The 72,089-nt window shown below is 43.9% G+C and overlaps 1 protein-coding gene across 2 annotated transcripts; it reads right to left on the bottom strand.

The window, feature by feature from the left end:
• Nucleotides 1-12,702: 12,702 nt before the first annotated feature.
• On the bottom strand, nucleotides 12,703-24,918 carry LOC103635834 (Protein RNA-directed DNA methylation 3). 2 transcript variants are annotated; one of them, XM_008658209.3, is made up of 21 exons: nucleotides 24,521-24,918; nucleotides 23,624-23,868; nucleotides 23,385-23,540; nucleotides 22,738-22,896; nucleotides 22,545-22,628; nucleotides 21,822-21,889; nucleotides 21,336-21,716; nucleotides 21,213-21,261; nucleotides 20,992-21,144; nucleotides 20,509-20,658; nucleotides 20,377-20,434; nucleotides 20,144-20,302; nucleotides 20,042-20,078; nucleotides 19,843-19,901; nucleotides 18,516-18,567; nucleotides 17,424-17,473; nucleotides 14,905-16,317; nucleotides 14,441-14,485; nucleotides 14,222-14,332; nucleotides 14,061-14,111; nucleotides 12,703-13,942 (listed from the first exon to the last, which is right to left on the bottom strand). In XM_008658209.3, the coding sequence occupies exons 1-21, from the start codon at nucleotides 24,768-24,770 to the stop codon at nucleotides 12,894-12,896; spliced, it is 4,779 nt and encodes a 1,592-aa protein (XP_008656431.1). In that variant the 5' UTR covers nucleotides 24,771-24,918; the 3' UTR covers nucleotides 12,703-12,893. The 2 variants fall into 2 exon arrangements, with proteins under 2 accessions (XP_008656431.1, XP_008656432.1); XM_008658210.2 differs by lacking the exons at nucleotides 22,545-22,628; nucleotides 22,738-22,896; nucleotides 23,385-23,540; nucleotides 23,624-23,868; nucleotides 24,521-24,918 and adding an exon at nucleotides 22,084-22,104.
• Nucleotides 24,919-72,089: the final 47,171 nt, after the last annotated feature.

The raw sequence follows: 72,089 nt of genomic DNA on the forward strand, positions 1-72,089 counted from the left end.
CTGGTAATCACCATCAGCACAAAGTTGCAAAGGCCTGATGGGCGCAATTTAGGTCAAGGCTCCGTCCACTCAAGGGACGCGATCTCACCTTGCCCGAGCCCAGCCTCGGACAGGAACAGTAGACCCAGGTGGATTCACGCTTCGCCCGAGGGCCTCCTCAGGCAACGGGCGCACCTTCGACTCGCCCGAGGCCCAGCTCGGGCAGGCTTCGCCGTGAAGCAACCTTGGCCAGATCGCCACGCCAACCGACCGTATCGCAGGAGCATTCAATGCAAGGATCGCCTGACACCTTATCCTGACGCGTGTTCCTCAGTCGACAGGGCCAAAGTGACCGCAGTCATTTCGCCCCTCCCTTGACTGACCTGACAGGAAAACAGCGCCGCCTGCCCTGCTTCGACTGCTGTGCCACCCGCCAGGGTGAGGCTGACAACAACCAAGTCCAGCCTCGGGCGCCATAGGAAGCTCCGCCTCGCCCGACCCCAGGGCTCGGACTCAACCTCGACCTCGGAAGACGGTCTCCGCCTCGCCCGACCCCAGGGCTCAGACTCAACCTCGACCTCGGAAGACGGTCTTCGCCTCGCCCGACCCCAGGGCTTGGACTCAACCTCGACCTCGGAAGACGGTCTCCGCCTCGCCCGACCCCAGGGCTCGGACTCAGCCTCAACCTCGGAGGAGTCACCGCCTTGCCCGACCTTGGGCTCGGACCGACCACGTCGCAGGGGGGTACATCATTACCCTACCCCTAGCTAGCTCAGGCTACAGGGAACAAGACCGGCGTCCCATCTGGCTCGCCCCGGTAAAACAAGTAATGATGGCACCCCGCGTGCTCCATGACGACGGCGGTTCTCAGCCCCTTACGGAAGCAAGGAGACGTCAGCAAGGACCCTGAAAGTCGCCTAGAGGGGGGGGGTGAATAGGCGGAACCTGAAAATTAAAACTTTATCCCCCAACTAGATCCCTTGATTATTGGTTAGAACAAGATATACAAATATCGGAGAATAGAAACTAAGTTCTTGCTTGAAAGGAGTATTGCTAAATAATGCGGGAGAGATAAACCAATACAACTAATGAGTTATAGAATAACAAGGCAAGAACCCTTAGATGAGAAGAGCACTAGAACAAGTTCTTTCTTGCAACGTGTTGCTTCACTAAATGGAAATTTAACTTGAAGCAATACCAAATGAAATTAGCAAATAATGGTGCAAGAAAACTTAGAGCAAGGGAAAGCAAACAAATCACAAGCAATAAACACAATGGACACGGGTGATTTGTTTTACCGAGGTTCGGCCCTCGAAGGCCTAGTCCCCGTTGAGGAGTCCACTTAAGGACGGGTCTTTTTCAACCCTTTCCCTCTCTCCCGATCACACAAGGATCGGCGAGCTCTTCTTCTTCTCAAGGATCACTCTCGATCCCACAAGGACCACCACAATCTTTGGTGTCTCTTGCTAGCTTTTACAAGCCTCCAACACTTTGGAGGAAGTTCGAATGGGAGTCAAAAACTCCACGCGCAAATGAACACAAAGATGTAGCACACACTATCTCTCAATGAATCTCACAAGGCGCTAAGGCTAAACTCAATTGAGTAGCTCTCGATTACTTGCTCTCTCTTTTGTGGCACTTGTGTTGGTTGTAGTGGACTAAATCTTGTGTATAGGATGGATCAATGAATATAGGTGGTTGGGAGAGCTTGAGTATGTCAACTAGATGACTTGGAATGTTGCTTGGACTCCCACCTTTTGAAGTGGCCGGTTGGGGTGGTATTTATAGCCACCATCCAATTTTGTAGCCGTTGGAGAAGCTGCTGGTCGATGGGCGCACCGGACAGTCCGGTGCACACCGGACATGTCCGGTGCCCCTGCCACGTCACCCTATCCGTTGGGGATGGAGCTGGTCGACCGTTGGAGGCTTTTGTCCTCATGTGGCACCGGACAGTCCGGTGCACACCGGACAGTCCGGTGCCTCTCTGATCCTCTGCTCTGACTTCTGCCGCGTGTACTGTTCTGCACTGTTTACTGTCAGAGTCGACCGTTGGGCGCAGATGACCGTTGCTCCGCTGGCACACCGGACAGTCCGGTGCACACCGGACAGTCCGGTGAATTTTAGCGGAGCAGACTTCGTGAAATCCCGAGGCTGCCGAGTTCCTGAGGCCGCGTTCCGTTGGAGCACCGGACACTGTCCGGTGTACACCGGACAGTCCGGTGAATTATAGCGCGCCGGCCCTGGACTTTCCCGAAGGTGGCGAGATTGAGTCTGAGTCCCCTGGTGCACCGGACAGGTACTGTTCACTGTCCGGTGGCACACCGGACAGTCCGGTGCGCCAGACCAGGGGTGCCTTCGGTTGCCCCTTTGCTCCTTTATTTTGACTCTTGTCTTATTCTTTTTATTGGTTTTATGTTGAATCTTTGGCACCTGTAGAACATATAATCTAGAGCAAACTAATTAGTCCAATTGTTTGTGTTGGACATTCAATCACCAAAATCATTTAGGAAAAGGTTTAAAGCCTAAGCCTATTTCCCTTTCAATCTCCCCCTTTTTGGTGATTGATGCCAACACAAACCAAAGCAAATATATAAGAGAATAATTGAACTAGTTTGCATAGAATAGGTGCAAAGATTACTTGGAATTAAACCAATATTCATAAAATATGCACGGATGCTTTCTTTCTTTATTTTATTTAGTATTTTGGACCACGCTTGCACCACATGTTTTGTTTTTGCAAATTCTTTTTGTAAATCCATTTCAAAGATCTTTTGCAAATAGTCAAAGGTAAATGAACAAGAGTTTGTAAAGCATTTTCAAGATTTTAAATTTTCTCCCCCTGTTTCAAATGCTTTTCTTTTGACTTAACAAAACTCCCCCTAAAAGAGATCCACCTCTTAGTGTTCAAGAGGGTTTTGATATACCATTTTTGAAATACTACTTTCTCCCCCTTTTGAACATAATAGGATACCAAATGATAAATACTTTTGGAAAGCACTAAGTTTTTGAATTGGTGGTGGTGGTGCGGTCCGTTTGCTTTGGGCTTATTTCTCCCCCTTTTTGGCATAAATCGCCAAAAACGGAATCATTAGAGCCCTTGAAGTAATTTCTTCCTCTTTTGGGCATAAATAAATGAGTTAAGATTATACCAAAGACGAAGTCCGGTCTTTTAGCTTTGGGCTCTTACTCTCTTCCAGAGACGAAGTCCTTTTCTTTGATGTACGTTTCTCCCCCAAGGAATAGAGAGTTGCTTGGAGTGATGGCGAAGTATGATATACGGAGTGGAAGCCTTTGTTTTCGCCGAAGACTCCATTTCCCTTTCAATCTACGACTTTAGCATGGTAATATACTTGGAAACATATTAGTCGTAGTCATGGTACGGGAATAATGGGATATATGCATTTGTACCAAAATGAAAGAGATATGATCAAGAGATATGTCAATTAAGCATGATCATAGTTCTATACAATATAGATTTCTCCCCCTAAACATGTGCCTTGAGAGGAATACATATTTTGGCCTTAAATGCCAAGGGCACATAATTAGGTTAATGAGAGCAAGTCTATATCATAGAGAAAGTGAAGTGCATTGTGTCATAGTATATGAGTGATGCTCAAGACAGTTTATGCACTTATGAAAGCATGTTGCAAACTTTTTAAGCATTTTCCTTTAAAGATTTCAAAGAGACTTAAGGACCATCCACCTTTGGAACAAAGGTAGCTTATCCTCGTTACAAGGTTAAGCTTTAAGCTCTTTGACAATCGAACCACTTCATCTAGTTTTAGCAAAGATGCAATAATGCATGAGTGAAATTTTAAGAGGTTAAACTAGGTATGAAGCAGGGATAAATGCAAAGGTCATGCTTTCTCTTCCTTTTATACAAGATATGCAAAGAGTGTATATAAGAGGAAAATTTAGGTACAAGTTTAAATGAAAGGAAGTGGTTTTACCCTTTTGTACCTTCTCATAGAGACGCTCTCTTCATTGTGCTTTGTCCTTAGTCTTAGTTGCTTAAGACCTATACTCAAAGACAATATATGGAAATACTTTGCACAAGAGAGAGTTCTACAACTAGTGATCTTTTTCAAGTTATTGTTAGCATATATCAAATGGATCACAAGTTGCATAAATGAATCATGAATTCTCCTTTTTCCTTAGTGTATATCAAGATAGATGACAATTAAAATTACATGAGGCACTAAGAAGCATAAGTGATACTTGAAGTTGTTCAATGATCAACCAATATGCGATCAAGAAAACAACAAAGGCATTAAATAATCAAGCTTAAAAATAGGAGAATCCAATAAGCATGCTACTTTTAGAAATGAAAGCAACAATCCTTGATAAAAGCGATATTACTTTAACAAGTTTGATTGATGTGAAGTAGCATACTATATGAGAAACATTATTCTCAAGCAAGAGACTATATGAAATTACTAAGATAAAGCAATAGTCTCAACATAATCAAAATATAATAATGGACTCCCCCTAAAGATATGCATCAAGTAATTGAGAGAATTGATTTCAATGCATTCAATTTTAAGAACATAAAAGGAGAATCATTATACATCTTGATCAAGGCTCATAAATTTTGCAATAAACAACTTAAGCCGGGTAACTCCATAATGAAAAAGGGTTTAGAATGCTTACAACCACACCATTGATTGTTGTGAAAACCTTATTGTCCAAGTAGGTGTTGTTGTCCTTGATGTTCTTTCTTTTTCATTTGAGTGTCCTCCCTTTATATTTGTCTCTTTTTCCTTCCAAACTTATTGAAAATACTCAAGAGACATGTTAATAGCGCAAGGGAGTATATGGTGAAGGATGATTACTTTAGATAATTAGCATACAAAATTCATCATCCACAAGTCACACAGACAAGAAGTAAAATCCTTAACAATAGTGTATTTCATTTGAGAAGAATGAGTGAGCACCTTTTAAGCATTTTAATAATCATTGGAGATTTTACTTTATCATATTGAAGTTAGTTAATCATCACTTGGAAGCAAATCAATATGATAACATATATATAAATATCGCAAAGGCATTAAATAGATTCTAATGGACATGAACATTTAAGAAAATGATATTTTGAATGCATACTTAGTTAATTTCGGTCCAAAAAAAAGAATCTATTCCTCTCAAGGGTAGAACAAGATAATTTAGATTAAACACCCATTGAGACGGGAACCAAACTTAAGAAGATGAGTTCCCATACCTTTGCTTTTACCTTTCTTCCTTTGGGTGAAGCTCAACCCATGAGGCTTGTGTACTTTCTCTCTTGTAGATTTTCATAATTGAACTCAAGAGAAATGTTAGTAGCAACACAAGCACTAGTTTCCAATTTTTGTAATCATTTTGGTAAGGAATGTTAGATTAACAAAACATGGAAACTCCATAGCATGAACTAGATTATTCATAGATGATGTTATGCTCAATTTTAACTCATAAAACAAGCATAAATAATCCTTTGAGATTATAGGAATAAATCTAAATCATGATTTGGAAAGCGATAAATGTGAAAGAATCATATCCAATTAAGCAATAAGAGATACAACATGAATTATTGGATAGAATTTCCTAGACATGACGAGATACGCATTTCCATAGAGAAACTTATTCTCTACAAGTGAGACTACTTAAATTACTTAGATAAAAATATTAGTCTCACTTTTCTAGCTATAGAGAGAATTTTTCCTTTTATAAGTGTCCTAAGAATTTGAATTTCTTACATGACACCTTATTCTTTTAAGAACATGAAATATCTCTCTATATCTAGAACATGGCAATAATAGAATAGTTAATGTAAAGACATGCCATGTGAACTTGCAATAATTTAACGACATGTAGATTGTCATAATATAGAATTTGATAAATACACAATCTACCATACGAGAGGAATTTCTTCAAAGAATGATGACATAATTTTAAAACATCCTTAAATGCTTTCTATTTCTATGTGACTACACAGGACACAAGACAAATTAAGATAATTGCACTTAAGAATATAAATGTTACCATCCTTTGATTTTCCTCCATGTTGTAGGCTTTGATATTCCGCACATGATGATTCTTTATTTCCTACAACATTAATATCTTCCCGAGATGATGTGAGTTTTGAATACAATAAATTGAAGTAACCTTGGGTCAATCTTGAATATGTAGATCATTTGAAGATTGATAGCTTGAGTTGATAAGAATTGAATTAACTCCCTCAAGCACCCCAAAGGTTCATACCATCTCCTTCTCCTACAAAGCTTGTCAAGCACATTTTGGTACCCATCGCTTGATGGGTCCGTTAAGGTTAGTGAACAAAGATCTAGGAACCCAAGTGTCCTTTGTGCTAGCGCTTGGTAAACTTGTTACCTTTCTAGCACAAGTTGCAATCTTGGGTTGCCCAGTTATATATGAATCTAATGACAAGTTAGGAGTGGGAATTTTACCAATGGGACAATCTTTGCATTGATGTCCCTTCTTTCGGCATGTGTAGCATAGGCGTTTTCCAAGTTTTGAAGATTTCTTCTTTCCTTGTTTGTTGCCTGCTACATGGTTAGTAAAAACCTTCTTTTCTAACCCTATGCCTTTTTGTTTTAAATGGGGACAAGATCTAAGCATGTGTCCCTTCTTGGAGCATTTAAAACAAAGCCTATCATCCTTGTTAATAGTCAAGCCATTTTTAATGTAGGGACATGACCTAATCAAGTGCCCCTCTTCAAAGCATTCACTACACCTCTTAATGTGAAGTGTGGCTTGATCATTACCTTGGATGTTACCTTTTGTGGAGGCGTGGTTGAGGCTTTTGGAGGAGGTGTTGAATTTCCTCTTTTGTTTATTCCTCTTGGCAATCCTCAAATCCTTGACATTTTCTTCAAGGGATGTAGTGCATGCCACGGTTGTTTCGGTTTCAAGCTTCTTCACCATGTGATCACGGTTATCTTGAGAAGGTTGGGCAATGCATTTCCCTTTAAGTTGTGTCAAGCTCTTCTTTAGCCTCTCATTTTCTTCTTTGAGCTTTTGATATGAATCATCATTTTTTCCTGCAAATTTTAGCTCAAAGGAAGATTTGCTTGTCGACGAACAACAAGCATTAGCACATGGTAATATAGTATCGATTTGAATACATGTGCATGAGTGAGGTTGTTGGGATTTTAAATTTTCTATCACAACCTCATGAGCAATGTTTAATATGATATGATCATCTATAAGATTTTCATGAGAACATAGAAGCATATCATATTTATTTTGAAAAGCTAGATTTTCAATTTTTAGCTTTTCTATTTGGTCCTTAAGCAAGGTATTCCTATTTACTAATTGAGCGATACAATGTAAAGCGTTATCTTGCTCAATTGAAATAGTTTCATACCTTTGGACCAAATCAACATGAGAGCACTTTAGCTCCTCATGTTCTTTAGTCAACTCGTCAAGGTGTTGCATCTTTATGGAGAGAATATCTTCTAGCCTTTGACGAGCTTCGCTTTGTTCTCTCGCTCTTTCTAGAAGTTTGCGCATGACCGCCTTATCTTCTTGGCTTAGGCGAGCGTAGAGATGCACAAAGCTTCTTTCTTCCTCCTCATCCTCATTGGTGCTTCCGCTATCATTTTCATTAGCCACACAACACATGTGGGAATCAAAATGGGAAGACAAACCTTTTGGAGAGGTGGATTCATCGTTTGGTCTCCATCGTTCATTTTCTCCTTCTTCCTTGCAAGGGTTAGTATCACAAAAACTAAAGGAAGTAGAGGCATCAAATGAATTATTATGTTTGGACTCATCAAACTTGATTTTAATTCTAGTCCAAATATCATGCGCATCGGGAATGGATTCGTCATAGTTTGATATGAAGGCACGATAATCTTCTTTGCTAAGAGAATTGTTTAAGATGTCAAAAGCTAGGTAGTTTAAGCGATAACATCTTTGATCCTCCTCGGAATTAATTTTTCCATTAAAACTAGAGGGAAAAATACTCTTGTCAATAATTTGTTCTAATTGAGGATGTATGGTTCTAAAGGCATTTATCACACTAGTAGACCATGAATCATAATTAGAACAATCATCAAGTAATATCTCAAGAGTTACCTCCTTTTGAGTTGCGTTCGTTGGAGGAGTCTTCTTGTTCTTTTGGGATCTTCTACGAGCCATCACTTCGAGTTGTTAGACTCAAGATGAAGTGCCTAGCTCTGATACCAATTGAAAGTCGCCTAGAGGGGGGGGTGAATAGGCGGAACCTGAAAATTAAAACTTTATCCCCCAACTAGATCCCTTGATTATTGGTTAGAACAAGATATACAAATATCGGAGAATAGAAACTAAGTTCTTGCTTGAAAGGAGTATTGCTAAATAATGCGGGAGAGATAAACCAACACAACTAATGAGTTATAGAATAACAAGGCAAGAACCCTTAGATGAGAAGAGCACTAGAACAAGTTCTTTCTTGCAACGTGTTGCTTCACTAAATGGAAATTTAACTTGAAGCAATACCAAATGAAATTAGCAAATAATGGTGCAAGAAAACTTAGAGCAAGGGAAAGCAAACAAATCACAAGCAATAAACACAATGGACACGGGTGATTTGTTTTACCGAGGTTCGGCCCTCGAAGGCCTAGTCCCCGTTGAGGAGTCCACTTAAGGACGGGTCTTTTTCAACCCTTTCCCTCTCTCCCGATCACACAAGGATCGGCGAGCTCTTCTTCTTCTCAAGGATCACTCTCGATCCCACAAGGACCACCACAATCTTTGGTGTCTCTTGCTAGCTTTTACAAGCCTCCAACACTTTGGAGGAAGTTCGAATGGGAGTCAAAAACTCCACGCGCAAATGAACACAAAGATGTAGCACACACTATCTCTCAATGAATCTCACAAGGCGCTAAGGCTAAACTCAATTGAGTAGCTCTCGATTACTTGCTCTCTCTTTTGTGGCACTTGTGTTGGTTGTAGTGGACTAAATCTTGTGTATAGGATGGATCAATGAATATAGGTGGTTGGGAGAGCTTGAGTATGTCAACTAGATGACTTGGAATGTTGCTTGGACTCCCACCTTTTGAAGTGGCCGGTTGGGGTGGTATTTATAGCCACCATCCAATTTTGTAGCCGTTGGAGAAGCTGCTGGTCGATGGGCGCACCGGACAGTCCGGTGCACACCGGACATGTCCGGTGCCCCTGCCACGTCACCCTATCCGTTGGGGATGGAGCTGGTCGACCGTTGGAGGCTTTTGTCCTCATGTGGCACCGGACAGTCCGGTGCACACCGGACAGTCCGGTGCCTCTCTGATCCTCTGCTCTGACTTCTGCCGCGTGTACTGTTCTGCACTGTTTACTGTCAGAGTCGACCGTTGGGCGCAGATGACCGTTGCTCCGCTGGCACACCGGACAGTCCGGTGCACACCGGACAGTCCGGTGAATTTTAGCGGAGCAGACTTCGTGAAATCCCGAGGCTGCCGAGTTCCTGAGGCCGCGTTCCGTTGGAGCACCGGACACTGTCCGGTGTACACCGAACAGTCCGGTGAATTATAGCGCGCCGGCCCTGGACTTTCCCGAAGGTGGCGAGATTGAGTCTGAGTCCCCTGGTGCACCGGACAGGTACTGTTCACTGTCCGGTGGCACACCGGACAGTCCGGTGCGCCAGACCAGGGGTGCCTTCGGTTGCCCCTTTGCTCCTTTATTTTGACTCTTGTCTTATTCTTTTTATTGGTTTTATGTTGAATCTTTGGCACCTGTAGAACATATAATCTAGAGCAAACTAATTAGTCCAATTGTTTGTGTTGGACATTCAATCACCAAAATCATTTAGGAAAAGGTTTAAAGCCTAAGCCTATTTCCCTTTCAATCCGACAGCCCCGACAGCCCCGACAGCTGTACTTCTACAGGGTTTAAGCGCTCCTCCGACGGCCACGACATCACATGAACAAGGCTGCAACACCTCTCCGACAGCCACGCCGGCATGTACATAAGGCTCTAGCTCCTCTCTGCTAGACACGTTAGCACATTGCTACACTCCCCATTGTACACCTGGGCCTTCTCCTTATGTCTATAAAAGGAAGGTCCAGGGCCCTCGTACGAGAAGGTGGCCGCGCGGGAGAATGGGCTGACGGACAGGCTCTCACTCTCTCTCTCTCTCTCTCTCTCTCTCTCTCTCTCTCCCTCGCGAACGCTTGTAACCCCCTACTACAAGCGCATCCGCCCTGGGCGCAGGACAACACGAGCCGCGGTTCCCCTTATTGTTCCCCCTTGTGTTCCGTCTCACGCCGACCCATCTAGGCTGGGACACGCAGCGACAATTTACTCGTCGGTCCAGGGACCCCCCGGGGTCGAAACGCCGACACTAGCCGTTGCTCCGATGGCACACCGGACAGTCCGGTGAATTATAGCGGAGCGGCGTCTGAGAAACCCGAAGGTGAAGAGTTCAGTCTGTACGGCCCCTGGTGCACCGGACACTGTCCGGTGGTGCACATGAGACTGTCCGGTGGCACACCGGACAGTCCGGTGCGCTAGACTAGGGTTCTCTTCAATTTTTTTTTGCTCTTTTCTTTTGAACCCTAACTTTCATCTTTTTATTGGTTTGTGTTGAACCTTTAGCACCTGTAGAATATATAATCTGAAGCAAACTAGTTAGTCCAATTGTTTGTGTTGGGCATTCAACCACCAAAATCATTTGGGAAAAGGTTTGAGCCTATTTCCCTTTCAGAGATGTTTCTGATATACACTACCATCTGGCCGGTGCCTTGTCGTACTCTTTCTAATGCTGAATCCAATCACACCAGCATAGTCGTTGTACATGTCATAAGATTTTTCCTCTGAACCAAAAGCCATTCCAACTTCTGGAGCAATCAAGTATGACTGATTTTATCATTCACCTGTTGTACGTGGGTAAAAAAAATAAGCAAGTTCATACATGGGGAAACAACACAGTCAAAAAATATAGGATTGAACAAGGCAGCCTTACGTGAGTTGCTTGCACTATTTCTCCACAATCCTCGCCAACTTCCGCACCGATCTCATCGTCATCCGACGTCCTGGTGACCGGAGCGACGACGACGTCGTGGTGGTTGGGATCGATGGCGGCGACGTGGTGGCTGGGATCGATGGCGGCAGCGTGGTGGCTGGGAGATGACGGCTGTAGGTTTGTTTCGACCAGGTAGAAGATGATGTGTTATGCAAACACTAAACCGAGCCGAGCGCAAAAACAAACAGAGCCGAGCCATAATGGAGCCTGCTTAGGAGCGATGGTGTCCTTGGTCATACGATGCAGTTCTCTGCCACGCGTCATTAATCGGGACAGATGCCGCAGCGCAGGCCTGTGCAGCACCGCGGTGCAGAATTTTTTCCTAACTTTCGGTGTCCACCACTATCTAATTTTCACATCCAATTACAATGTCGGACTTGAGGGAGTGAGGGGTCAAGTTGGGTGGCTGTTCAGGGCCCCAAAATATTAGCCCCTTAAGTATATACTTAAATATAATATTTAGTTATTTAATCATCTGAAACAGTATTCGCTTGGTTGATCCAACCGCCTAATGCTACGATCTGCTATCTTGCTCACATAAGCAGGCAGCTCAACCTCTGGTATGTTGCTCATGCAACATAAATCGAAAACGAGCCTGCTCATGTAAGCTAGTTATAAGTAAAAAATAATACATCCAAAAAATTTATGGTATGTTTGGTTTGTGGAGTCACTCTATGTTTCATGAGGTGATGCATCATAAGTTTATTCCATCAATTTTGGTGTAATCAACCCACTCCTTATGTATATACTAATTATTAGCTTATAAGGAATGAAGTGATGATGAATCAACTCATTCTATTCCACAAACCAAATAAAAAATGAGGAGTGAGAAGAAGATGAATCACTTCATTTCTCAAACCAAACACACTCTTAATTCATGGTGCTATGCCACCACAACATTGCTATAAGACTCGAATGTCTGGGTAAACGCTAGGACATAGCGTTGAGGATCGACCTTCGCAAGTACACATATACATATATTATAGGCAAGAGCTAGCTAATTACTTTTATCATTTGGTCCATAGGTTATATATACATGAGTCAAATGGCATCTATATAAGGTTTCCTCTAAACCTCTAAAATATCTCGCACAGCCCTGGCTGGGTGGAATACCATGCCCTACCATGTTTTACGCTGTATGGTCGCGCGATGATAGTAGGCCCGTTTATTTATCTTTTTTACTAATTATGGCCAGAAACGGTGACTAACAAACACCTAGTTTTTTTAGCTATGAAAATCACTTTACGAGGTGTTTGGATGTCTTAATTTTATAGGAATTGAAATTCATTCAATAAAGTAACTTATTTAGTTTGGAATTTGACATTACACCACTTTCCAAAGTTTATATATAAGTCTATCTCAAATTTATAGGGTGAAAGATGAGAAATAATTTTATGCATTAGTCTATATAACTTACATGACACTTTTCGTCTCACTCCTCTATAGTAAAAATATAACACATAAATATCTCCGACATCTTGCTAATAATAATATACAAATATATTTTATATAAAACCAAATTATCTTAATTGATATACGTCTAAATTATTATTATTAGAATAGAATTCAATTTCAATGATCTAAACGGGGCGTTAGTGAAAATAGAAGAAATTGGTCACTTATCCTATGGACCCTTCATCTTCGTCCGCATCCACATGTGATCTCTGACTCAGATTTTTCTAACAGCCAGATTCTTACTACTGCAAGATTCTCAGAAAAGATCGTAAAAAAAAGCGAAACAAACACACGTAGCCCGAAATACGATGGAGCAAAGGTACCTAGTTACTGCCACCACTAAGGTAATGTTTAAATGGTCACAAGCCATGTTCTTTTTAGTGTAGAGTACACATGGCGAAGTAACGGATACGAACTAGACACACGCACCGACAGAGTTCATATTATTTTGGCGGAAATCTTACCATCCACCACTCCCAATATCACTACCCGTGTTGCCGTTCCATGCATCATCTGCCCCTTTATCCCAGGAACTGACACCACCTCCTCCTTGGCTCCCGTTCCCCTCACCACCTTTGTCCTCTTTCTTGGTAGACGCTTCTGACCCACCACCCCATGCAGGCTTCTCTTTGGCTGATCCTCCCGCTGAGTTCCAGCCATCCTCGTTGCTCTTTCCCCAAGAACCTCGGCCGCCAGCTCCTCCACTGGGAGCGCCCCAAGCGCTAGATGGAGATGATCTGTTCTTACTCCAGGAGTTGTTTGCATCACCCTTTCCTGCCTGACCATCTCTACCAGAGGTGTTTTGTGCTTCCCAGCTGGGCTTGCTTTTCGAGAAAGCTTGATTTCCTTCGCCATTTCCTTTGTTGGCATTCCAATCGGAAGACTGGGACTGGGACCAGCCACCACCTTCACCGAAGGATCGCTCATTGTTATCGTTCCAGTTCCTGTAACCACCGCGGCCACCATTTCCCCTGCCAGAGCCCCAGCTGCCACCATCTCCTGACCCGAAGTTGTTGCCCTGGTTACGGTCACCTCGCCCAAAACGACCTCTGCCTCTTCCTCCGCCACCATCAAAGTCCCTTCTGTTCCATGGCTCTCCAGACCTTCCGCCACCTGATTCATCGTTTCTATTGCCTCCATTCCATGATGACCCACCACCATCCCCAAAATTCCTTCCTCTCCCTCTGCCTCGATTTCCACGTCCAAATCCACCTCTATTATTCGCATTGTCATCGTCACTGAACCTTGGGTTGTTCCAAGTAGATTCCTGGTCCCCCAAAGAGAAATTAGGTTTGCTCCAAGAAAGTTCCTGATCCCCACCTGACGAGCCAGCACCCCAGGTGTCAGTTTTCTTGCTGTCATCATTACCCCCCTTACTATTCCATGGATCATCAGCCTTTTCCTTAGATGGAATGCCCTTTGCTGTAGTGTTCCAGCTACCTTTCTTGTCATCAGCACACACAGTAGAAGACATCTTGCTGGCCCAAGGATCAGTTTCTTGTTCTTTACCTACAAAAATTAAAATAAAAGCTCAACAAGAGACCCAGAAAAGATAGCACGGCTGTTCATCTTAAAATGGTCCCGTCCGAGTGACCAATGTCAACCATTCAGATAGTCCCTTGAGTACCTTCATTAGAACCAATCTTGTTTGCCCATGGATCATTTTGTAGTCCTTCACCTACACATGATAGCGTGAAAAGGCTCTAAGTAATAACTACATCTACAAGTACGTAGAATAAGAAATTTGCTTTACTCAACGCTACAACTACAAGCATTTTTCCCACTTACCCCCATCATTGCAGGAAGAGTCTTTCACCTTGGTGTCCCAGCCACCACTGGTATCCTCAGCACCACCAGAAATCATCTTGCTTGACCAAGAATCATTCTGTTGTTCTGTATCTGCAAAGATCCCCCAAGACAGCAAGCGAATCAGGAAGCTCACAGGAGAACTACAGCTAGAAACACTAAACAGAGAAAAAAAAGAGTCTCTGGTTGCTTCTCAATTACCTTCAGTAGAAGACACCTTGCTTGCCCAAGGATCACCTTGTTCACCTACACAAGAGTAATACAAATAAATGCTCTGTAACATAAAATGGACTGCAAGAATGTCAATTACTCCCTCTGCTCCAAATAAAATTCGTTTTAGGCTTTTACTCGATTCATACAATAATTGTTGCATGTATTTTACATGTGTCTAGATTCATCATCATATATTTGAATATATAGACATAAAAACAAAGAGCTAAAGTCAATACTAATTTGGGACGGAGGGAGTATTTTATTAAAATACTGATAGTTCTTAGCTTGAGGACCAGCGTGTACTTTGCACAAATTTAAAATGTAATAAAAGAAGCAACTGGAGCCTTAGGAAAATCAAGAAATTTGAGAAGCATGTTCAAGTTGCTATTTAAAAATAGTAGCTTGAAACTTTAACAAGGAAACTAGAGGTACAAATTAAACAGGTTACTGACCTACAGATGGTTTGTTATCCTCAGAATTATTCCAAGTGAAAGGCTGATTTTGACCATATGACTTGGTGCCTACACTGCTACTTGGTGGATTTGTAGCGTTCCAATTACCTCCACCACCCCATTTTGGTCCATCGCCACTGTTATTTTCCCTTCCAAACCCAGAATTGCTTCTATCATCATTTCTCCAACCATTGTCTTTACCTCGTCCTCCATATTGCCCCCTTCCTCCTCTTCCCCTTCCCCTATATCCACCAGACTCTCCAGCCTCATTGTCTACCTGATTATCAGACCTCCAAGAGGGTCTTTCAGCATTGTCACTACCCCATGACTTCTTCCAGCTTCCTTGATCATTTCTGCCATTGAAATATCCAGATTGTTGACCCCTACCTCTCCCTTGTCCACGCCCAAAGCCACGTCCACCTCCAAAATTTTCAGGCCTGTTCCAACTGCTATTCTGATCATCACCCTTGTTCCAACCATTACCACCAAAGGATTTCGGTTTATCCCAATTGTTGTAACCAGCTTGGTCCGAAGCTCCAGTTTTGTTCCAATTTCCGCTTTGATTGTTTGTTTCTTCAGACTCAGCAGATGACCAGTTTCCTTTGCCCCAACCTTCATCCTGTGCATCAGCCACAACAGATGATTTATTCCAGTTGCCAACAGAAACATCCCAACCTCCCGCACCACCTGCTCCACCACAACTGTTGTCTTTTGACTTGCCCCAGGTACCATCTTCAGTGACAGGCAAAGAACTGTCACAAGCCCTGTTGTTGTCCACGTCTTTAGAAACGTTGTCTATTGCTTGGTCTTCAGTTGAGTTGCCCTTAGGTTGGCCCCATCCTTGACTGACATCCTCCAGCTTATTGTTTGGAGGCACTGTAGCCTTTTCCCAGTTATTTGGTCCTTCCATATCTACTGCTTTGACCTTGCTTCCCCAAGGGTCAGTGTCAGCTTCAGCTCCAGTTCCCATGTCCATAACCCTGCAAGCCTCTCCCCAGTTGTCACTCTTTTCACTCTCATTGACAACCGCTCTGTCCCAGGAGCTGCCAGCAGCATCAGATCCACCAACTCCAGCTTGTTTGTCCCATGCAGTACCACCAGAACCTTCCTTTTCAGTGTCAACAGCTGATGATGTTGCTTTCTTACCCCATGAATCAGAATCACCATCAGCAGAAGACACCACTTTCTTACCCCATGGATCAGAATCACCAGCAGCGGAAGGTACTGTTTCCTTACCCCATGGATTGGAATCACCATCAGCAGCAGATACCGCTTCCTTGCCCCATGGATCAGAATCACCATCAGTTTTCTTACCCCATCGATCAGAATCACCATCAGTTTTCTTACCCCATGGATCAGAATCATCTTTGGCAGAAGTTTTCTTAGACCATGGATCAGCTTCTGATTCTCCACCTGAAAATGTAAAAGTTCCACACCCAGCTAAACTGTGAAAACCTCAAATACTGGCAAATGTGCCTAGCCTATTTAATAAGCATAAATGACAATATCTGCAATAGTGCAAGAACCATCGACCTAAATTTCTTTTACTACCACAGTTCCGTGATGTATGTCCAGGGCCTTGGGAACATCCATTTCGCAATTTAGGTCCAAGTATGATTACTGCTTTCATGGTGAAGAGTTCTGGAAGGTATAACTAATCTAAGTAGGACATTTAATTTACATTTGGAGTTGTGGATTGTCTTTTTTTTCTTTTGTGTCAATGTTCTGTTTTCTTGGTCTGTTCGCACCTCGCAATGGTTGGCGTGGACAACTGAACATAAAATTGATATCAGTAAAATTCTAGAATCATTATTTTATACTTTTGCGATACTTTTGGGTTAATGTGGGCACTTGTCGGGTCTCATCTCTAACCTATCCCGATTTGTTTGGGTAAGGATTCGTTGTTGTTTTTACAAGAAACCTGTACTTTGTGTAAGATGAATAGGAAGCGATGACTACTTTACTGCATCCAGAAATGAAAAAATGCAGAAGTCACCTATTTCAACAAGTTGCAAGCTATAAGTGTTGGAATGTGTGAAACCTTAACCCGAATTCTGGGTTGGGAGTATATTATATAGAAGAGTTAGGTGGGCCAAAGCCCATTACAATAGGGATAATCAGGGAAATACATCAAGACCCTAACTAAGCCTGTAAGCCCTAATAGCAGTCTAACAATAAGTGCAGAAAATGCCTAAACCAAACCCACAATAAAAGTGTATCATTTGTATGCACTTTTTAATAAAAGAAATTCAAAAGCTTGTAAGAAATCTTGATTAATAGACCATGCCTCTTTTAATCCCACATTAGTTTGATCCTCACCAGATTAATATAGTTACATCGTTTCGTTCCTAGTGACATGATCCACTAAACTTTTTTTTTTGCAGAATTCACATATCAAGCATCTGAGCAGATAGTAATGCTATGTCTTTCCCTAAAACTTGATGAAACAAAAAATACCATCGCGATTAAGGCGCAAACAAAGAATGGTGACACAAATAAATAACAAAACTAAAAATTACCTGCATTCTGAACTGATAGTGTTGAACTCGAAAAGGGTTGCCATGAGTCACTGCAGCCCACCAAACAATTAGGTAAATAACAAGATATACAATAACAATAAAGAGTAGCTCAGAACATCTATTCCTCTAGGTAATGCTTTACATGAGCGAAGAAGAAAGAGACAAATAAGAAATAATTTAGCATTTGTGTTTTGTTCAGAAATTAGACCAATACAAGCACGGAGTTAAAAGGGAACTGACAACTACATCCTTGGGCAAAAGGTGGACTAGAGCAGCTCACATACCACAACCTTGATGATCCAATAGCCACGGTCAAACATTACATTTTACACTCACTTATCTACATATTGACAAGTAGCAAGTAATATATATGCTATGCTTAGTACTCAAAGATGAGCTTAGCGCAAAATGGAACAGGTGTAAACACCCAGGAAAACATCTCTAGTTAACAAAACCAATCCTAGACATAGCAGGCGAAGGGAAGTGCAAAAACAAACATCACAAAGGCACAAGGAAATATATCTTAAACTGTAAAGCAAAGACAACCTTTTCTTAACCAGGTGGAATCAAGGCAAGCTTAAATAAGTACAGTTAAAGAAATTTGGTTCCTCACCTTTCAGGTAATTTAGAACTAAATGTGACTACAAAAAGAGGGTTGTGACTACATTTATTCCTAATCTCAAATGAAGGGTTCCTGTAAATCTTGTCGTATTTTTATGTACATCACTACATCTAGATAATATTTATTCCTAATTTCAAATGAAGGATTCCTGTATATATTGTCTTCTTTTTGCTTGCCCTGATATACAGATTGCTAATAAAGAAAGTAAAACAAAAATACCCCAACAGCATTTTCTAGCACAGCAGCATTCAAATGATACAATGAATTTGGCTGCTTTGGTTTTTCATTGTTGGTATATCTTTACAGTAAACAACCCCAACTTATTTGGGACTAGAAGGCTTTGTTGTTGTTGTAGCTGTGCGGTAGCAAATCTGCCCCAGAACTCGTGGGAGGGAGTGGACACCCGCAAGGGAAAAACAAGGATTCTAGATGTGCGAGTAAACAGCAACAAGGTGAAGTATAAAACGAACCTTCCAAACGATGGCAACCCATTGTCCCATGAAGTTTTGCCTGCTTCTGAACCTAATAATCAATGAAAGTAACAAGTCCGATAATTTTAAACCTCAACCCAGCAGTATAAGGGAACAATGAACTCGAATCTTGTAAAGTATGGACTTCCTAAATTCAGCTTTTCCTTTAAAAGAAAGTAACTCATCCCTCAATGGAGCAACAACAAAAACAATAAAGCATTTTAGTCCCAAACAAGTTGGGGTAGACTAGAGTTAATACCCAACAAAACCATAAGTCAAAGTTCAGGCACATGGATATTTGTTTTCCATGCACTTCTTTTCAATATTAAATCTTTGGATATATCCCATCCTTCAAGTCTCCTTTTACTGGCTCTTCTCATGTCAACTTCGGTCTTCCTCTTTTCCCATCGCTATCGCGCCTTAGGATGACACTAATACAATGCTCATGCGTTGCGACAGCACACAAGAATAAATATTACACTTTATCTTAGCCAAAAGGCATAGAAAGGTCTGAGTTGAAAACGAGCCCGACTCTTTTTTTATAGCTCACTCGTCCTCCTTTAGCTACAGGGGTGGTACTATGTGGGAGCACTGTGCTGCATGCGGCTTTCTCTCGTGTTGGGCTTGGGTGGTCACAACCCGTCTGTGGGGTAACGACCCACTCACTAATAGGGGCTTGGATGGTTTTCACGGCCTGTCTATGGGGTAACGGCCCATTGCTAGGGGGAATAAACCTATGCGCTAAGGACAACCATCGAAACTAGTGCTTTATAGTAGAGATTAGGCACAGGTGCCTCTAAAGGTCTCTCCATTGAACATGTCCAAACCATCTCAACCAATGTTGACAAGTTTTTCTTCAATTGGTGCTACCCCTAGGCTATCACGTATATCATCGTTTCGAACTGATCACTTCTTGTATGGCCACAAATCCAACAAAGCATACACATTTCTACAACACTTATCTGTTGTCCACACTCATGTCCGGGTACAGACGTCTGTAGCATTTTCTTTTTTCTCCTTAATAACCCTTTGGAGCAGATGGTATTTAATACTCCCTCCGTCCCAAAATAGTAGTCGTTTTAGAGAATTAGTAAGTTCATACCATTTTTTATGCATGTGTTTTGCATGTGTATAGATTCATTATCATCCATTTGAATATAGACATAAAAACCAAGAGCTAAAACGACTAATATTTTGGAACGGAGGGAGTATACGGCAGTCAGCAGGCTAGCAGTAAATTATTTGGAGCTTTCCTATTTACACTGTAGATGCTAATCCAAGAAAGACAGGCCCAAAACTCTACATAAAATAATAATCTCACACTTACCAAAGAAGGATGTATCTTGACTTCCAAATTTACTAGCTGGGGCACCAGACAAGTTATCCCTGGTAAACCATGTAACATAATAAGAAGCTAATATGAAAGTGATACCATACTTTTGACCTAATGATGGTGCAATTGCATTACATGATTTACAGCATAAGCGATGAAGGAAAGAAAAATAAAACATGCTTCAGTTACTTACCCCCTGTTAGCTGGGACTGAGAGAAGATCAGCTTGTACTGCACACATGGCGAAGTCAGTCATTGTCCAAATAACAGCTCCAACAATAGGTAAGCTAACCAACCTGTAACAATTTTCAGTAGAGAATCTAGCTTAACAGTCACATCATTCCGAAATATCCGAACTACTCGACAGAGGTAGCCCTTCAAAGGACCCTTTCTAATGCGCAGCATCTGCCCAATAGAGAAAAGTTGTTCTCTGGTGCTCCTGTAAGGCCTTTCAGCTGTATTATGAAGGAAATCAGACCGATATACTTACATGCAGGAAATATTACAGAAGAAATCAAGAAACACTTACTGTCCCGATGCCCATTTTGCTCATAAGCAGGTTCAGGAAACATAGGAGTTGTAAAGTCCTGGTACATAGAAAGCAAAGTGACACAAAGAACATCCTCAATTCTTTGACAAGTAGATACACATATCTACATACCGAACTTTCAGTAGTAGAGCTTCCCAGACCCTTTCGTATCTTTTCGCATGACCCGCTTTGAGCACAGAAAAATCCACAGTTCTCACTTTCACTTTCATTATAAATGAACAGTATTCCCAAGTACAAGTGTTTAACGACCCCTTGCTTACCCTGCAAATATATTTAATCACACCACAAGTGTGCTAAGTGGAAAATATGGTATTCTTGAATACTCCAAAAACACATGCTGGAATCCAAAAGCATGCTACATGTACTGCAATAACAGTGGAATACGTCTTAGATAAGAACAATGTAGCAGCACTAGTACATGCACAATGTTAAAACTATCATTGCCAATACTCTGTGAAAGAATTCACACGTTCTTTAAAATATCTCAAATGAATGTTTCCTTGAAATAAAAGCAAAAAACATACAATTCCCATACTGCTTACAAAATTGGAGACCAATAGCAGGATCCTGTCAGATTAATAGTTCAATTTTCACCTGAAATGGCCCTTCCACAACATTAACAGTGTCGTTAATGGATATTGTCTTCTTTTGATGATCAACAGCTGTAAACATTTTATCTACGCAGCCTTTCTTAATATCCTGCTTTCTCACTTTCACCGCAGATCCTTCAGGACCACCCTTTAGTATCTACACAGAACCCATTCTTAGACAAAATAAAGGATATAAAATTGAAGTGTGGATTACAAGATTATTACCCTAAAACCATCTTTCTCAACAGCAACAATCACACCAAAATCTTTTCGCCTGTTCATTAGGAAATAAAATATAAGGATGAAATCCGTAGTGGGCGACGATTATACACCATATAACACACTCACCCATAGAGTACAAGATCATGAAGGTTGAATTCATCGTTCTCGTCATAATTTTCAGTAGAAGTTGACGCTTTAAGGTCTGATGCTTTGGAGGATCTTATTTTAGAAGATGATGATTCCATATCTCGTTTTTCTGGAAGGTTCCTTTTCTTAGAACCATACATGCCGGAGAGCCAATCCAAGTCATCAGCAGAAGCTCTATTGCTTGGGCTAGAAGAGAACTTCAAAAGCTCTGTTTCTGTCGGTTGTATCCCCCAATAAATCAAAGAACTAAGTGCAACCTTCTTATACAGAAATCCATCTTTGAACATCAAACCATCAAGTACTTCAAAAACTTCACCAGTCTGACGGTCGCGCTTTATTTCAATATGAGGCCTGAAGAACCTGCATGAAAAATGACATTTTGGAAACTGTGTCAAGACTGGTTAAAATATAATAGAAGTTTAATGAATGTAGAACAAGGAAACTTCAGAAGTAAGGAAAAATTACTCTAGTTCTTGGGAGCTGATCAACCGTGGAGCAGGAACTGCAGCTCCTTTTAGTGAAACTGCACCACCCTGGCAAGGACCAAAGCATAAGATAAGTTTAGTAGTTAGCAACCAGGCTGCTGCCAAACAAGAACTGTGAAAGGAGAAGGGTGGAAACAAATGGTTGATCACACATGGGAGCCAAACAATATTGTGGGCTGGCAAACAAGTTATACAATCAGTTGATCAGTCAAGAGAATATACATTCAGTAAATAGAACCCACCAGCATTTTATCTAGACATGCAGCACCTCAGCAGTCCGCTATCACATGCAATTACAGCTCATTAGCACGTGCAATTATAATATCCACATCAACAAGACACATCATCTACTAACATGCATTTAGTTGTCTACATCAGCGTGCCACACCATCCACTAACATTATTTATAATAGTTTATCCTTCCATGTAAGTAATATTATGTACTCTAATTTCATTCCAAATTATCACTATTTCCCACAGCAGCCGGTATGCTTCTAGCTATATTTAATGTAGAACACAATAACTATTGGTGCATCTAGATTCCAGAGATGTCTCACAGATTGAAGCAAAAGTCCCCGAGATACCAGATACCAATATCCTACTTAATCATGGCCAGGAGCAAAATAAATTCGAGTAACTTCGATAAATAGAGAAAGGGAATCAATTCAATAAGTCATTTTAACGCGAAGTATACGAGCATTACAAATTTTTTTGAAATAGCATGGAGGTCAACTCTGGGTACAATTTTTATCATCACTTTTTTCCGTCCATCATCCACGCTAACAACCTAAAAAGTTACAGGAAAATAGTGGTGTAAGAGCATCGAAAATGAAAATATATGAAGAGCAACGATGCCCCCAGAAAAGAAAAAACGGCACAAACACATTATATCATACCTGTGCCAGATCACCTTTATAGTTTCCATTCTTCATGCGGATCCATGTACCACGAGAGATTTCAAATGGTTTCGTACGGCTGGATAACAAGCTAGGAACTTCAGCTGCAGGAACAGAAGTGATTCTGCTTGTGTACACACTACAAAACCCTTTGCATGCCTGTAACATGGGACATATGGTCAGTGAGCCATTTTACAACCAAAATACAAAGCATATACATATAGAGATTAATAGAAAAGAAAACATTATCTTTACTAAAATAGTTTTTACAAATTCATTAAAAAGTTCCTTCCTTTCCTATGAAGTAGTAAAGCTTGAAATGCGTACAAAATGAGAACAGCAAAGCTAAACTAGGCCACATAAAAAATATCAGGGTTTTATACTCCCTCAATTCCAAATTATAAGATGGTTTGATTTTTCTAGATATATGTAGTTTTTGCTATGCACTTAGATATACACTATGTCTTCATACATTGTAAAAGCAATGCATCTAGAAAAGACAATACAGCTTATAATTTTGAATGGAGGGAGTATGTTATACATAACAGCGATAGAATAATAAGCACTGCACTACATGTCAACCAGCATGCTCTTTCTGTATGTATGAACTTTTTTTTCTCTTGCTGTAAAAGGAACAGATTGTGTACCTCTGTAACATCACAGGCCTTCTCCGCTTCAACAAAAACAAACCCTCTTATGTGATCAAGTGCAAATGCTGTAATAATTGGCACTTTGGTACCAATTTTTCGAAGGTCAACAAATTTTTGCATGAAGCAGAAGGCCATTTGGCGCTCACGCCCAACCTGGAAAGCAGTTAACCAAATCAGCACATCCACAACAAATGCTAGTCGAGCAATGCCAAGTCAAGAGTTTGGTAATCACAAACCATGCATTTAACTCTCCAAATAGTCGGCTCTTTGAGTGCACAATCCATGGAGAAAATGTCATCGTCTTCTCTAGAATAGCTCCGATCAGCAGCGTATTTCACACGATTACTGTATCGGTTCTTGATGAATTCCTCAAGTTCATCGCCACTAAGCTCCTCTTCCTTCACAAGAAATGGAAGAGGGTGTGACCTTTCAGTTCTTTTGTGACTCAGATTTTGTGCATGTTCCCCACCAGTAAAGAAACCTGCAGTGGACATAAACAAGATTACATGAGCAATCACTAGGCAATAATACCTTCAAATACATTTACGGTGAAAGAGTATGATATGACTATGAAATGACATTAATTCAATGATTAGTATAGAACATAGATCCTAGGCAACCAGATAATTGGTGACAACATTAAGCCAAAGTGCAATGTCAGTTTGCTGTAAGGCCTAACTGCTTGATGACACTGAGAAAAGTCAGACATCACATTTTGCTCAAGGACTAACTCCAAAACCAAAAATAACAAAATTTGCATTACTATCTATTAGCAAATAGGGATGATTTCGACCTCGTGCAACTACCACACTACTAAAATATCGGATTCTACAACTTTTAGGGTAGAAGTGAAATTTCTGCAGTGCTGTATAAGGGTTCCTGTCGTTAAGACGGGAAAACCCCTCAAAACCCCATCAATTAACACAGCTCACTCCTCAAAACCTAGGTGACAGAATAATAGATACAAGAGAGAGAGAGAGAGAGAGAGAGAGAGAGAGAGAGAGAGATCCCAAATTGCGCAGAACACAAACCCCCACATAATCCACATTGTGTAGAACACAAACCCCAGATGGATCCACTCGACCCATCCACTCTCACGCATGCCTCGGGGAACGAACCGAGTCCGTACTCACCATCATCGGTGTCATCCTCGGACTCGAGCTCGTCCTCCTCATAATCGTCGTCGACGCCAGCTACGTCGTCGACGAACTGGAGGACCCCGGCGCGGCGGCGGCGCTTCGCAGCGGATGACGACGAGGGCCCCGCCCCCGCGTCACTAGAGGCCATCCGCCGCTTCCCGCCGGACCCGGAGGCACCGCCAGCGCCAGCGCCAGGGCCAGGGGATTCGGCGGCCACCTGCTTACCCTTCCCCTTCACCGCCATGGCGGAGTAGGATGGAGTGGGGAATAGAAGACAAAGCGGCTCGCCGAGGTTAACCACTCCCGGCCAGGGCCAGGCCACCTTCCGTTTCCGAGGACGCAGAGGGAGGTTTGCAGATGCCCCCTTGAAGTAGTATAGAATTGCTTTTGTTTTTCTATCTTTGACCACCAACCGCAATAATATTCATTCAGTCGCAGGACTTATCAAAATACTCGCACCAACATGAATACCTTCCTATGATACGCATACACCCGTATTCAGGGGGTGTTTGGTTTCTAGGGACTAATATTTAGTCCCTTCATTTTGTTCTATTTTAGTATATAAATTGATAAATATAGAAACTAAAATTTTATAACTAAAGTGGAATAAAATGTAGGGACTAAAAATTAGTCCTTAGAAACCAAACACCCCCTTAGTCTCACGCGAGCTTGGTCGGGCAGATACAGTTTCTGGCGTATGTATAGATGTAGATAAATAGCCTGAAAATAATTTATTTTGCATCTACTTATGTAATCAATGTTCCTTGCATATAGTCAACCAAACAGACGCTCAACTAGAATCATCGTACGAGATGATTAAGGATGGAATGGTGCGGAGTAACCAATCAGGTAGATAGTTTTACGTAGTGTCATATCTTATGTTTTTAACCTTCAAACGTACCAAACTTATTCTTCTTTGCATGTCTTTTTTTCTCGCTAAAAATTAAACACACATGCGATCATATTGAAACTCATGTAGAACCAACATACATATACATATTATCTTTTATCAACATAACAACCATATAAATAAAAAACATATAGACTACAAATAAATAAGAAGATTATCATGTTCGTTACCAACGTAAACATCTAAAATAAATATGTATCGAATTTCATCACCAACATATTAATCATACACATAAAAACCAACTAGTAGTTTGCCCGTGCGTTGCGACGGCTTATAACATATTGTCGTAGAGAAAATTCTCCGGCCAGGTGGCGGAACGCACCCGCCCAAAATCCTTAGATGAGGAGGGAACCTAAGCGTTTTGTCTGTTACGTGGAATCGGGAAGAACACGAGAACACACAAGGGTTTAGAGTGGTTCGGGCCGCCGGAGCGTAATACCCTACTCCACTGTGTGGTGTATTGAGCTTGAGAGCTTGTATGAACTTGTGAGTCTGAGAGTCTAAGTGAGCTTGAGCCTAAGTTGGGTCTGCCTTGTAACGTCGTGTGCCCTCCCTTTTATAGATCAAGGGGGGCACGTACAATGATACTGAGCCCCGACATGTGGCCCAGGGGCAAAACGGAGGGAATACATTATAGAAGTATCAAATGTCAGTATCGCCCAGAAGATCTCCGAGCGCCATAATGTTCGTAGTGCATATAGTATTAATATCTCGCGGCTGCTTCCTCGGTAACGCGCGAGTCATGATGGGCACAGTGTATGCCGCAGCACGGGCGTACTGTCTGCCAATGGAATGGACAGGCACGCCGCCTGCGGGATGGCCTGGTCGCCGCCTGCCAGCGGAGTGGACAGAGCACATTAAATGCCGAGGCGGCACATCGCCTGCCAGCGGAGTGGACAGGGCTCATTAAATGCTGTGGCGGCACATCACCTGTTAGTGGAATAGACAGGCGGCGCGCCTTATCCGCAATAAATGCAGCGGCCGCGCGGCCCAGAGGCCTTACGTCAGGCTCCGCCCGCTCGCTTATGTCACGGGCAGTGGGCCACGTGGCAGCATCGGGTCTCCGCCTGAGCGGGGAGCAGATGCGTACACGGTATGGTCCGGACACGTGTCGGCTCTGGACCCCCGCCTGGCCTTGATTAAGGCCTGGGTATTCTTTGTCCCAGAATCCCGGGACCTTGCTGTGAGTGACCCGGACCCCACACAGAAGGGTCCGAGACCCGTCCCAGGGGTCCGGCTTACGCCCGTGGAAGTCCTGGACCTTACCCGGAGGTCCGGTCCGTACGTACAGGGGTCTGGCACTTTCCCTTGGAGGTCCAGACCCACTGTTGATACCTTGGAGCATATTGTCTTTCCTGGCCACGTGGCAACCCGGGAGCCATCCACGTGGTGGGGTCGGGTGCTGTTTACCACGCGACTAGAGATAGCCGCGTGGGCACCGTTGAAAGGGAAATAGGCTTACACCTTTTCCTAATTGATTTTGGTGGTTGAATTGCCCAACACAAATAATTGGACTAACTAGTTTGCTCTAGATTACAAGTTCTACAGGTGCCAAAGGTTCAACACAAACCAAAAAAAAGTCCAAGAAATGGTTCAAATAAAAAGGAGCAAAGAAAACTGAAGGCTGCCCTGGTCTGGCGCACCGGACTGTCCGGTGTGCCACCTGACAGTGTCCGGTGCACCAGGGAGAATTCCCTCCAATTGCTAAGCTTCGGGTTTCAGAAAATAGCTCTACGCTATAATTCATCGGATTGCCCGGTGTAGCACCGGACTGTCCAGTGTGCCAAGCGGAGCAACGACTACAGTGAACAGTGAACAGTGCCGACTGCACGCGCAGAGCCAGAGCAGGCGTCAGATGGCGCACCGGACAGTGAACAGGACATGTCCGGTGCACCACCGGACTGTCCGGTGGCCCACATGTCAGAAGCTCCAACGATCGAACCCTAACGGTTGGGTGACGTGGCTGGCGCACCGGACAGTGTCCGGTGCGCCATACGACAGCAGCCTTCCCCAACGGTCATTTTGGTGGTTGGGGCTATAAATACCCCCAACCACCACACTTCAATGCATCCAAGTTTTCAGCCATCAAACCTCATACAAGAGCTCTAGACTTCATTCCAAGACACAAACAAAGAGATCAAATCCTCTCCCAAGTCCGGAATCACTACAAACAAATTAGTGACTAGAGAGAGAGAGACTTTTGTGTTCTTTTGAGCTCTTGCGCTTGGATCGCTTTTCTTCTTCCTCTATTCTTGCTTCCAAGTTCTTTGTAATCAAAGCAAGAGACACCAATTGTGTGGTGGTCCTTGCAGAGACTAAGTGTCCCAATTGATTGAGAAGAGAAGCTCACTCGGTCTAAGTGACCGTTTGAGAGAGGGAAAGGGTTGAAAGAGACCCGGTCTTTATGACCACGTCAACGGGGAGTAGGTTTGCAAGAACCGAACCTCGGTAAAACAAATCACCGTGTTATCGGTTCTTATTCGCTTGTGATTTGTTTTCGCCCTCTCTTTCGAACTCGATTATATTTCTAACGCTAACCCCGGCTTGTAGTTGTACTTAAACTTTATAAATTTCATATTTGCCTATTCACCTCCCCCCTCTAGGTGACTTTCAATTTGTATCAGAGCCTGATACTTCATTAGAGCCTAACCGCTCAAAGTGATGTCAGGAGCATCCGCCATGAGTGAGATCGGGACCGGCAACAAGTCTACAAGCTCGGGGAGAACACATTCAAGGGATTCCGCCCACAAGCACAAGGAGGAATCCTATTTCTCTATAAAGTCCCAAAGGAAGGGTGACAAGAAGAAAAAGATGAAGAAGGTGGTCTACTACGAGACCGACTCTTCGTCACCCTCACCTCCGGCTCAGAATCGACATCTGTCACTTCTAAGCGCCATGAGCGCAAGAAGTATAGTAAGATGCCCCTTCGCTATCCTCGTATTTCAAAACGCACTCCATTTCTTTCCGTCCCATTAGGCAAACCACCGATGTTTGAAGGAGAAGATTATTTTATGTGGAGTGATAAAATTAGGCATCACCTAACCTCACTCCACAAAAGCATATGGGATATTGTTGAGTATGGAGCGTAGGTACCAAAGAAAGGGTACAAGGATTATGATTCGGAGGAGGTCGAACAAATCCAACACTTCAACTTCCAAGCCACCACTATACTCCTCGCCTCTCTAAGTCGAGAGGAGTATAATAAGGTGCAAGGGTTGAAGAGTGCAAAGGAGATTTGGGACGTGCTCAAGATCGCACACGAAGGAGACGAGGTGACCAAGATCACCAAGAGGGAAACGATCGAGGGGGAGCTCGGTCGCTTCATGCTTCACCAAGGAGAGGAGCCACAAGCCATGTACAACCGGCTCAAAATCTTGGTGAACCAAGTGCGCAACCTCGGGAGCACCAAATGGGATGACCATGAAATGGTCAAGGTTATTCTTAGATCACTCGTTTTTCTTAACCCTACACAAGTACAATTAATTCGTGGTGATCCAAGATATCAACTAATGTCTCCCGAGGAAGTGATAGGAAAGTTTGTGAGCTTTGAACTAATGACCAAAGCTCCAAACAAATCATCGAGCGAGGCGCCACCTCCACACCTGAGGTGCAACCCGTCGCCTTTAAAGCGATGGAGGAGAAGAAGGAAGAGTCTACATCAATTAGGCTCCCCATCGACGCCTCCAAGCTCGACAATGAGGAGATGGCTTTAATCATCAAAAGCTTTCGCCAAATCCTCAAGCAAAGGAGGGGGAAGGACTACAAGCCCCGCTCCAATAAAGTTTGCTACAAGTGTGGTAAGCCCGGTCATTTCATTGCTAAATGTCCATTATCAAGTGATAGTGACAGGGGCGACGACAAAAAGGGAAGAAGAAAGGAGAAGAAGAAGTATTACAAGAAGAAGAGCGGTGGTGCCCATGTTTGTCGGGAGTGAGACTCCGATGAGAGCTCCACCGACTCCTCCTCCGACGAGGACGTCGCAAACATCGCCGTCAACAAGGGTCTTCTCTTCCCCAACGTCGGCCACAAGTGCCTCATGGCAAAGGACGACAAAAAGAAGAAGGTAAAATCTAGAGCTTCCACTAAATATGCAACATCTAGTGATGAGGCTAGCTCTAGTGATGATGAGGATGATTTGCTCACCCTTTTTGCCAACTTAAACATGCAACAAAAAGAAAAATTGAATGAATTGATTAGTGCTATTCACGAGAAGGATGAACTCTTGGATAGCCAAGAGGACTTCCTTATTAAAGAAAATAAGAAGCATGTTAAAGTTAAAAATGCTTATGCTCAGGAGATAGAAAAATGTAAAAAAATTAACTAGTGAGTTAAGCACTTGTCATGACACTATTTCCAACCTTAGATTTGAGAATGATAAATTGGTTGCTAAGGTTGAGAAATTAAATATTAGTGATTATTCTCTTGTCAACCTTAGAAATGATAATGCAAATTTGATTGCTAAGATTGACAAATTGAATGCATCTCTCTCTAGCCTTAAAATTGAGAATGAAAAATTAATTGCTAAGGCTAAAGATTTAAATGTTTGCAATATTTTCATTTCCAATCTTAGAGATGAGAATGTTATTTTACATGCTAAGATTGTTGAATTAAATACTTGCAAACCCTCTACATCTACCGTTGAGCATGTTACTATTTGCATTAGATGTAGAGACATTAATATCGATGCTATTCATGATCACCTAGCTTTAATTAAACAACAAAATGATCACATAGCTCAACTTAGTGCTAAGATTAATGAGCATGACTTAGAAAATGAAAATTTTAAATTTGCTAGGAGCATGCTCTATAGTGGGAGACGCCCTGTGATTAAGGATGTCATTGGCTTCCAAAAGGGAGACAACATCAAGCTTAATGCCCCTAAAAGATTGTCTAACTTTGTTAAGGGCAAAGCTCCCATGCCTCAGGATAATGAGGGTTACATTTTATACCCTATCGGTTATCCCGAGCACAAAATTAGAAGAATTCACTCTAGGAAGTCTCACTCTGGCTCTTATCATGCTTTTATGTATAAGAGTGAGGCATCTAGTTCTAGGAAATCAACCCATGCTAAATTGTCTAAGAAGAAAACTCCTATTGCATCAAATGAACCTAACATTTCATTTAATACTTTTGATGCATCATATGTTTTAACTAATAAATCAGGCAAAGTAGATGCCAAATATGTTGGGGCCAAACACAAGGGCTCAAAGACTTGTGTTTGGATACCCAAGGTGCTTGTTTCTAATGTGAAAGGACCCAATACCGTTTGGGTACCTAAGAACAAGGCCTAAAATTGTTTTGTAGGTTTATGCATCCGGGGGCTCAAGTTGGATTATTGATAGCGGGTGCACAAACCACATGACTGGGGAGAAAAAGATGTTCTCCTCCTACGAGAAAAACCATGATCCCCAAAGATCTATCACATTCGGGGATGGAAATCAAGGTTTGGTCAAGGGACTGGGTAAAATTGCTATATCACCTGACCATTCTATTTCCAAAGTTTTTCTTATAAATTCCTTAGATTACAATTTGCTTTCTGTTTCTCAATTATGCAATATGGGCTACAACTGTCTATTTACTGACGTAGGTGTCACTTTCTTTAGAAGAAGTGATTATTCAATAGCATTTAAGGGAGTGTTAGAGGGTAAGCTATACTTAGTTGATTTTAATAGAGCTGAACTCGACACTTGCTTAGTTGCTAAGACTAACATGGGTTGGCTCTGGCATCGCCGACTAGCCCACGTTGGGATGAAGAATCTTCACAAGCTTCTAAAGGGAGAGCACATTTTAGGACTAACAAATGTTCATTTTGAGAAAGACAGGGTTTGTAGCGCATGCCAAGTAGGAAAGCAAGTTGGTGTTCATCACCCACACAAGAACATCATGACGACCGACAGGACGCTTGAGCTACTCTACATGGACCTATTCGCCCCCGATTGCTTACATAAGCATCGTCGGGAGTAAGTATTGTCTTGTAATTGTGGATGATTATTCTCGCTTCACTTGGGTGTTGTTTTTGTAGGAAAAATCCCAAACCCAAGAGACCTTAAAGGGATTCTTGAGACGGGCTCAAAATGAGTTCGGATTAAGGATAAAAAAGATTAGAAGCGACAACAGGACGGAGTTCAAGAACTCACAAATAGAAGGCTTCCTTGAGGACGAGGGCATCAAGCATGAGTTCTCTTCTCACTACATTCCACAACAAAATGGTGTAGTGGAGAGGAAGAATGGAACTCTACTTGATATGGTGAGGACCATGCTTGATGAGTACAAGACTTTGGACCGATTTTGGGCGGAAGCAATCAACACCGCTTGCTACGCCATCAACCGTCTCTATCTTCACCGAATCCTCAAGAAAACATCATATGAACTCCTCACCGGTAAAAAGCCCAATGTTTCATATTTTAGAGTCTTTGGTAGCAAATGCTTTATTCTTGTTAAAAGAGGTAGAAAATCTAAATTTGCTCCTAAGGCTGTAGAAGGCTTTTTACTTGGTTATGATTCAAACACAAGGGCATATAGAGTCTTTAACAAGTCCACTAGACTAGTTGAAGTTTCTTGTGACATTGTGTTTGATGAGACTAACGGCTCTCAAGTAGAGCAAGTTGATCTTGATGAGCTAGATGACGAAGAGGCTCTGTGCGTCGCGCTAAGGAACATGTCCATTGGGGATGTGTGTCCTAAGGAATCTGAAGAGCCTCCACATGCACAAGGTCAACCATCTTCCTCCATGCAAGCATCTCCACCAACCCAAGATGAGGATCAAGCTTAAGATGATGAAAATGAAGATCAAGAGGAGCCACCTCAAGAGAAGGACAATGATCAAGGGGGAGATGCTAATGATCAAGATGAGGAAGATAATGAGGGTCCAAGACCACCACACCCAAGAGTCCACCAAGCATTACAAAGAGATCACCCTGTGAACACCATCCTCGGCGATATTCAAAAGGGGGTAACCACTCGATCTCGTGTTGCTCATTTTTGTGAACATTACTCCTTTGTGTCTTCTATTGAGCCATACAGGGTGGAAGACACATTAAGAGATTCGGATTGGGTGTTGGTGATGCAAGAGGAGCTCAACAACTTCACGAGGAATGAGGTTTGGCATCTTGTTCCACGTCCTAACCAAAATGTTGTAGGAACCAAGTGGGTTTTCCGCAACAAGCAAGATGAGCATGGTGTGGTGACAAGGAACAAAGCCCGACTTGTGGCCAAGGGATATTCACAAGTCGAAGGTTTGGATAAACCTATGCACCCGTAGCTAGGCTTGAGTCAATTTGTATATTACTTGCCTATGCTACTTACCATGGCTTTAAGCTTAACCAAATGGACGTGAAAAGTGCCTTCCTCAATGGACCAATCAAGGTGAAGGTCTATGTTGAGAAACCTCTTGTCTTTGAAGATAGTGAGTACCCTAATCACGTCTATAAACTCTCTAAGGCGTTTTATGGGCTCAAGTAAGCCCCAAGAGCATGGTATGAATGCCTAAGAGATTTTCTTATCGCTAATGACTTCAAAGTCGGCAAAGCCGATCCTACTCTCTTTACTAAAACAATTGCAAATGATTTGTTTGTATGCCAAATTTATGTTGATGATATCATATTTGGGTCTACTAACAAATTTATGTGAAGATTTTAGTAGGATCATGGTTCAAAAATTCGAGATGTCTATGATGGGGGAGTTGAAATATTTCTTAGGATTTCAAGTCAAGCAACTCCAAGAGGGCATCTTCATCAGCCAAACGAAGTACATTCAAGACATACTCACCAAGTTTGGGATGAAGGATGCCAAGCCCATCAAGACACCCATGGGAACTAATGGGCATCTCGACCTTGACACGGGAGGTAAATCCGTAGATCAAAAGGTATACTGGTCGATGATAGGATCTTTACTCTATTTATGTGCATCTCGACCGGATATTATGCTTTCCATATGCATGTGTGCAAGATTCCAAGCCGATCCTAAGGAAGTTCACCTTAGGGCCGTAAAACGAATCTTGAGATATTTAGTTCATACGCCTAAGTTTGGCCTATGGTACCCCAGGGGATCCACTTTTGATTTAATTGGTTACTCAGATGCTGAATGGGCAGGGTGTAAAATTGATAGAAAGAGCACATCAGGAACTTGCCAGTTCTTGGGAAGATCTCTGGTGTCTTGGGCTTCAAAGAAACAAAATTTTGTAGCTCTTTCTACCGCCGAAGTCGAGTACATTGCCGCAGGCCATTGTTGCGCGCAATTGCTTTGGATGAGGCAAACCCTTAGGGACTATGGTTACAAATTAACCAAAGTTCCTCTCCTATGTGATAATGAGAGTGCAATCCGCATGGCGGATAATCCCGTTGAGCACAGCCGCACTAAACACATGGCCATTCGGTATCACTTTTTGAGGGATCATCAACAACGGGGGGATATCGAGAGTGCATATGTTAGCACCAAAGAACAATTAGCCGATATCTTTACCAAACCACTAGATGAGAAAACTTTTACCAAACTTAGGCATGAGCTAAACATTCTTGATTCTAGGAATTTTGATTGATATTTTGCTCACATAGATCATTTATATAACTTTGATCATAGCTCTTTCACTTGCTATGACTAATGTGTTTGTCAAGTATATTTCATACCAAGTCATAGATTGAAAGGGAAATGGAGTCTTCGGCGAAGACAAGGCTTCCACTCCACTCCATTGAATTATTCATCCTTCGCCGTCACTCCGCACCGCTGTCCAATTTGGTATAATCTTCGCTCATATATTTTTTTTACCAAAGGGGGAGAAAGTTTGAAAAAGAGCTTATATTTCACTCACAAGTATCCGTTTTTGGCGATTCATGCCAAAGGGGGAGAAAGTATTAGCCCAAAGCAAAAGGACCGCACCACCACCAATTTCAAAAATGTAGTCTTTCAAATTTGTACTAAAAGAAGGTTTTTCATTGGTATCTTATTTTTTATAGAATTTCAAATTGGTATAACCTCTTCAAAATTATTATCTAAAATCCTCTTGAACACTAAGAGGAGAATTTCATTGAGGGGGAGTTTTGTTTAGTCAAAAGAAAAGCATTTGAAACAGGGGGAGAAAATTTCAAATCTTGAAAATGCTTCTAGAAATCTTATTCATTTACCTTTAACTATTTGCAAAAAGACTTTGAAAAGAATTTCCAAAAGAATTTGCAAAAACAAAACAAGTGGTGCAAGAGTGGTCCAAAATGTTAAATTAGAAGAAAGCATCCATGCATATCTTATGAAATGTATATTGGTTTAATTCCAAGTAATCTTTGCACTTATATTATGCAAACTAGTTCAATTCTGCACTTATATACTTGCTTTTGTTTGTGTTGGCATCAATCACCAAAAAGGGGGAGATTGAAAGGGAAATAGGCTTACACCTTTTCCTAATTGATTTTGGTGGTTGAATTGTCCAACACAAATAATTGGACTAACTAGTTTGCTCTAGATTACAAGTTCTACAGGTGCCAAAGGTTCAACACAAACCAATAAAAAGTCCAAGAAAGGGTTCAAATAAAAAGGAGCAAAGAAAACCGAAGGCTGTCCTGGTCTGACGCACCAGACTGTCCGGTGTGCCACCGGACAGTGTCCCGGTGCACCAGGGAGAATTATCTCCAACTGCTAAGCTTCGGGTTTCAGAAAATGGCTCTCCGCTATAATTCACCGGACTGTCCGGTGTAGCACCAGAATGTCCGGTGTGCCAAGCGGAGCAACGACTACCTGCGCCAACGGTCGTCTGCAACGACTACAGTGAATAGTGAACAATGCCGACTGCGCGTGCAGAGTCAGAGCAGGCATCAGATGGCGCACTGGACAGTGAACAGGACCTGTCCGGTGGCCCACATGTCAGAAGCTTCAATGGTCGAACCCTAACGGTTGGGTGACGTGGCTGGCGCACCGGACAGTCCGGTGCGCCATACGACAGCAGCCTTCCCCAACGGACATTTTGGTGGTTGGGGCTGTAAATACCCCCAACCACCACACTTCAATGCATCCAAGTTTTCAGCCATCAAACCTCATACAAGAGCTCTAGACTTTATTCCAAGACACAAACAAAGAGATCAAATCCTCTCCCAAGACCGGAATCACTCCAAACAAATTAGTGACTAGAGAGAGAGACTTTTGTGTTCTTTTGAGCTCTTGCGCTTGGATTGCTTTTCTTCTTCCTCTATTCTTGCTTCCAAGTTCTTTGTAATCAAAGCAAGAGACACCAATTGTGTGGTGGTCCTTGCGGGGACTAAGTGTCCCAATTGATTGAGAAGAGAAGCTCACTCGGTCTAAGTGACCGTTTGAGAGAGGGAAAGGGTTGAAATAGACCCGGTCTTTGTGACCACCTCAACGGGGAGTAGGTTTGCAAGAACCGAACCTCGGTAAAACAAATCACCGTGTCATCCGTTCTTATTCGCTTGTGATTTGTTCTCGTCCTCTCTTTCGGACTCGATTATATTTCTAACGCTAACCCCGACTTGTAGTTGTGCTTAAACTTTATAAATTTCAGATTTGCCTATTCACCACCCTCTAGGCGACTTTCAACCGTGCCTTCACATTGTAGTAAGGGGTACCCCTCTTTCAGGGTACCGACAGTGGCCCCCGGGCCCACCTCAGGGGAGGATACGAGCCTGCAGGTGGGGGCCAAAGCCTGGTTGGTGATTGGCGCGCTGCTTCCGTGCACTCGCAGACGTAATCACTGCCAGTCCGCCTTTGGTCACACCAACTTCCACGCCTGTCCCTGTGGCTGACTGACCCACGGCCCCCACGCCTGATGGTTTCGCCGGTCCACGCGCGAGGCGCCTCGATGCCGCTGCATCGGTTTTGAAAAATCTTCTTCTCTATCTTCTGCAGCGGCCCCGAGGAGGCGCAGTGCTGGCGCAAGCGGCGATTCGCTCTTTCTGCACCTAGGAACCGACGCCTAAGGGGTATGACTTGTGGGCCTAGCCCCCCATGTCATAGACTGGACCGTTGTTTTCAGTGGAGATGAAGAGGCGCGCAACCGCGGGCGGCGGTTCACTTTTCGGGGGCGCGCGGCGGTTCGCTTTCTCTGCACTCAGAGACCGACACCCAAGGAGGATGACCTGTGTGTCAGAGGCTGGGCCGTCGTTTTCGGCGGAGATGAAGAGGCGCACTACCGCGGGCGGTGGTTCGCTCCTCGCGTGGCGGTTCGCCTTCATGAACTGGTCCAGCTCCGGCTCTGTCCCAGTGGCCAGGCCACTGAGCGCCGTGCGCTGCCGCGCCTCCCTCTCTTTTGCTTTAATGGCCTCGACATCGCCCCAACGATGAGGGCACCTTCGCCTTGACGCACGCATCGAGGAGGTCGCCGCCGTGTTCAGGGTGAGCGGCAGGTCTGCGCCCGGCAGCTGCGCTACGACGGCGCTGAGGGAGGATGCCTACGGGCGGTGGTAGTGATCGACGGTCCAGTTTCCGATACTGAAGACGTCGCCCGGGAGGTCGTACAAGATGTCGTGGAGACGACGACCGTGCGCTTCCAGCGTGACCCTGCTGATGTAGAGTAGCTCAAACCTGTAGAAATGAGGCCAGGGCTCCGTTTGAAGGCGGATGTAATAACTTTTGTTTTTGTAAGATAGTTTTGAGAACTATCAATTAAACATCTCTTATCTGTATGGTATTTGTTCTTGCTGTGTGTGGCGTTACCAGCTCCTCTCCTAGAACTTGGCCCCCCTGGGATGTGGGCTCGACGTGTCGAGGCTGGATACCAACATACCTAGGAAAGAATTGGTGATCCGACCCCCAGGAGGTAGCCTCGACTGGGACCTGGACCTGTACACAGCTTCGGCTAGGGAGCATTAGTAGCACACCCATAGGATCCATCGTCTGGTATCAGCCATCCTTTGATTCATGCAACAGGACCTGCAGGATTTAGACCGAAAAGCCAATCCGTGTGTCCGGACCCCCTGGGTCACAGCTCCAAATACTAGGGCACCCGTCGCAGAGTGGTGGAGCGTGTAGGCTTAGGGTACGGGACTAGGCTAAGCGGTTACACAGCACCGGACCACCCCAGGGGACGTGTGTACGTTCTCTAGAACCGAACCCCAGGTTGCCCGATCCACAAGACTATAGTTCTAAATACTAGGGTACCCATCACATAGTGGTGGAGCGTGCATGCTTAGGGTATGGAACCAAGCTAAACGGCTACACAGCTCCGGACCACCCCATGGAACGAGTATCCATTCTCTAGAACTAGCCCCCAGGCTGTCGGACCCCCTGCTTTCGTAGAGGGGTCCTAAACTGCAAGCCTGGCTACTCAATTCGGATGTCATGATACCAGCAAGGGTGGGAAACTATATGGGTGGGTTAGATAAAAAATAATATCTGGAAATTGCAGCAGAATAAAACCATCACAGGAGCACATATAAGGGGGTAAATCCTTTCTTTGTAACTTGACATGCATGGGTGCATACCAACAGGCCGAGCTTATGAGGGAGGACCTCACCGGGCTGGCGTACACGTATGCACAACCTAGTTACAAGAAGAAACCTTAACCCCTCAGACTCGCTCCTGTGGGTAGGACTTACGGAGATTCTCTATGTTCTAGGGATTGGGAAGAGGCTCTCCTTCAGTTGTAGCAAGGCGGACATACCCGGGTCGACATATTTCCATCACCTTGAAGGGTCCTTCCCAGCTGGAGGGGAGTTTGTGGAGCCCTTCTCGGTTCAGTACTTGCCGTAGGACTAGGTCCCCGACCCCGAGCTCCCTACTATGCACGATCCGCTGGTGGTAGCGCCCGAGCGCTTGGTTGTAACGTGCATTTCGGATTGCCGCTTGCCATCTGTGTTCGTCGATGAAGTCCACGTCCTTACGCCGTAGCTGCTCCTGCATAGACTCATCAAAAGACTAGACCCGTGGGGAGCCCATAAGGGTTTCTGGGGGAAGACAGGCTTCGGCCCCGTAGACTAGGAAGGACGGGGTCTCCCTGGGAGTTCGTCTAGCTGTCGTCACCAGAGTCGGAGTCTCCGGTGAAAACATCCTTCAGGACCCCTTCGGGCGACTGATACCCGAGGTCTCGCTCTCCCATGGCCACCTCGCCATCGTCGGCCCTCTCTTTGCTAGGCCAGCGACGAGGTGGGGAGACATCCTTGGAAGTCTGCTCGCGCCGCTCGCTAACGCGCTTTGCAAGCTCGATGATCTCGTGACACTCCGTGGCGCTGTGGCGACTGTTGGGGTGCACAGAGCATGAGCCACTGTTACCCCTCTGTGACCGTGGGCGCTTGTTGCGCTTGCTCCGACCCCCAGTCGTGGCTACGATGATCGGAGCAGCAGACGGTGGCCTCTCGAGGCCACAATTCTTCTTCTTCTTCTTCTTGCCGTCCTGAGCGACAGCACCCGAGCCACCCATCTGGGCAACCCCGGTCTATGGTGTCGAGTGCCATGCATGACCCTCGGCAACTCTGGCACACTTGTCAGCCAGAGTGAAGAGTGTGGAGACAGTCTCCACGTCATGCGTGGCTAACTTCTCCAACATCTTATCATCACGTACCCCCTGGCGGAAAGCTGTGATGATGGAAGCATCGGAAATACGAGGTATAGTGCCTCGTACCTTGGTGAAGCGGGAGATAAACGCCCGGAGAGTTTCCCCGGGCTCCTGCCTCACTACGTGGAGGTGAGCCTCCACGCCATGCTGTTGATAAGCGCTGGCGAAGTTTGGTATGAACCGCGAGCAGAGCTCTTCCCAGGAGTAGATCGATCCTGGGGTGAGGTTCATGAGCCAGGTCCGGGCTGACCCAGACAAGGCAACATGAAAGTATGTTGTCATTACAGTGGTGTCTCCACATGCTGCCGTAATGGCAGTGACGTACACCTGCAAGAATTTCGATGGGTTTGACGTACCGTCGTACTTTTCCGGCAGGTGCGGCCAGAACTTGGATGGCCAAATTGCCGCACGGAGATGATCTGCCAGCGCAGCGCAGCCTACGCACCCGCCTGGATCCGGGCGCCCGTTGGAGTCTGCGGTGCAACCGCAGCGAAGTCGTAGTCGAGGTTGCGGCCCTCGACATTCTATCGCCGCTCACGCGCCCTCTCCAGAGAGACGCGGGCATCCTCGCCCGCACGCCTGCGGTTGAGTTCTGCCCGTAGGTCATTAGACCTCTCCAGAGAGACTGGAGCATCCTCTCCCGCACGCCGGCGGTTGAGCTCCACCCACAGGTCCTCAGTCGGTGCGACCCTCACCGAGGGGGAGCGTAGTGACGCCGACACCTCATGTTGATGCCAGGACGACCGAGCTCTAGGCCTGGCTGAGCCAGAATGCGCCATGCCGAGCAGACGGTCGACATCATCACGCCACTGCCTCATGGCCCCCGGCGAGGCCGTGGAGCTAGGAGGGTGGTGCAGCAATTCTCTGGCCGCAGACAACACCCCAGGCGCAGCCCTAGACACCCTGGATGTCTGCGCGGGAGTGTGCTGCCGTGCAGAGTGCACAGCAGCCGCACCAGGCGCAGGGAGGTTGGTGGCCCGCGGTGTGGAAGACGGAACCGCTTCTTCCACCATGAAGTCCTCGGGCATGAAATCTTGGTGCTCGATGATGTGGACCATGGTGTCGAGCAGAAAAACAAGCAAAAACCTAATGCCAAGCCCCCTACCTGGCGCGCCAAATGTCGGAGAGGAAATTCTCCGGCCGGGTGGCGGAACGCACCCGCCCTAAATCCTTAGATGAGGAGGGGCCTAAGCGTTTTGCCTGTTACGTGGAATCGGGAAGAACACGAGAACACACAAGGGTTTAGAGTGGTTCGGGCCGCCGGAGCGTAATACCCTACTCCACTGTGTGTTGTATTGAGCTTGAGAGCTTGTTTGAACTTGTGAGTCTGAGAGTCTAAGTGAGCTTGAGCCTAAGTTGGGTCTGCCTTCTAACTGAAAAGGAAATAGGCTTACACCTTTTCCTAATTGATTTTGGTGATTGAATTGCCCAACACAAATAATTGGACTAACTAGTTTGCTCTAGATTATATGTTCTACAGGTGCCAAAGGTTCATCTACAACTATACTAAATCGACTGTCCAGAATACTGTAGATTATTCCGGACAGGAGATGTTTTTTGGAAAAATCAGGCCAAGTGCGGACCGTCCGGGCCTTTGCGGCGGACCGTCCGCGACACCTAAATAACCCTCGGACAGAACCAACGCAAAAACTCATGTCTCTACTGCGAACCATCCGATGGAAGAGCAAGCACCGTCCGAGACGACGCGCGGACCGTCCGACCTCAGGTGCAGACCGTCCGATAGGTAAGGAACCGAAAAACCCAAAGGTGACGGGTTCGGTAAAATGAATTATAGCGTCCTCGCGGACCGTCCGGGATGCACGACCGGACCGTCCGCGACTGTCTTTGTCTGACATCTGATGACGCATTAAATGCAATATAGCCGTTACTGCTGACCGTTGCGTTTTCAACCGTTGATCTGCAGGGGCGGACCGTCCGGTCCAGGCGGGCGGACCGTCCGCGGTTGGCAGAATGGAGCAACGGCTAGGAAGTGGTTGGTGGCTATAAATACAACCCCAACCACCTCCATTCACTTCATCCAAGCATTCCAACCTTCAACATTCAATACAAGAGCTAGCAATCCATTCCAAGACACAATCAAAGCCTCCAATCTCTCCAAGTTCCACAATTGAGTCAAGTGATCATTAGTGATTAGTGACTTGAGAGAGAGAGAGTTCCGTGTGTTATTTGTCGCTCTTGTCGCTTGGCTTTTTGCAATCGTGCTTTCTTCCTTCCCATTCTTATTGTCAAGGCACTTGTAATCAAAGCAAGAGACACTAAGTTTGTAGTGGTCCTTGTGGGGTCTAAGTGACCCGTTTGATTAAGGAGAAAGCTCACTCGGTCTAAGTGACCGTTTGAGAGAGAGAAAGGGTTGAAAGAGACCCGGTCTTTGTGACCACCTCAACGGGGAGTAGGTTTGCAAGAACCGAACCTCGGTAAAACAAATCATCGTGTCTCGTTCTTTATTTGCTCACGATTTGTTTTGCGCCCTCTCTCTCGGACTCGTTTATATTTCTAACGCTAACCCGGCTTGTAGTTGTGTTTAAGTTTATAAATTTCGGATTTGCCCTATTCACCCCCTCTAGGCGACTTTCAATTGGTATCAGAGCCATGGTGCTTCATTAGAGCCTAACCGCTCGAAGTGATGTTGGGAGCATCCGCCAAAAGGGAAATCGGGACCGGCGAGAAGTCCGCCACAAGCCATGGGAAGGCTCCATCCGGGGAGTCCGCCAACAAGTTGAAGGGATCCCCTTCACACAACAAGTCGCGTCGGAGCGGTGACAAGAATAAGAAGATGAGGAAAGTGGTCTACTACGAGACCGATTCTTCGTCGCCATCCACCTCTGACACGCCGTCCGTAACTTCTAAGCGCCATGAGCGCAAGAAGTTTAGTAAGATTCCCCTACACTATCCTCGCATTTCCAAACGTACTCCATTACTTTTCGTCCCATTAGGCAAACCACCTATGTTTGATGGTGAAGATTATAATATGTGGAGTGATAAAATGAGACATCACCTAACCTCACTCCACACTAGCATTTGGGATGTTGTTGAGATTGGAGTACAGATACCATCACCGGGGGATGAAGACTATGATTCGGACGAGGTTGCCCAAATCCGACACTTCAACTCCCAAGCCACCACTATACTCCTCGCCTCTCTAAGTCGAGAGGAGTATAACAAGGTGCAAGGGTTAAAAAGCGCCAAGGAGATTTGGGACGTTCTCAAGACCGCGCACGAAGGAGATGAGGTGACCAAAATTACCAAGCGGGAGACGATCGAGGGGGAGCTCGGTCGCTTCCGGCTTCGCCAAGGGGAGGAGCCACAAGACATGTACAACCGCTTGAAGACCTTGGTGAACCAAGTACGCAACCTCGGGAGCACCAAATGGGATGACCATGAGATGGTCAAGGTTATTCTAAGATCCCTCATTTTTCTTAATCCTACGCAAGTTCAATTAATTCGAGGTAATCCTAGATATACACTAATGTCTCCCGAGGAAGTAATAGGAAACTTTGTGAGCTTTGAGTTGATGATCAAAGACTCAAAGAAAATCATCGAGCTAGATGGCCCCTCCACGTCCGAAGCACAACCGGTCGCATTCAAGGCAACGGAGGAGAAAAAGGAGGAGTCTACATCAAGTAGACAACCCATCGACGCCTCTAAGCTCGACAATGAGGAGATGGCGCTCATCATCAAAAGCTTCCGCAAAATCCTCAAGCAAAGGAGGGGAAAGGACTACAAATCCCGCTCCAAGAAAGTGTGCTACAAGTGTGGTAAGCCCGGTCATTTCATTGCTAAATGTCCATTATCTAGTGATAGTGACAGGGGCGACGACAAGAAGGGAAAGAGGAGAGAAAAGAAAAGATACTACAAGAAGAAGGGCGGCGATGCCCATGTGTGTCGCAAGTGGGACTCCGACGAGAGCTCCTCCGACTCCTCCTCCGACGAGGACGCCGCCAACATCGCCGTCACCAAGGGTCTCCTCTTCCCCAATGTCGGCCACGAGTGCCTCATGGCGAAGGACGACAAAAGGAAGAAGGTAAAATCAAGATCCTCCACTAAATATGCTTCCTCTAGTGATGAAGATAATTCTAGTGAAAATGAGGAGGACAACTTGCACATCCTTTTAGCCAACCTAAACATGCAACAAAAAGAAAAATTAAATGAATTAATTAGTGCTATTCATGAGAAGGATGAACTCTTGGACACCCAAGAGGACTTCCTAATTAAAGAAAACAAGAAGCATGTTAAGGTTAAGAATGCTTATGCTCTAGAAGTAAAAAAATGTGAAAAATTATCTAGTGAGCTAAGCACTTGTCATGATATTATTGCCAACCTTAGAAATGAAAACGCTAAATTAATTGCTAAGGTTGATTCTAATGTTAGTGATGTTTCAATTCCCAATCTTAGAGATGATAATGTTAGTTTACTTGCTAAGATTGAAGAATTGAATATCTCTCTTGCTAGCCTTAAGATTGAAAATGAAAAATTAATTGCTAAAGCTAAAGAATTAGAAGTTTGCAATGCTTCCATTTCCGATCTTAGAGATAACAATGATATTTTACGTGCTAAGATTGTTGAACTCAATTCTTGCAAACCCTCTACATCTACCATTGAGCATGTTACTATTCGCACTAGATGTAGAGATGTTAACATTGATGCTATTCATGATCACATAGCTTTAATTAAACAACAAAACGATCATATAGCAAAATTAGATGCAAAAATTGCCGAGCATGAAATAGATAATGAAAAATTTAAATTTGCTCGTAGTATGCTCTATAGTGGGAGACGCCCTGGCATCAAGGATGACATTGGCTTCCAAAAGGGGGACAATGTCAAAATTAATGCCCCTCCTAAAAGATTGTCTAACTTTGTTAAGGGCAAGGCTCCCATGCCTCAGGATAACGAAGGTTACATTTTGTACCCTGCCGGTTATCCCGAGAGCAAAATTAGGAGAATTCACTCTAGGAAGTCTCACTCTGGCCCTAATCATGCTTTTATGTATAAGGGTGAGACATCTAGCTCTAGGCAATCAACACGTGCTAAATTGCCTAAAAAGAAAACTCCTGCTGCATCAAATGATCATAACATTTCATTTAAAACTTTTGATGCATCTTATGTGCTAACCAACAAATCAGGCAAGGTAGTTGCCAAGTATGTTGGGGACAAACACAAGGGCACCGAGACTTGTGTTTGGGTACCCAAAGTTCTTGTATCTAATGCCAAAGGACCCAAAACCGTTTGGGTACCTAAAATCAAGAACTAAACTTGTTTTGTAGGTTTATGCATCCGGGGGCTCAAGTTGGATCATCGACAGCGGGTGCACAAACCATATGACAGGGGAGAAGAAAATGTTCTCCTCTTATGAGAAAAACCAAGATCCCCAAAGAGCGATTACATTCGGGGATGGAAACCAAGGTTTGGTCAAAGGATTGGGTAAAATTGCTATATCTCCTGACCATTCCATTTCCAATGTTTTTCTGGTAGATTCTTTAGATTACAACTTGCTTTCAGTTTCGCAATTATGTAAAATGGGTTACAACTGTCTTTTTACGGATACAGGTGTCACTGTCTTTAGAAGAAGTGATGATTCAATAGCATTTAAGGGAGTGTTAGAGGGTCAGCTATACTTAGTAGACTTTGATAGAGCTGAACTCGACACTTGCTTAATTGCTAAGACTAACATGGGCTGGCTCTGGCATCGCCGACTAGCACATGTTGGAATGAAGAATCTTCACAAGCTTCTAAAGGGAGAACACATTTTGGGACTAACAAATGTTCATTTTGAGAAAGACAGGGTTTGTAGCGCATGTGAGGCAGGGAAGCAAGTTGGTGTTCATCATCCACACAAAAACATCATGACAACTGACAGGCCACTCGAGCTCCTACACATGGACCTATTTGGCCCGATAGCTTACATAAGCATCGGCGGGAGTAAGTACTGTCTAGTTATTGTGGATGATTATTCTCGCATCACTTGGGTGTTCTTTTTGCAGGAAAAATCTCATACCCAAGAAACCTTAAAGGGATTCTTGAGACGGGCTCAAAATGAGTTCGGCTTAAAGATAAAAAAAGATTAGAAGCGACAACAGGACGAAGTTCAAGAATTCTCAAATTGAAGGCTTCCTTAAGGAGGAGGGCATCAAGCATGAGTTCTCTTCTCCCTACACCCCACAACAAAACGGTGTAGTGGAGAGGAAGAATCGAACTCTACTGGACATGGCAAGAACCATGCTTGATGAGTACAAGACTTCGGATCAGTTTTGGGCCGAGGCGGTCAACACCGCCTGCTACGCCATCAACCAGTTGTATCTACACCGAATCCTCAAGAAGACATCTTATGAACTCCTAACCGGTAAAAAGCCCAATGTTTCATATTTTAGAGTCTTTGGTAGCAAATGCTTTATTCTTGTTAAAAGAGGTAGAAAATCCAAATTTGCTCCTAAGGCTGTAGAAGGCTTTTTACTAGGATATGATTCAAACACAAGGGTATATAGAGTCTTTAACAAGTCCTCTGGACAAGTTGAAGTTTCTTGTGACATTGTGTTTGATGAGACTAACGGCTCTCAAGTAGAGCAAGTTGATCTTGATGAGCTAGGTGATGAAGAGGCTCCGTGCGTCGCGCTAAGGAACATGTCCATTGGGAATGCGTGTCCTAAGGAATCCGAAGAGCCACTACAAGCACAAGATCAACCATCCTCCTCCACGCAAGCATCTCCACCAACTCAAAATGAGGATGAGGCTCAAGATGATGAAAGAGAAGATCAAGAAGATGAGCCACCTCAAGATGATGACAATGATCAAGGGGGAGATGCAAATGATCAAGACAAGGAGGATGAAGAACCAAGACCGCCTCACCCAAGAGTCCACCGAGCAATCCAACGAGATCACCCCGTGAACACCATCCTCGACGATATTCAAAAGGTTGTAACTGCTCGATCTCGTGTTACTCATTTTTGTGAACATTACTCTTTTGTTTCCTCTATTGAGCCACACAGGGTAGAGGAAGCACTACAAGATTCGGATTGGGTGGTGGCGATGCAAGAGGAGCTCAACAACTTCACTAGAAATGAGGTATGGCATTTAGTTCCACGTTCTAATCAAAATATTGTAGGAACCAAGTGGGTCTTCCGCAACAAGCAAGATGAGCATGGTGTGGTGACAAGGAACAAAGCCCGACTTGTGGCCAAGGGATACTCACAAGTCGAAGGTTTGGATTTCGGTGAAACCTATGCACCCGTAGCTAGGCTTGAATCAATTCGCATATTACTTGCCTATGCTACTTACCATGGCTTTAAGCTTTACCAAATGGACGTAAAAAGTGCCTTCCTCAATGGACCAATCAAGGAAGAGGTCTATGTTGAGCAACCTTCCAGCTTTGAAGATAGTGAGTACCCTAACCATGTATATAAACTCTCTAAGGCGCTTTATGGGCTCAAGCAAGCCCCAAGAGCATGGTATGAATGCCTTAGAGATTTCCTTATCACTAATGGTTTCAAAGTCGGAAAGACCGATCCTACTTTATTCACTAAAACTCTTGACAATGATTTGTTTGTATGCCAAATCTATGTTGATGATATTATATTTGGGTCTACTAATGAATCTACATGTGAAGAATTTAGTAGGATCATGACACAAAAATTCGAGATGTCAATGATGGGAGAGTTGAAGTACTTCTTGGGATTTCAAGTGAAGCAACTCCAAGAGGGCACCTTCATTAGCCAAACAAAGTACGTTCAAGACATTCTAAACAAGTTTGGGATGAAGGATGCCAAACCCATCAAGACACCCATGGGAACCAATGAGCATCTCGACCTCGACACGGGAGGTAAATCCGTCGATCAAAATGTATACCGGTCGATGATAGGTTCTTTACTCTATTTATGTGCATCTCGACTGGACATTATGCTTTCCGTATGCATGTGTGCAAGATTCCAAGCCGACCCTAAGGAAGCTCACCTTACGGCCGTAAAACGAATCTTGAGATATTTAGTTCATACTCCTAAGTTTGGGCTTTGGTACCCTCGGGGATCCACATTTGATTTAATTGGTTATTCGGATGCCAATTGGGCGGGGTGTAAAATTAATAGAAAGAGCACATCAGGGACTTGCCAGTTCTTGGGAAGATCTTTGGTGTCTTGGGCTTCAAAGAAGCAAAATTATGTAGCTCTTTCTACCGCTGAAGCCGAGTATATTGCCGTAGGTCATTGTTGCGCGTAATTACTTTGGATGAGGCAAACCCTTAGGGACTATGGTTACAAATTAACCAAAGTTCCTCTTCTATGTGATAATGAGAGTGCAATCCGCATGGCGGATAATCCCATTGAGCATAGCCGCACTAAACACATAGCCATTCGGTATCATTTTCTAAGGGATCACCAACAAAAGGGGGATATCAAGATTGCATATATTAACACCAAAGAACAATTAGCCGATATCTTTACCAAGCCACTAGATGAACAAACTTTTAACAAACTTAGGCATGAGCTAAATATTCTTGATTCTCGGAACTTCTTTTGATATTTTGCACACATAGCTCATTAATATAATTTTGATCATATCTCTTTCATGTGCTATGACTAATGTGTTTTCAAGTGTATTCCATGAGCTAAATCATAGATTGAAAGGGAATTGGAGTCTTCGGCGAAGACAAAGGCTTCCACTCCACTCCACTCCATTCCACTCCACTCCATCAAATTACTCACCCTTCGTCGTCGCTCCATGCAACTCTCCAACCTTGGTATAATCTTCACTCATATGTTATTTACCATAAGGAGAGAAAGTAATAAGGGCTTTTATTTCACTCAAGTATCCGTTTTTGGCGATTCATGCCAAAGGGGGAGAAGGTATTAAGCCCAAAGCAAAAGGACCGCACGCCCAAAGCAAAAGGACCGCACCACCACCAATTTTTTGAAAATTTAAGTTAAGAAAAAGTCTTGAAATGATGAATTTTTCAATTGCTATCTTATTTTTGATAGAATTTCAAATTGGTACACCCTCTTCAAAAACTAATATCTAAAACCCTCTTAAACACTAAGAGGAGGATTTTATTGAGGGGGAGTTTTGTTTAGTCAAAGGAAAAGCATTTGAAACAGGGGGAGAAAATTTCAAATCTTGAAAATGCTTCTCAAAATCTTATTCATTTACCTTTGACTATTTGCAAAAGGAATTTGAAAAGAATTTATAAAAGAATTTGCAAAAACAAAACATGTGGTGCAAGCGTTGTCCAAAATGTTAAAAATAAAGAAACAATCCATGCATATCTTATTAGAATTTATTGGTTCAATTCTTAGTAACCTTTGCACTTACATTATGCAAACTAGTTCAATTATGCACTTCTATATTTGCTTTGCTTTGTGTTGGCATCAATCACCAAAAAGGGGGAGATTGAAAGGGAAATAAGCTTACACCTTTTCCTAATTGATTTTGGTGATTGAATTGCCCAACACAAATAATTGGACTAACTAGTTTGCTCTAGATTATATGTTCTACAGGTGCCAAAGGTTCATCTACAACTATACTAAATTGACTGCCGGAATACCGTAGATTATTCCGGACAGGAGAAGTTTTTTGGAAAATCAGGCCAAGTGCGGACCGTCCGGGCCTTTACGGCGGACCGTCCGCGACACCTAAATAACCCTCGGACAGAACCAACGCAAAAACTCATGTCTCTACTGCGGACCATCCGATGGAAGAGCAAGCACCGTCCAAGACGACGCGCGAACCGTCCGGCCTCAGGTGCGGACCGTCCGGTAGGTAAGGAACCGAAAAACCCGAAGGTGACGGGTTCGGTAAAATGAATTATAGCGTCCTCGCGGACCGTCCGGGGTGCACGACCGGACCGTCCGCGACTGTCTTTGTCTGACATCTGATGACGCATTAAATGCAATATAGCCGTTGATATAACCGTTACTGCTGACCGTTGCGTTTTCAGCCGTTGATCTGCAGGGGCGGACCGTCCGGTCCAGGCGGGCGGACCGTCCGCGGTTGGCAGAATGGAGCAACGGCTAGGAAGTGGTTGGTGGCTATAAATACAACCCCAACCACCTCCATTCACTTAATCCAAGCATTCCAACCTTCAACATTCAATACAAGAGCTAGCAATCCATTCCAAGACACAATCAAAGCCTCCAATCTCTCCAAGTTCCACAATTGAGTCAAGTGATCATTAGTGATTAGTGACTTGAGAGAGAGAGAGAGTGTTCTGTGTGTTATTTGTCGCTCTTGTCGCTTGGCTTTTTGCAATCGTGCTTTCTTCCTTCCCATTCTTATTCTCAAGGCACTTGTAATCAAAGCAAGAGACACTAAGTTTGTTGTGGTCCTTGTGGGGTCTAAGTGACCCGTTTGATTAAGGAGAAAGCTCACTCGGTCTAAGTGACCGTTTGAGAGAGGGAAAGGGTTGAAAGAGTCCCGGTCTTTGTGACCACCTCAACGGGGAGTAGGTTTGCAAGAACCAAACCTCGGTAAAACAAATCATCGTGTCTCGTTCTTTATTTGCTCACGATTTGTTTTGCGCCCTCTCTCTCGGACTCGTTTATATTTCTAACGCTAACTCGGCTTGTAGTTGTGCTTAAGTTTATAAATTTCAGATTCGCCCTATTCACCCCCCCTCTAGGCGACTTTCAGTAACGCCGTGTGCCCTCCCTTTTATAGATCAAGGGGGCACATACAAGGATACTGAGCCCCGATATGTGGGCCTAGGGGCAAAACGGAGGGAATACATTATAGAAGTATCCAATGCCAGTATCGCCCAGAAGATCTCCGAGCGCCATAATGTATGTAGTGCATATAGTATTAATATCTCGCAGCTGCTTCCTCGGTAACGCGCGAGTCACGATGGGCACAGTGTATGCCGCAGCACGGGCGTACTGTCTGCCAATGGAATGGACAGGCACGCCGCTGCGGGATGGCCTAGTCGCCGCCTGCCAGCGGAGTGGACATGGCACATTAAATGCCGAGGCGACACATCGCCTGCCAGTGGAATGGATAGGGCTCATTAAATGCCGAGGCGACACATCACCTGCCAGTGGAATAGACAGGCGGCGCGCCTTATCCGCAATAAATGCAGCGACCGCGCGGCCCAGAGACCTTATGTCAGGCTCCGTCCGCTGGCTTACGTCACGGGCAATGGGCCACGTGACAGCATCGGGTCTCCGCCTAAGCGGGGAGCAGATGCGTACACGGTATGGTCCGGACACGTGTCGGCTCCAAACCCCCGCCTGGCCTTGATTAAGGCCTCGATATTCTTTGTCCCAGAATCCCGGGACCTTGCTGTGAGTGACCCGAACCCCACAAAGAGGGGTCCGGGACCCGTCCCAGGGGTCCGGCTTACGCCCATGGAGGTCCTGGACCTTACCCGGAGGTCCGGTCCGTACGTATAGGGGCCCGACACTTTCCCTTGGGGGTCCGGACCCACTGTTGATACCTTGGAGCATATTGTCTTTCCTGGCCACGTGGCGACCCGGGAGCTGTCCACGTGGTGGGGTCGGGTGATGTTTACCAGGTGACTAGAGATAGCCGCGTGGGCACCGTGCCTTCACACTGTAGTAAGGGGTACCCCTCTTTCAGGGTACCGACACATACCCATGTAAACTATCCACTAAAAAAATTGAAGATTTTTTATCGATTGTCTCCGCTCTCCGTATAATATTTTTTGATTTGGCTAACTGATGTTCTTGTTTACTCCATTCAATATGTCTTGGTACAACACGACCAATGAAGTGATCGATTAAAAAAGAGTTCACAATGACTGACTGAACAAATAGAGATTATAAAATGACATAATTCCACCATACAGAGACCAAATAAGAGAAAGTTTGTGAGCTCAAGTTTCTAAAATAAGTCACATGAACTCAAACTTATAAAAAAGATATATCAAAATATGGATTGATTGCTAAAGTCAGGCATCAATAAAAACTGAATGCGCTCCATATAAATTATGCTACTTCATAACAATTACTAACGTTTAAAACCAACATATAACCTTTCATTTTACTGTTAGTGTGACAAATTATTGTTGATCCATCCAATTCAGCAACCTCAAATACCATGGAATCCATTACTCCAATATGGTCTTAGAAACGACCTAATGCTTGCAAGAGCCAAGAACGTCGTGTCGTGCTTGGGCTGTAGCCTCAGCCCGTAGTGCTGGCTTGGCCCGACACGATTATATTTTTTTATTTTACAAAAAAGCGTATATACATATATACAATTTATATTCAATATTAAAAATATTTGAGCATTATGTTCTACTGGTTAGACAACTTCACCTACCGTCTGTTTGGTTGGCTTCTCCCAGTAGCCCGGCTGCATGAGCCAGGTCGGCGGGAGCCTGGCTTCAGAGATGCGACCAATTTGCTCACGTATGCAGAACTGGCTTAAGGTGTGTTGGGGACTTGCTCTCAAATGCTATAAATTGAGAACAAGGCAACACCAAAAACAAGTTACTTGTTAATGCCCTTCGTCCTTCGAAGCATTATTTCCCCAAGGATATAATGATCTTCGGACGAAGGTCATGAAGGACATACCTTCATCATCTCAACATATATATACGTATAAATATTAACAATGAATGGAACATGTAAAGCATAAGAAACAGTGTGAACGATAACATTATCACATATATTTCTTAACATATAATCGCAAATTAATATAAGAACAATATTGAATTTCATTTTGTACCTTCGGCTTAACAGAAAGCAAAGATACGAGCGTGACGCAAAAGAAAATGCCAAGTCAGCGTGAACAGTACGGGGGTACTGTTCATCTATTTATAGGCACGGGACGCAGCCCATGTGAAATTACAACCATGCCCTTTACATTTGCTAATGACTATAAGGTAATTCATCAAGGTCTAAATAACCTTTTCCCCTTTAAGTCGGTTCCCTTTCCTGCTGTCATACCGAAGCTCCCTTGCGCGTAGCTTCAGCTCTGCATCAACCTTCGTATTGTTCGTGCTTCTCACACTGTGGTTCTGATCCGAGTCCGAAGGTACCTGTTCATGTATTACACTCCGGAAACATTGTTAAATCATATTTTTGAGGACCTTCAGAAGACGAAGGCCCCCAACAGTAGCCCCTCGCAATATTAATTTGTTAGAATAATGAATTCAGGTTGCGATATGGACGAAGGCCCTAAGCCGAAGGTCCAACAAAACACCTTCCCTTTGCTAGAATAGCAACAGTCAATGACAAACGGGACCCTCCAACTTTAAGCACGTCGATCGTATAAATAGGAACTCACCCTGAGCACATTTGGTACGCTACTTGCCACTTGTTTTGTTTACTCAGTTTTAGCTCTTGCTTGCCACCGCCTGCTTAGTTTCTCAGACTCCCTAAGCTTCGATTTTAAGGACGCGTTTTTGTCATACCCGAAGAAAAGATGTCTCAAGATAAAAAAGTTGTTGCTGAGACGAAACTGAGCGAAGAGGAGAAGCTCCTTAAGGAGAAGACTACTGGATTTATTGAGTCAATTGCAAAAACAAATACAGAGAAGATAACTAAAGAGATACTATAAGGCTTGTCTGAAGACACTGATGATAGCGACAACTATGATATGGAAAGTGGAGGCGAAGATTCTGAAGATCGGCCCTGGCGACCAAGTCATGCAGTCTTCGGGAAATCAACTATCAAACAGAGTCATCTTGATAATATGAGAGGAAGGTATTTTTCGAGATATGTCTATTGTGAGGGCTGATGTAGACAGAGCCGTTCCTGCTCCCGAAAAAACGAAGTTGTAATCTACCGAAGCTTCTTCAAAGCTGGACTTTGGTTCCCGTTGAGCAGATTTGTGGTTGAAGTTTTAAAGACGTACCAGATTTTCCTTCATCAGATCACTCCTGAAGCAGTTATTAGAATGGGGATCTTCGTCTGGGCTGTGAGGAGTCAAGGTCTAGAGCCAAGTGCAAGATGTTTTTGCAGCATGCACGAACTTTCGTACGAGACGAAGCCCTGGGGTAAAGAACAATATCATAACAATTTTGGATGCTATAGCTTCGTTGCTCGCTCTGGCGCAAGCTACCCAGTGCTAACGTTTCGGAAGAGGTGGCCCGGGGCCTGGATGGAAGGATGGTTTTACGTGAAAAATGATTTGAAGGCGAGAGAAGATATTAAAGAAATCATCATGCGACCCATCTGGTCCCACTTCGGTCTTCGAAAGCCAAAAGTAGAAATTGATGAGGCAGCCGAAGCATGCCAAAGGGCCTTCAGCACAGTTTGCTCTTTTATTGAGACAAGAGATTTAGTTCAAGAACATGTAGCCTACATGATATGGCCACTGATAGACAGCTGGGAAATGCCAAAAGAAACAATCACTGACCCTAGCGAAGGTGGTTTGGTTCGATTGAAATACACCTTTAGGTTTGGAGACCAGTTTGTCGAACCAGATGATGATTGGCTGAAGTGTGTTGAAAATACTAGTGATGAGCTACTTGGAGCATACTCCAAGTCTGAAGATAATGCACTATCTGCGGCCTTTGGGAGCCGAAAAAAGAACAGACTAAATAGGGTTTTTGATGCTATTGGATTTGTGTACCCTGACTATCGCTACCCGCCGCGGGGGCATAAAAGAAAAGGTGCAACTTCTGGAAAGGTTGCAGCTTCGGCTGCTCCAAGCGAGCCTGCGCCGAAGAGGAAAAAGTTGAAGGTCCTTACCCACCGACCGCGCTACATTGAACCGGCCACAGTGCCTGAGTTTGGCGGGAAAACTTCTGCAATTGCTGAAGTAAAAGAACCTGCTCCTGCTACGCAGAAAATTGAGGAGCCGACTGCAATGCCGAAGGCACCCTCAGCCAAATTAGCTGAGCCAAAGACTGATGATATTGAGAAGACAAGAGTCGAAGGGACAAAAACATTAGATGTTTTAAGCCCTTCGGCAGAAGTAACAATGTCGCAGGCACAAAAAGGTCTTGCGGCGACCCGCAAGAGAAAAAGGATGGCCAATGTGCTAGAGACGGTAAAGGCTTCAAGTTCTATTCCTTCAGGGAAAATTGCCGAGGCTTCGAAAATACAAATTGAAGCCGAAACAAGACCGACTGAAGTTGAAGGTGCAGTGAGCCAAGCTAGTGCCGAAGCCGGGCCTTCAGTGCCTGCTGATGAACAACCTTCGGAATTTAAAGAGAAAGCAGCAGAGGAAGAGGTTATAGAACATAGTTTGCCTGAGAAAACTCCCGCGTCTGGTCCCGAAGCTTTGAAAGAAAATATTGAATATATCATCCGTCATGCTTCGGGAAAGAAGCTCTCTAAAGAAGAAGAACGAGAAGCTCAACACTATGCCCAGAAGCTGAAATATCCAAAGGGGGCATTAGTATTCAACGACAACGGAGAAGAGGATTTCTTGTATTGTCTCCTAGACAGCAAGGAGATATCTGTCTGCCGGGAGATGAGCAGAAGCTTCGGATTCCCGACATTAGAAGATGGGCTTTCAGTACTGTCGAAAGATGAACTAGCCGACAGTTTAACATATAACAACATAAAGGTGTGTAAATCAATTTTTGTATTTTTTTTAAAATGAATTTGTTCATTTGTTTATACTTAATACTATGCTTCTTTTGTAGGGCTTGATCCTTATCAATACCCTCAGGGCACAGAAAAATATTGAAGACGAAGGATGCACTATAGCTCTGAACAACCTTCGTTCAAAAGTAATTGAACTAAGGAACGAAGGTCTTGAAAAAGATAAGATATTAATTTCATTGGTGAACAAAATAAAAGAAGACGAGGCTACTTCCAAAGCCCAAGCTGAAGCCTAGAAAAGTGAGATTGAAGACCTTCGGAAACAGCTGGCTGAAGCCAAATTAAAATGCGCTGTTGCCGAAGCTGAACGAGATGCCAATGAGCACTGGAAAAATTATTGTGAAAAAACAGTTGCAGAACTTCGCTCATCGAAAGAAAGATGTTTTGAAAAATCTATGGAATGTGTAAAAAAGATAAAAACTAGCTTCGCCAACGTAGGCGCATACTCAAGTGAAGACAACTTCATACTGGGCAATCCTGAGGGCGTAATTGAGTGGATCAGCGGTGAGGCCAAAGCCTTTGAAGAGATTTTGAGTGACCGCGGGGAACGTCTGCGCCTTCTCTGGTGCGAGGGGAGTTGCAGCTATTTTGGAGAAGGCAGGGCGCGAACATGTTAAAACTTTGGCTCAAACCGAAGCTGCCTTCTCTTTTGACGATACGAAGGACCCTTCAGCCGAAGCAAGCTCAATAGGTGGAAAATTTTTCACTGATATCTGGGAAAATGGTGGCCGAGGGATGACCCATGAAATAATGAAAAAGAGCGAAAAAGATATTCATGATACTCGAGAAGCAGCGAAAGCAGCTGAAAAAGCTGCGGAGCTCGAAAGACGGATAGGTATTACTTAATGGCTTTTAACTTTGTTGTCTATTTTTGTGACTTCGAACTAATTTGCGTCTTCTACTGCAGCTGAACTATCCCCTCCCCCAGAGCCATTCGACCCACTGGCCGACCCAGAGACAAAGAAAGCAATAGAAATTATTAATATGGCCGAAGCTATTGTAGACGAAGTTGTCACCAAATTACTGACCGAAGTTGCAGAAAAAGTCCTGAAGGAAGAAGATTAGCTATTTGTAAAAACATTTCTAGAATATTAATGTAACATTTGCTGAACTATGTTTGTAATATTTGGTGCTTATAAGTTTGAATGTAATATATGAATGGTTTGTAATTCAGTTCTTTGCGATGCATGAAACTTTTATGTACATACCGTTTTTGAGCCTTCGGCGAAAAAACACCTTCCCTTCTTTTCATGCTTCGTAAAGAAGAGATTTTATGCTTCGTAAAAAAATCCTCCAAGCGTCGTAGAAACATTAATGCTTCGTAAACAATAGATTTCTTCCTCCACATCAGAGCTGATGAAGCTGTACTTCTTCAAAACTTATTTTGTGCCTTAGCACAATTTCACTTTTTCGAAGCATTCTCCGAAGATCAACATTGTATCCCCTTCTTGTGCCATTGATGCAATATGATGTATGATGTTATGTTATGCGAAATGATGTGATGATGTTATGTTATGCGAAATGATGTTTATGCCGAAGACACACACTCACACCCCCATAGTGGAATACATAATCTCTTTGCCGCTTTTTTTTCGGCTTCACCGTTTATTTTTCGGTGTATCAGCGCTGACTTTTCGCTGTAAGTTCTGCATTCCCTAAGGAACGTCTTTTGAACTTCTTCGCCTTCTATTTCGGCGGTATTCGCATTGACTTTTCGCGCTTCGCCTTATATTTCGGCGGTATTTGGCTCTGCATTCCTTTTGGAACGACTTTTGAGCAGAAAACTTACACTGCGCTCCCTTAGGAACGACTTTTTGTAGCTTTGGCAAACTTACGCTGTGTTCCTTAGGAACGACTTTTTTGTAGCTTTGGTGGTACTTGCAATGTGATTTTAAGCCCCGCATTCCCTTAGGAACGACTTTTGAGCTTCAACAATTTTTGGACTTCGTGAATCCGTGGAGAAGATATATTTCACTATGGCAAGAACGAAGCTATTACAAGAAATTGAAAATGGCAAGAAAACTAGGTTTACAATAATTGTTCCTTATTAAATGACAATGAATGTAAAAATTGTTTCAGGGGTAGGACATCTCTCAATAGATATGTTTTGATTCTGGCACAGTACTGTTGACTATACGAGATTCGAACTCCTCCCTGAAATCTCGCTGGTGATGGGTCTTGAAAGGGAAATGTGCCCTTGGGCCATTTCTAAGTATTTTGGTGATTGAGTGCCAACACAAGTGCTTTTGTGTTAATCTATGAAAACTGGTGGACAAAGTGCAAATCATGTCAAAAGGTATGTTTCTAGACTTAGTACATTGTTTTGTGGACTAATGTATTGTGTCTAAGTACTGGAAACAGGAAAAATCGAGTTGGAGAAGAGATGGCTAAGCTCAGCCAAAGTCTGCTCAGTCTGGGTGCACCGAACTGTCCGGTGCGCCAGGCTGGCTCGTGCGAACTCGCTGCTCTCGGGATTTCATCGGCGGCGTACGACTATAATTCACCGGACTGTCCGGTGTGCACCGGACTGTCCGGTGAGCCAACGGTCGGCCGGGCCAACGGTCGGCCGCGCGATCTGCGCGGGACACGTGGCCGAGCCAACGGCTAGAAGGGGGCACCGGACTGTCCGGTGTGCACCGGACATGTCTGGTGTGCCAACAGCTCTCAGGCTGCCAACGGTCGGCTTCGCCATTTAAGGAAAGAAATCCGCACCGGACAGTGTCCGGTGTGCACCGGACTGTCCGGTGCGCCAGGCGACAGAAGGCAAGAATTGCTTTCCCAGATTGCTCTCAACGGCTCCTAGCTGCCTTGGGGCTATAAAAGGGACCCCTAGGCGCATGGAGGAGAACACCAAGCATTCCTTGAGCACTCTTGATCACTCACACTCTATTCTTGCGCACTTGTTCGACATTCTAGTGATTTGAGCTCCGTTCTAGTGTGCTAGTCTTTTGAGCTTAAGTCTGGGTCTTGTGTGTGTGTATTTGCTGTGATCTTTGTGACTTGTGTGAGTTGCTAATCCCTCCCTTACTCCGTGATTCTTTGTGAACATCTTTGTAAGGGCGAGAGACTCCAAGTTGTGGAGATTCCTCGCAAACGGGATTAAGAAAAGCAAAGCAAAACACCGTGGTATTCAAGTGGGTCTTTGGACCGCTTGAGAGGGGTTGATTGCAACCCTCGTCCGTTGGGACGCCACAACGTGGAGTAGGCAAGCGTTGGTCTTGGCCGAACCACGGGATAACCACCGTGCCATCTCTGTGATTGATATCTTGTGGTTATTGTGTTTTGCTGAGACTCCTCTCTAGCCACTTGGCATTATTTGTGCTAACGCTTAACCAAGTTTTTGTGGCTTAAGTTTCAAGTTTTATAGGATCACCTATTCACCCCCCTCTAGGTGCTCTCAATTGGTATCGGAGCCGTTCTCTTCAAGAAGGGACTAATCGCCCGAAGAGATGGATCCTAAGGGAAAGGGGATGGTGGTCAACAACAACGAGAAGGAGTCTATATTCAATGAGCCGAAAGATGACAAGCCTACAGACTCGGGCTCGAACCACAAAAGAAAAGACGGGAGGAAGAAGAAGACAAGGCGCATCAAGGAGATAGTCTACTACGACAGCGACGAATCTTCTTCTTCCCAAAAGGACGACGACGACTACGAGAAAAAGAAAACGGTCAATTCAAACTTTTCTTTTGATTACTCTCGTATTCCTCAAAGTACAAATGCTCATTTATTATCTATTCCACTTGGTAAACCTCCTCATTTTGATGGAGAGGACTACAGATTTTGGAGTCACAAAATGCGTAGTCACTTGTTCTCTCTCCATCCTAGTATATGGGAGATTGTAGAGAGTGGAATGCACTTTGATAGTACGGATAGTCCCATGTTCATTAATGAGCAAATTCATAAAAATGCACAAGCTACTACTGTTCTTCTAGCTTCATTGTGCAGGGATGAATATCACAAAGTGAGCGGCTTGGATAACGCCAAGCAAATTTGGGACACCCTCAAGATCTCTCATGAGGGGAACGACGTCACAATGCTCACCAAGATGGAGTTGGTGGAGGGCGAACTCGGGAGATTCGCGATGATAAGGGGAGAAGAGCCAACCCAAACATACAACCGGCTCAAAACCCTTGTCAACAAGATAAGAAGCTATGGAAGCACGCGATGGACGGACCACGACGTCGTCCGCCTAATGCTAAGGTCTTTTACTATCCTTGATCCTCATCTTGTGAACAATATTCGTGAGAATCCTAGGTACACCAAGATGACGCCCGAGGAGATACTTGGAAAGTTCGTAAGCGGGCGGATGATGATCAAGGAAGCTAGATACGTGGATGACGCATTAAATGGCCCAATCCAAGAGCCTCAAACTATTGCTCTCAAAGCAACAAGGAGCAAGGAGGCGCTACCTAGCAAGGTGGCACAAATTGAGGTGGCCGGGCTTAATGATGAAGAAATGGCCCTCATCATCAAGCGTTTCAAGACGACACTAAGGGGTCGCAAGGAGCATCCAAACAAGAACAAGATGAAGGGGAAGCGCTCATGCTTCAAGTGTGGTAAGATTGGTCACTTTATCGCTAATTGTCCCGATAATGATAGTGACCAGGAAAAGAAGAGTGGAAAGTGGGAAAAGAAGAAGAATTACAAGAAGGCAAAGGGCGAGGCACATATTGGAAAGGAGTGGGATTCGGATTGCTCCACGTCCGACTCCGACAACGAAGGACTCGCCGCCACCGCCTTCAACAAGTCATCCCTCTTCCCCAATGAGCATCACACTTGTCTCATGGCAAGGGAGAAGAAGGTAAGCACTCATGATACTAGTACTTATGCTTCTTCAAGTGAGGATGAGTCTAGTGATGATGATGAGATAGATTACTCATGCTTATTCAAGGGATTAGATAGATCTAAAATTGATAAGATTAATGAGTTGATTGATGCTTTGAATGACAAGAATACATTACTAGAAAAACAAGAGGATCTTTTATATGAGGAGCATGATAAATTTGTTAGTGCACAAAGTTCTCTTGCTCTAGAAATTAAGAGGAATGAAATGCTCTCTTGTGAATTATCTACTTGTCATGAATCCATTGCTAATTTAAGAAGTGTTAATGATGATTTGAATGCTAAGTTAGAGATCGCTAGTAAATCTAACTCTTGTGTAGAAAATGTTGTAACTTGCACTAGGTGTAAAGATATTAACATTGATGCTTGTAGTAAACACCTAGCTTGCATTTCTAAATTAAATGACGAGGTGGCTAGTCTTAATGTCCAACTTAAGACTAGCAAGAGTGATTTTGATAAACTAAAATTTGCTAGGGATGCCTACTCGGTTGGTAGACACCCCTCAATTAAGGATGGGCTTGGCTTCAAGAGGGAAGCCAAGAACTTGACAAGCCATAAGGCTCCCATCTCCGCCAAGGAGAAAGGAAAGGCCCCTATGGCTAGTAGTACTAAAAAGAACCATGCTTTTATGTACAATGATAGAAGACAGTCTTATAAGAGTAGTAATGCTTATGATGCTTTTGACTCTCATGCTATGTTTGCTTCTAGTTCTTCCTATATGCATGGTAGAAATGTGTTTAGAAGAAATGTTGTTCATGATATGCCTAGGAGAAATGTTGTTAATGTTCCTAGGAAAGTTCATGAACCTTCTACAATATATCATGCTTTAAATGCTTCCTTTGCTATTTGTAGAAAGGATAGGAAGATAGTTGCTAGAAAATTAGGGGCAAAATGCAAGGGAGACAAAAATTGCATTTGGGTCCCTAAGGATATTTGTGCTAACCTTGTAGGACCCAACATGAGTTGGGTACCTAAGACCCAAGCCTAAAATTGCCTTGCAGGTTTATGCATTCGGGGGTTCAAGCTGGATTATCGACAGCGGATGCACAAACCATATGACGGGGGAGAAGAAGATGTTCACCTCCTACGTCAAAAACAAGGATTCCCAAGATTCAATAATATTCGGTGATGGGAACCAAGGCAAGGTAAAAGGGTTAGGTAAAATTGCAATCTCAAATGAGCACTCTATTTCTAATGTGTTTTTAGTTGAGTCTCTGGGATATAATTTACTATCTGTTAGTCAACTATGCAATATGGGATATAACTGTTTATTCACAAACATAGATGTGTCTGTCTTTAGAAGGCGTGATGGTTCACTAGCTTTTAAGGGTGTACTAGACGACAAACTTTACTTAGTTGATTTTGCAAAAGAAGAGGCCGGTCTAGATGCATGCTTAATTGCTAAGACTAGCATGGGCTAGCTGTGGCATCGCCGCTTAGCACATGTGGGGATGAAGAACCTTCACAAGCTTCTAAAGGGAGAACACGTGATAGGTTTAACTAACGTGCAATTCGAAAAAGATAGACCTTGTGCAGCTTGTCAAGCAGGTAAACAAGTGGGAGGAGCACATCACAACAAGAATGTGATGACCACATCAAGACCCCTGGAGCTGCTACATATGGACATTTTTGGACCCGTCGCCTATCTAAGCATAGGAGGAAGTAAGTATGGTTTAGTTATTGTTGATGACTTTTCCCGCTTCACTTGGGTATTCTTTTTGCAGGATAAATCTGAAACCCAAGGGACCCTCAAGCGCTTCCTAAGGAGAGCTCAAAACGAGTCTGAGCTCAAGGTGAAAAAGATAAGGAGCGACAATGGGTCCGAGTTCAAGAACCTTCAAGTAGAGGAGTACCTTGAGGAGGAAGGGATCAAGCACGAGTTCTCCGCTCCCTACACACCACAGCAAAATGGTGTGGTAGAGAGGAAGAACAGGACGCTAATCGATATGGCGAGGACGATGCTTGGAGAGTTCAAGACCCCCGAGCGCTTTTGGTCGGAAGCTGTGAACACGGCTTGCCACGCCATCAACCGGGTCTACCTTCACCGCCTCCTCAAGAAGACTTCGTATGAGCTTCTAACCGGTAACAAACCCAATGTATCTTACTTTCGTGTATTTGGGAGCAAATGCTACATTCTAGTGAAGAAGGGTATAAATTCTAAGTTTGCTCCCAAAGCTGTAGAAGGGTTTTTGTTAGGTTATGATTCAAATACAAAGGCATATAGGGTCTTCAACAAATCATTGGGTTTGGTTGAAGTCTCTAGCGACGTTGTATTTGATGAGACTAATGGCTCTCCAAGAGAGCAAGTTGTTGATCTTGATGATGTAGATGAAGAAGATGTTCCGACGGCCGCTATACGAACCATGGCGATTGGTGATGTACGACCACAGGAACAAAAGGAGCAAGATCAACCTTCTTCCTCGATAATAATGCATCCCCCAACTCAAGAAGATGAACAGGTTCATCAAAAGGAGGCGTATGATCAAGGGGGAGCACAAGATGATCAAGTAATGGAGGAAGAAGCACAACCGACACCTCCAACTCAAGTCCGAGCGACGATTCAAAAGGATCATCCTGTCGACCAAATTTTGGGTGACATAAGCAAGGGAGTAACTACTCGGTCTCGATTAGTTAATTTTTGTGAGCATTACTCCTTTGTCTCCTCTATTGAGCCTTTCAGGGTAGAGGAGGCCTTGCTAGATCCGGACTGGGTGTTGGCCATGCAAGAGGAGCTCAACAACTTCAAGAGGAATGAAGTTTGGACACTGGTACCTCGTCCTAAGCAAAATGTTGTGGGAACCAAGTGGGTGTTCCGCAACAAACAAGACGAGCACGGAGTGGTGACAAGGAACAAGGCTCGACTTGTGGCAAAAGGTTATGCCCAAGTCGCAGGTTTGGACTTTGAGGAGACTTTTGCTCCTTTGGCTAGGCTAGAGTCCATTCGTATTTTGCTAGCATATGCCGCTCACCATTCTTTCAGGTTGTTCCAAATGGATGTGAAGAGCACTTTCCTCAACGAGCCAATCAAGGAGGAGGTGTACGTAGAGCAACCCCCTGGCTTCGAGGATGAACGGTACCCCGACCACATGTGTAAGCTCTCTAAGGCGCTCTATGGACTTAAGCAAGCCCCAAGAGCATGGTATGAATGCCTTAGAGACTTTCTAATTGCTAATGCTTTCAAGGTTGGGAAAGCCGATCCAACTCTGTTCACTAAGACTCTTGACAGTGATCTTTTTGTGTGCCAAATTTATGTCGATGACATAATATTTGGTTCTACTAATAAAAAGTCTTGTGAAGAGTTTAGCAGGGTGATGACGCAGAAATTCGAGATGTCAATGATGAGCGAGTTAAACTACTTCCTTGGGTTCCAAGTGAAGCAACTCAAGGACGGCACTTTCATCTCTCAAACGAAGTACACGCAAGACTTGCTGAAGCGGTTTGGGATGAAGGACGCCAAGCCTGCAAAGACTCCGATGAGGACCGACGGACACACCGACCTCAACAAAGGAGGTAAGTCCGTTGATCAAAAGGCATACCGGTCAATGATAGGGTCGTTACTTTACTTATGTGCTAGTAGACCGGATATTATGCTTAGCGTATGCATGTGTGCTAGATTTCAATCCAATCCTAAGGAATGTCACTTAGTGGCAAAGCGAATCCTTAGATATTTAGTTGCTACGCCTTGCTTCAGGCTCTGGTATCCCAAGGGGTCTACCTTTGACTTGATTGGACATTCAGATTCTGACTATGCTGGATGTAAGGTTGATAGGAAGAGTACATCGGGGACGTGCCAATTCTTAGGAAGGTCCCTGGTGTCATGGAATTCTAAGAAACAAACCTCCGTTGCCCTATCCACCGCTGAGGCCGAGTATGTTGCCGCAGGACAGTGCTGCGCACAACTACTTTGGATGAGGCAAACCCTCCGGGACTTTGGCTACAATCTGAGCAACGTCCCACTCCTATGTGATAATAAGAGTGCCATCCGCATGGTGGAAAATCCTGTTGAACACAGCCGCACAAAGCACATAGACATCCGGCATCACTTTTTGAGAGACCACCAGCAAAAGGGAGATATCGAAGTGTTTCATGTTAGCACCGAGAACCAGCTAGCCGATATCTTTACCAAGCCTCTAGATGAGAAGACCTTTTGCAGGTTGCATAGTGATCTAAATGTCTTAGATTCACGGAACTTGGATTGATTTATAGCATACATATGTTTATGCCTTTGATCATGTTCCTTATGCATTTTGTTGCTTAGTTATGGTGCTCAAGTTGTACAAGCACTTCCTGGACCTCACAAGTCCATTGCAAAGTGATGCACATGTTTAGGGGGAGATGTGTTACAACTTGACCCTTTGAGACTAACCATGTGCTTGAGTTTGCTTGATTTAGTCTCGAAGGAGGATTGAAAAGGAAAAGGTGGACTTGGACCATGCAAGACTTCCACTGCACTCCGATGAGAGGGTAACTTATTCCAAGTTCATCTTTATGATCTTATTGCCTTTTACTCTTAGTTGAAGATTTTGGTGAGGCAATGGGGTTAAAGGGCCAAGATTGATCCCGTTTTGGTGCTTGATGCCAAAGGGGGAGAAAATAAGGCTAAAGCAATAAATGGATCAGCTACCACTTGAGAATTTTTGAAAAAGTAGAATTTTTGAAAAAGTAGAGTTAGAGTTTTTGTTTGTCAAAATACTCTTGTTTGCCTCTTATTATCAAAAGTTAGTCTCTTGTGGGAAGAATGGTTGATTATGGGAAATAGGGGGAGTTTTTGATACTGTGATCAATTTCTATTGGAACAACTCTCTTTTTGTCTCTACAAGTGTGTTTGACTTAGAGTTAGGAAATTGAGGTCGATTTGCAAAAACAAACCAAGTGGTGGCAAAGAATGATCCATATATGCCAAATTTGATTCAAAACAAATTTGAGTTCTTATTTGAATTGATTTTGTACTTGTTCTAGTTGCTTTATGTTGTGTTGGCATAAATCACCAAAAAGGGGGAGATTGAAAGGGAAATGTGCCCTTGGGCCATTTCTAAGTATTTTGGTGATTGAGTGCCAACACAAGTGCTTTTGTGTTAATCTATGAAAACTGGTGGACAAAGTGCAAATCATGTCAAAAGGTATGTTTCTAGACTTAGTACATTGTTTTGTGGACTAATGTATTGTGTCTAAGTACTGGAAACAGGAAAAATCGAGTTGGAGAAGAGATGGCTAAGCTCAGCCAAAGTCTGCTCAGTCTGGGTGCACCGGACTGTCCGGTGGTGCACCGGACAGTGTCCGGTGGTGCACCGGACAGTGTTCGGTGCGCCAGGCTGGCTCGTGCGAACTCGCTGCTCTCGGGATTTCATCGGCGGCGTACGACTATAATTCACCGGACTGTCCGGTGTGCACCGGACTGTCCGGGCCAACGGTCGGCCGCACGATCTGCGCGGGACACGTGTCGAGCCAACGGCTAGAAGGGGGCACCGGACTGTCCGGTGTGCACCGGACATGTCCGGTGCGCCAACGGCTCTCAAGCTGCCAACGGTCGGCTTTGCCATTTAAGGAAAGAAATCCGCACCGGACTGTCCGGTGCGCCAGGCGACAGAAGGCAAGAATTGCCTTCCCAGATTGCTCTCAACGGCTCCTAGCTGCCTTGGGGCTATAAAAGGGACCTCTAGGCGCATGGAGGAGAACACCAAGCATTCCTTGAGCACTCTTGATCACTCACACTCCATTCTTGCGCACTTGTTCGACATTCTATTGATTTGAGCTCCGTTCTAGTGTGCTAGTCTTTTGAGCTTAAGTCTGGGTCTTGTGTGTGCGTATTTGCTGTGATCTTTGTGACTTGTGTGAGTTGCTAATCCCTCCCTTACTCCGTGCTTCTTTGTGAACATCTTTGTAAGGGCGAGAGACTCCAAGTTGTGGAGATTCCTCGCAAACGGGATTAAGAAAAGCAAAGAAAAACACCATGGTATTCAAGTGGGTCTTTGGACCGCTTGAGAGGGGTTGATTGCAACCCTCGTCCGTTGGGACGCCACAACGTGGAGTAGACAAGCGTTGGTCTTGGCCGAACCACGGGATAACCACCGTGCCATCTCTGTGATTGATATCTTGTTGTTATTGTGTTTTGCTGAGACTCCTCTCTAGCCACTTGGCATTATTTGTGCTAACGCTTAACCAAGTTTTTGTGGCTTAAGTTTCAAGTTTTACAGGATCACCTATTCACCCCCCTCTAGGTGCTCTCAGGTCTGTTGGCTCCCTTCTGGCTGCTGGCCTCGTGAATATGCAGGTTGTAGTGGTGGCGGAGGTGGAGGCTGTGGCCAAGATGCCTGTGGCTGGCTAGCCGAAGCAACATAAGCTGCAAGATGGTTACCCACATACTCTGGTATGTAGGGTGAGTGATACGAAGCAGTATGCATGCCTGCTTCGGCTGGTTCTGCTGAGCTGCGGCTTCTGCTATTTCCTTTTGTTTCTGAATGGTGACATGGCACATCCTTGTAGTATGGCCCTTGTCCTCACCACAGAATAAGCAATAAATTTTTCTAGGTTGATCCCCAAACCTTCCTCCGAAGCCCCTGGCGCCTCTACCTCTTGGAGCTGGCGGCCGGAAAGAGCTTTGTTGCTGCCCCGAAGCTTGCGAGGAATACTGTGGCCTCTGTTGTTGACTTCCTCTGTCATCACTCTGAGTAGAGTTGTGAATTGACCTGACGTGCCTCGGGTGGATTCTTCCTCCGAAGCCCCTGGTCATTTCAGAGAACATGTATGCTTCCTCCCTTCTTTGGCGGAAGTCATTGTCAGCTCGGATGTACTCATCCATCTTTTGGAGCAGCTTCTCCAAAGTCTATGGAGGCTTTTTAGCAAAATATTGGGCAGTAGGTCCTGGACGAAGCCCCTTGATCATGGCCTCAATGACAATTTCATTGGGCGCTGTAGGCGCTTCTGCTCTCAGACGCAAGAACCTTCGGACGTATGCCTGGAGATACTCCTCATGATCTTGCGTGCATTGAAACAGAGCTTGAGCTGTGACTGGCTTCGTCTGAAAACCCTGGAAACTTGTCACTAGCATATCCTTGAGCTTCTGCCATGAAGTAATAGTTCCTGGCCGAAGAGAAGAATACCACGTTTGGGCCACATTCCGAACTGCCATGACAAAGGACTTGGCCATGACAGCTGCATTGCCTCCGTATGAAGATATAGTTGCTTCATAACTCATCAAAAACTGCTTCGGGTCTGAATGCCCATCATACATGGGGAGCTGAGGTGGCTTGTATGATGGGGGCCATGGGATAGCCTGCAGTTCTGCTGCCAAGGGAGAAGCATCATCAAAAGTAAAGGTATCAAGATTAAAATCATCATACCATCCATCGTCGTTGAACAAACCCTCTTGATGAAGCTCCCTGTGTTGGGGCCTTCGATCTTGCTCATCTTGAGCAAGATAGCGTACTTCTTCAGTGGCTTCGTCGATTTGCCTTTGAAGATCAGCCAGTCGGACCATCTTCTCCTTCTTCCTTTGCACTTGCTGATGGATTATCTCCATGTTTCTGATTTCTTGGTCTAACTCTTCCTCTTGGAGTGTTGGACTAGTGGCCTTCCTCTTCTGGCTTCGGGCCTCTCGAAGAGAAAGGGTCTCCTGATTTGGGTCTAGTGGCTGCAGAGCGGCAGCCCCTGTCGCTGAAGCTTTCTTCGGTGGCATGATGAAGGTCAGTGCTTGCCGAAGGTGGTCAAAAAGGGTTCACCGGAGGTGGGCGCCAATGTTGGGGACTTGCTCTAAAATGCTATAAATTGAGAACAAGGCAACACCAAAAACAAGTTACTTGTTAATGCCCTTCGTCCTTCGAAGCATTATTTCCCCAAGGATATAATGATCTTCGGACGAAGGTCATGAAGGACATACATTCATCATCTCAACATACATATACGTATAAATATTAACAATGAATGGAACATGTAAAGCATAAGAAACAGTGTGAACGATAACATTATCACATATATTTCTTAACATATAATCGCAAATTAATATAAGAACAATATTGAATTTCATTTTGTACCTTTGGCTTAACAGAAAGCAAAGGTACGAGCGTGATGCAAAAGCAAATGCCAAGTCAGCGTGAACAGTACGGGGGTACTGTTCATCTATTTATAGCCACGGGACGCAGCCCATGTGAAATTACATCCATGCCTTTTACATTTGCTAATGACTATAAGGTAATTCATTGAGGTCTAAATAGCCTTTTCCCCTTTAAGTCGGTTCCCTTTCCTGCTGTCATGCCGAAGCTCCCTTGCGCGTAGCTTCGGCGCTGCATCAACCTTTGTATTGTTCGTGCTTCTCACACTGTGGTTCTGATCCGAGTCCGAAGGTACCTGTTCATGTATTACACTCCGGAAACATTGTTAAATCATGTTTTTGAGGACCTTCGGAAGACGAAGGCCCCCAACAAGGTGCTTTAAGTATCATGCGAGCCTGACTCCACATCTGCACGCAGGTAACCAAACACACACCTCGCACGCATATAGCCTAATTGATAACAACTAAACACCATTTCATTGCATCCCGCAATGCAAGCACCAGCAAATACAGACAACCAACACAAGGATAGTGTCTCTCGCCCTTCTTCCATCACGGCATGGGTTCAAACCCCACCTTCTACACCATTTTTTAACATTTTACGCTGATTTAATCAAATAGGCCGATGGGATAACGGGCTGGCCCGGCACAGTCAGCAGGTCGACATGACATGCCTGGGCCAGAGTTGTGGCCCGCGGGCGTCTGGCCCGTGTCGGGCCACCGTTTGGCCATTTAGGCGTGCAGGTTAATTTGAAATAGCTGTGAGGGGTTATTTGTAAAAATATAACGAGGGACGATCGTTGAAACTGGTGCTTTAAGTATAGTATAGAAATGTAACAATGAGATGGCAGTTGTATTTCTTGGATTCTATTGAAGAATTGTGTCTGTGGATCTCCTGGGATCTCTTGTAAACTATACCTCTTAGGAGAATGTTAAAAATGGGTGATCCTAGGTCAACCTTGTTAACATTGACATATTAATGAACTTAAACCAAAACAAAATCCATCCAATGCAATTCCTTCTGGGCATAATTCTTAAAACATATGTATCCATCATCTTTTGCAATATGGGTGTCATACATTTTTAATTCAATTCACGTACAGTTGTTTCCAAATTTCTGTAGTAAAAGCTATACAAAAAACCGTGCACGCAAGATGCCATGTCACCTTTTGAATATTGTCTATCGGATCTCATCTCAAGCACATACATATATTGCGTCGCCTAATACTATTTTGTTTATTTTTTCCTCCTAACAGTGTCCCTCTACTACCTGTGTACAGTGGCGAAGCCACCAGAGGGGTCGGGGTGGGCCTGGCACCCCAATGGCCCAACCAAGTTAGACCAATATATATCCCAGAGCCCATTATCTTGCCGCCAGTTTATTATTTGGTAGTCTAAAACCCTTAATTTTTTCCATTAGCGCACGACGCCCAGACGCCGCATCGTCTTCCACTTCTCGTTCTCTGGCAGCGAGCACCTGGGCACCTAGCTGTCGCACCTGGGCACGGGGCACCTGACACTCTGGCAGCGAGCACACAGGGGTAGGGAGCGCAACAACCAATATGTTTGTCTGGTCTTGATTTTTATTTTTGAGAAGCTAGCTAGGTGCCTAGGTAAAAGAATGAATTAGATAATTACCAGCCGTCAATTGTGTTTATTTGGGGCATTGTCATTATGTAATTTTGCATCTACTTAATTTTAGCCAAGATGAAGAGAAAACTCAAGACAATTGATTGCTTTTTCCAACGTGATAATCCTAGAGCTACTCCTGTCGAAAATCCTAACCTAACCAATGTGCAAGATTCTTACCCAATTAATTTGCATACTGAGGCAGCTAAGCTAAATCAACAAGAGACTTTAGCCACGACATTTGAGAGAGACCCAGGTAAATGTGTTCAAATTTTGAGGCTACCTTTTGATCAACAAGATGAAGCTCGAAGATTTTATATATCTGAGGGCCCATATCAAGTTATATTATATGAGTACCCATTGAATGATGCATCTCATGCTCGTCGGTTTCAGAGCAATTGGTTTAAATAATTTAGTTGGCTAGAGTATTCACCTCATACAGATCGTGCTTATTGTCTCTCATGTTTTATTTTTTCAAAGAAACCAATTGGAAAGTATGGATGAGATACATTCACAGTCAAGGGTTTAACAATTGTAAAAAGGTTAATGAAGGAAAATGAATGTGGTTTTCTAAAACACATGGGAAAATTCTGGTTCTGCCCATAACTATTGTGTTGGCTGTTTCAATAATCTGAAAACAGTATGGCTCATATTGACAAAGTGATGGTTAAAGAAAATGAGAAATTAGTTGCAGAAGCAAGACTAAGGCTTACGACTACCATCAATTCCATTAGGTAAAAACCAGTTTGTTTTTGTATGATGTTTATACCAATGTATACATTATTATCATCATCATCATCATCTTAATAATTTATTATCTTACAACCTTGCATGTTGTGTAGGGGGCTAACATTTCAAGGTTGTCCATTTAGAGGCCATGATGAATCTCAGAATTCATTAAATCAAGGTAGTTTTCTTGAAATGGTCAAGCTTTTGGCTTCATATAACAAGGAGGTGAAAGGAGTTGTGTTAGAAAATGCTCCAAGAAATGCCAAATACACTTCATCTGATGTCTAGAAGGAAATTGTAAGCATTGTTGCACGGAAAGTGCAAAAATTAATAAGAGAAGAAATTGGCACTAGCAAGTTTTGCATCATGGTTGATGAAGCTCGAGATGAATCTAAAAAGGAACAAATGGCAATAGGCATCAGTTTTATCAACAAAGAAGGACTTATCAAGGAACGTTTTCTTGACCTCGTTCGTGTGAAGGACACTAGATGGAGTTCCCATTACAAGTCAATTCAAAGCTTAAAGAAGATGTTTAGCGCCACAATTTCAGTCCTACGTAGTATTGCAAATGATCGTTCAGTTTCAAAGTATTCTCGTGGCGATGCTGCAGGTGCACTACAAATTATTGTCGAATTTGATTTTGTGTTTATTTTGCTCATGATGGAAAAGACTGAAGATTACTGATGTGTTATGTCAAACACTCCAAAAAGAAGTCAATTGATATTTTAAATGGACTAGATTCAATTTCCAATACTAAAGTCTTACTTGGTAACTTGTGAAACGATGGTTGGGATCCTCTTCTTCAGGAGGTCAATTACTTTTGTGAAAACAATGACATCGATATTTTGGATCTGAATCACAAGTATGTTTCCTTTGGCTAAATTATTGCACAATTATTATTCATATCATATGATTGATCTTATTTGCATTTTATCACATTTGTAGATTTGTTGATGTGACCAAATCTCGAAATAAGAATGATAACACCACCGTTTTTCATCATTATAAATTTGATGTGTTTAATGTTGCAATTGATCAACAACTGAATGAGATAGAAGATCGATTTGGTGGCCAAGCCACAAACCTTTTATCACTTTGTGCTTCTTTGAATCCAATACTTGCTCTTTTGACATAGAAAAGGTATGCTCTCTAGTGGAAAAGTATTATCGTGCAGATTTCTCAAATCAAGAAAGAATGCAATTAGAGTGCTAATTGCCACATTTTCAACTTGATGTTTGCAACCATCCAGAACTAAAGAGTTTAACATCTTTGGCTGATTTAACAAATGGATTAGTTAAGCTGGGTAAAGATTCTTCTTATCCGATGGTAGATAAATTATTGAGATTATTTTTGACTCTCCCTGTGTCAACTGCGACCACAGAGAGAGCCTTTTCAGCTATGAAATTTGTGAAGACACGTCTTCGAAGCAAAATGGGAGATGGCTATTTACGAGATTATCTGGCCGTTTATACTGAAAGGGAATTAGCGGCAATGATTAGTTCTGATGATATTATCAAGGCCTATGATCTAGCTAATACACGTAGAGCTATATTCAAAATAACTGAGATGTAATTTTATTTTGTTTGACAAACTAGATGTTGTTTTATTATACTGTTTTTTGTAATGAAGATTATATATCAATATATGTATTGTGGTTAGTTCCCTTGCTATTTTTATATTGTGTCCTTGCTGGTTTGGTCACTTGGAGGCTAAGCCTCTTCGGATCCTGGCTTCGCCCGTGCCTGTGTAGGAAGGCTCCAGAAGACAGCAGTGGATACTCGCGGTAGCGTTTTGTAGGTCTTAACAACGGTAAGTAACAAAGGAAAAGGAAAAAAGGTAGAGAGGAGCTCTCGCTCGCCTCCTGCTATTCTTCTCCCATGTCGTCATCGTTTTCAGGCTGGACACGATTTCTTCTGTCACGCGATGAGCCCTAACTTCCTTCACTTCGATCTCTTCCGTGTTTTCCTGGTTTAGTAATGGTGAAGGTCTCAATCCACAGCTTCCACTCTCACGGAGTCACGGAGGAGGTTGTTCCTACACGTCGTCGTTCTTAGATGCTCGAGGACACTATTTCTTTGGCAGGTTACAAACCCTAATTTCTTCAGGATTTCCCTTTTATCCCTGCTTCTTAGCCTTCTTCAGCACTGTTTTAGGCGCTTTTTCCATGATGCCTTCTCTGCCTTAACGGTGTTGAAGGTCTTCATCCGCAGCTTCGGCTCCGTGCTTAGACACCGTCATCAACGTCATTGGTCTGAAAACTAAACAAAAAAGGTGAAGAACCTTATAGATTTTTTTACATGTGTTCGATTGTCATTTCCTACATGTTACTGTTTTTTGACCTTCATGCATGAGTCCAACAAAAAGGTTTTATTATATTGATGGCGTTTAAAATTTTGTA

This window comes from Zea mays, chromosome 8 (assembly GCF_902167145.1).
Source record: "Zea mays cultivar B73 chromosome 8, Zm-B73-REFERENCE-NAM-5.0, whole genome shotgun sequence".
In the NCBI taxonomy this organism is placed as follows: domain Eukaryota; kingdom Viridiplantae; phylum Streptophyta; class Magnoliopsida; order Poales; family Poaceae; genus Zea; species Zea mays.

Excerpts from the sequence above, each read along its gene's own strand:
- LOC103635834 (XM_008658209.3), bottom strand. The coding sequence starts at position 24,770 with ATGGCGGTGAAGGGGAAGGGTAAGCAGGTGGCCGCCGAATCCCCTGGC. Across the intron at positions 23,869-24,520 it reads CGAGGATGACACCGATGATG|GTTTCTTTACTGGTGGGGAA; the intron begins GTGAGTACGGAC and ends TGTCCACTGCAG. Across the intron at positions 22,897-23,384 it reads AGGCCTGTGATGTTACAGAG|GCATGCAAAGGGTTTTGTAG; the intron begins GTACACAATCTG and ends CCCATGTTACAG.